General features: G+C 35.1%; 1 protein-coding gene across 1 annotated transcript; it reads right to left on the bottom strand.

Moving 5' to 3' along the window:
- Window positions 1–12,119: 12,119 nt before the first annotated feature.
- LOC107845392 (cationic amino acid transporter 9, chloroplastic) lies at window positions 12,120–35,746 on the bottom strand. Its single transcript, XM_016689687.2, is given in 9 exon segments — window positions 12,120–12,453; window positions 12,571–12,660; window positions 13,821–14,057; window positions 15,041–15,217; window positions 15,305–15,436; window positions 15,438–15,530; window positions 15,649–15,825; window positions 24,082–24,491; window positions 35,414–35,746. Coding segments are annotated over 9 exon segments (1,737 nt in total). The 5' UTR covers window positions 35,691–35,746; the 3' UTR covers window positions 12,120–12,309.
- Window positions 35,747–56,662: the final 20,916 nt, after the last annotated feature.

Raw genomic sequence — 56,662 nt, 5'->3', positions numbered from 1 at the left:
GGGGGGTCGGAACAACCCCTAATTTGGAGACAGCCCATTTAGTTTGTGTTTTGGATAAGAATTTAGTAAGTAGGTCTGCTAGCTGGTCAGCTGAGTGAACGTGTACTATGTGGAGCTATTACCATTGAACTTGGTCCCTGACAAAATGAAAATTGATGGCTATGTGCTTTATTCTACTATGGAAAACTGGATTTTGGCACAAGTAGGTGGTGTCAATGTTGTGATGGTAAATAATTGGTACATTATCAAGAGAGATACAAAACTCCTTAAGATGATTGGTCAGCTAATTTGTTTCAACAACTGCATAAACAATGGCATGATACTTGGCCTTAGTTTAACATCGGGAGACTATTCTTTGTTTCTTCGATGACCAACTGATTGGTGTTAAGCCAAGATAGATGACATAAGCAGAGGTACAATTATCTTGGTCACCATCCCAATTGGCATTTGTATAAACATTAAAAGCAATATTAGATCCATGATAAAAAAAATCCCATGATGGATAGTTGATTTGAGATGCCGAAGGAGGTGCTTCACTGCTTGCCACTGTATGTCAGATGACTGATGCATAAATTGAGAGAGTTTATTCACAATAAAGCTTATGTATGGTCTAGTAAATGCAAGATACTAGAGCTTGCCAACTGCACTTCGATATTATCTTGTGTCTGTAGGGGGAGCCATCATTCAACCGAAGTGAAGTCATAATGGATAGGGGTATAGAGACACCCTAGCAGTCTTGTATAGAGAACTCCTGCAAGACATCTGTTATGTACTTGGTATGAGAAAGAAATAATCCATCTGATTGTGAAATGACTTCAAGGCCTTTGAGTGAGAAATGGTTAAAGAGACTCTTGATGTTGTTAATAGTTTGTAAGTTATTGCTAGTAATACAATGTCATCTACCTATACAAGCAAGAAAATGGTAGTTTTATGAGAATATAAGGTGAATAAAGAGTGATCCCTTTGATGTTGTTAATAGTTTGTAAGTTATTGTCTGTAATATAATGTCATCTACCTATACAAGCAAGAAAATGATAGTTTTATGAGAATAAAAGGTGAATAAAGAGTGATCAGAATGAGTCTTGCAAAAAATAGCAGAAGTGGGAAAATTTTTGAGCATTGAATGCCTGTTTGAGGCCATTTATGGCTTTGTTTAGTCTACATACGTAGTTTGAGTGATCTGGATTCTCAAAACTTTTTAGTTGTATCATGAAGACTTTCTCTGTCAATGTACCTTATAGAAAAGCATTGTTTGTGTCTAGTTGATGAAGAGGCCACTTGATTTGTATAGCGATGGAAAGTACTATGCGAATGGTTATTGGTTTGACAATAGGACTAAAAGTAACAACATAACCTTTGGGTACAAGGTAAGCCTTACACCAATTAATCGATCAATTAGGTTTGCGCTTGATGTGGAAGATCCATTTATTCTCCATAATTTTTTCGTGATCAAATGGAGGGATAAGGTTTCATTTTTTGTTGCTCATGAGAGCGTCAAATTCACTTTGTATAGCTTGTCGCCATTGTGGGTTCTTGCGAGCTTATTTGACTGTGACTAGAGGCATTTAGGAAGTAAGGGTGGCCACTGAAGCATACTTTGGATTGGGATTAGTAATTTGATGTTGGAAGTGATGTGCTATGAATTTATAGCAGTTATGATGCTTAAAACTATGAGAATATGCATGTATGTAAGGTTATTTTGTTGGATTTGATGCATTCTAGGAGTGTTTTGCAGGAAATTAGGTTTTGGGTGATAAATTTATGAAAAAGATGAAAATTGATGTTTTTGGTTACTTATTTGACCAATCTTGGATATTCGGGACACTTTCCCACTTGGTTGTGGTCAAAGCATGTTCAAGAATTAAAGAAGAGCTGAAAAGATGACACCCGGTACTAACTAAGTCAACATGTGGATTGGAAGTAGGACCTAGGGACCACAAGTAGGCAAAGCAAGTGCTAGAGTTGAAGATCCCGAGAGTTGACAATGCTTCAGTAATTTGGCCATAACTTTTCACCCCGATATTGGATTGAGGAAAAATTGGTATCGTTCGAAAGCTAATTCAATTATATATTTGATGTGGGGACTTTGGCACCTGCTAAGTCAACTCTGCAAGTAGCACATACGGTCCACATATAGGCAAAGTAGGTGCCGGAAGACAAAATTCCGAGAGCTAGGCTAAAGAATTTGTACCTGCGGTCTGCACCTGCACCTAGTGTCAGGACCGCAGATGCTACCTACACCCTATGACATACCGCGGGTACAGAGATTAGGTAGACGCCGACAGTGATTTTCTAGAATCATTCGCAAATCGTTTCCTAGGTTTTCCATGTGTCCCAATTACACTCCTATGATATTTTTAACTCCTATTATGTATGGGTAATTAAGTTTTTCAATTTTAGTTAGGATTGAACTCTAGGGTTTTTTGTAACCTATAAATACCCCTTAGGCTTTGTTTAGTTAATTCATCAATTCACTCATTCATATATTGAGGCAACTCAGAGGGAGGTCCTTTGGGGCCAAACTCACAAATATCTTATTGTTCTTCGTTTGTTATTCAATTTAAGACTTTTGAATTTCTTCTCTTATTATTGTGAGATTAATTTTGTAATTTTGTCTGTGGATTACATGATTGATCTTATAACTATGAGCGGCTAATTCCCTTAGCTAGGGTTGTGGGAACCTTGTCAGATTAACGAAGTAGAGGAAGTGCCAAGTCAATCTAGATAAAGATTCTTGCATGTAATGGGTTTTCTTTGTTCTTATTGATTTATTGGCATCGTTGTCGGGGAATACGATCTCAAAATTCTTGATTAAAGTTGTTGGATTTATCGGATTTTATTTTCTTTTTTTTTGTTTCCTACTATTTTTTGAGATGACAGTCTGGCCTGAGAAAGTGTGGAGTGATGATGACTTCTTATTTATTGATTATTTTCCTTTTGATATGGTGCATTATTGCAGGAGTATGCAAATATAGTGTGTGAGCATAATGATATCTTATTGGAAACAGTAACACACCTTGTCCATAACAATCATAAGCTTATTCAAGAGGTTGACAGGTTTGGCTTGGATATTTGCCACCTACAAGTGGAATTGGATACAAAAGTTGTTACGTGTAATGCCCCCAACCTAGTTATGGGTGGTATGACACTGAAAGAATTTTAAAAAGCCAATTTGAGGAGTTGAAATTGAAGGAGTCTAAAATTGCTCATGCTCTTTGGATAGTGTCACGCTTAAGGAGAGTATGCTAGAGTTGTGTGGGGATGAAAATAAGACTGCAAATCATGATTTGAGGCATATTGGACCTTATTCTAAGTATTTTTTCACATTGTGTTTAGATAGTCAGATCTTGGTTGAACTATCCGAGCCTGAAAAAGAGTGCAAGAAGGAGGAAACATATATCTCTATTCTTGAATTTGCTGAGCCAGAATCAAAGAACTACTTTCCTTACTTAAGGGCCAAGAAGTACTACATGCCATATCTACTGCTTAGGTCCTTTATCTTTATACCACCACCCCATGAGCATAATAGGAAAGCAGGAAAACAATTAAGGGTGTTGTTCATAAGTTCAAAGTGGAAAGAGAAATTTGAAGGAAAACCCCTAGGCTACCTTTATGAAGTCTGAGTAATTAAGGTACCCATGGGCTTGGTGGGGAAGTTTGAGTACCCAACCAAGCCCCGTCATGCCGCGACATAAAATCAGGCACTACTTGGGAGGAAATCTAAGGTATTTTATTGTTTCTATTCATATTGCCTGATTGATGTTGTATCTCTGGACCTATAGTGCCATAGGTATGTTCCAAACTCTCTTTTTTGTAGAGGTTTGATGCATTGGGGACAATGTATTTTATGTTGGAGGTGGGGCTTCTTGTGGGTCTTGATGTCCTCTTAGGATTTTTGTTGTCGTGTTTCATTTTCTCGGAGTCTTGTTCCTAGTAGAGCCATCATGTTTAGGTGTATTGTATTTTGTTTTGTGATTTTTTGTGGTTAACTAGGAGAAAAATCAGTATCTAAGGCAGTTGATATATTTTTTGTTGATTTTTAAGATAAATGATAATACCTCTCTAATTGTCTATTTTTGAACTGTGTGATATATATATATGTGTGTGTGTGTGTGTGACTATTGTGAATGTTGTTATGGTGTTAGGATTAGGGACATAATAATCATTACTAACAATTACATTCATCGGATAGGTAGTAGTTTGTGATGTAACTTTGTGCCATGTGTGTGTGAGATACTACTTAGTTTCCTTTGTGTGTTAAATACAGAACTTGCCCGGTTAGTCTTCCTTGGGTTGTAGGATAGTTGGTTAGGAAAGGATCATAGACCCTTTTGTTATTTTAGTCCACTTTTAGCCTAAATGACCTTCCATGTGTGAAGTATATCCCTTGATCCCTATTTTGAGCTTGAATTCCTATTTTTCTTGTTACACCTTTCACCTTCCCATTTGTGTTACAATGAACCAGTTTTGGATCAGATCCTCCTTGGACATTATACACCTCAACTCAAGAAAATCGCTAAGTTGAGGGTGGTTATCATAGAGGTGCATAATTTAAAGTGGGCGTGAAGAAGGGTAAAATAAGAGAAAAAAAAAGTAAGAGTTGGATGTGGTAGAAAAAAGAAAAAGAAAAAGAAAAAAAAGGCATAAGTTGAAAAAGAAAAATTACGAAAACCACACCCATCTTGAATGTGCATAAAAGAATAAAAGAGAGAAATAAGGGTGGAATAAAAAGAAATTGGTTAATATGTAAGACCTTAAAGTAAGTATAGTGCCAAGGAGGCTTAGTCACTTTAAATATTCATATGTATCATACCATCCCCTAGCCTACATTACAAGCTGAGAAAAGTCCTACAGTGATCCTAACTTGACTGTTTGAAAGCTAAGGAAAAAAAATAAGAGCAAGCCTATGGTATTTGACATGCATTGATTGAAACTTCTTTTGTGAGTGTGGGTATCTCTTGACCGTCCCTGTATTTGATGCATTTTCAGAGTGTTTTACAAGAAATAAGGTTTTGGATGCTAAATTCGAGAAAAAGATGAAAAGTGATGTTTTTGGCTACTTATTTGACCAATCTTGGGTATTCGAGACACTGATCAGATTGGTCGTGATCAAAGCATGTTTGACAATTGAAGAAGAGCTGAGAAGATGACTTTCAGCACTTACTAAGTCAATATGTCAACCGCAAGTAGGACCTACGGACCGTAAGTAGGACCTACAGACCGCAAGTAGGCAAAGTAAGTGCCAGAGTTAAAGATCCCGAGAGTTGACAGTGCTTCAATAATTTGACAATAATATTTTACCTCGATATCAGATTGAGGGGAAATTGATATCATTTGAAAGATAATTAAATTATCTATCTGATAATGGTGACTTTGGCACCTAATAAGTCAACCTGCGGACCTCAAGTAGCACATACGGTCCGCATGTAGGCAAAGCAGGTGTCGGAAGCCAAAATATCGAGAGCTAAGCTGTAGGATTTGTACCTGCAGTCTGCACCTGTGTCCACTGTTTGGACCGTAGGTACTACCTGTGACCTATGCCATATCGTGGGTACAGAAAGTAGGTGGACATCGACAATGATTTTCCCAAATCATTTTGAAATCGTTTCTTAGGGTTTCTATGTATCCCAATTACACTCCTATGATGTTTTTAAGTCCTATTATGTATGGGTAATTAAGTTTTCCTATAGTATTTAGGATTTGAACTCTAGGGTTTCTTGTAACCTATAAATACCCTTTAAGCTTTGTTTAGTTAATTCATCAATTCACACATTCATATATTGAAGCAACTCAAGGGAAGGCCCTTTGGGGCCAAGCTCACAAACATCTTATTGTTCTTGGTTTGTTATTTAATTTAAGACTTTGGGATCTCTTCTCTTATTATTGTGAGATTGATTTTATAATTTTTTCTGTGAATTTCATGATTGACCTCATAACTATGAGCGGCTAATTCCCTTAGTTAGGGTGGTGGGAACCCTGGCAGATTAACAAAGTAGAGAAAGCTCCAAGTCATTCTAGATAAAGATTCTTGCATGTATTGGGTTTTCTTCACTCTTATTGATTTCTTAGCAGTGGAAAACGTTAAGATCCCACCTAGTTTATTGCTACTTACTCCAAAAGAGGATTAGTGACTGGGAAAAGAAGATCACAATAGTAATTTGAAGATTAACGTCAATCCATGCTACTAGATATTATCTAAGTAAGTTTATTTACCATCATCTGATAGCTAGAGACCTAAAAGGTAATAGTTAACTGGGATCCAAGATAAGGGTTAGTAAGGCGACATCCTGAGACTCAAAAGGTAAAGGGTGAAATTCATCTGCTTATCCAAAGATTGTTGATGGTACATAACTGGCATTGGAATAGTTCTATAGTACAAGATAAGTCTACTGAGTTGAGGAACACAAGCCTAGCGTTCGTCATAGGTTGTTTACAACAAAAAGCAATAAATTTTTTTCTTTTTTCTATTTTAGTAAATCCCCCCTTTTACTTTTCTATACTGCCTAGTGATTTGAATAAGTTCAAGACAAATTTTTGACCTATTCTCTGTGGAATCGATCCCAACCTAGTTGGATTACTATATTTAATAGTGACCGCTCCATCCTTTGATTGGAGGTGTATTTTTAGCATTATCAGGGAGCGGGTGACAGAGCGGCGTGATGGTGAAGGCTGGTTGATCTGAGAAAGGAGGTCAAGGTATATTGAGTGGTGCTGTTGGGAAAGGGAAATAGTAGGGGGAATTATAGATGATTCAACAATAAAGATAGAATTATTGAGAAGGAAGGAAGTTACCTGGTTTTGTCCATTAGATGAAGCTCTTATGGAGGGTGCACAATTATTGCTGGTACCGTAGAGTCATTTGTATGAAGAGCTAAGTTAGGATCGTTGATTGGAAGTGGACTTCCTAAATTAGTAGGAAAAGATATAGTATCATCTGGAGAAGATTGAGTAGAAGAAAATGGATTTGAATTTGATATGTGTTATAAATGTATTTACATTATAGTGAATGTCTATCAAGATCTATCAAGATCTACTTTGATATCTACTAGGATTTGAAACATCTGTTTTTTACTCAGATTAGGAGTAAATTTTCCCTATAAATAGGGGGTTTTGTTCATTGTATTTACAATCTGATGATCTCTCATATCTCAAGAGAAGAAATGAGAATTACTCTCTCTATTCTCTCTACTCTTCTTATTTATTCTTTCTTGTTTCATAACACGTTATCAGCACGAAACTCTATCAAACAAGGTGAGATTATAAATCTGAAGGATTTCAAGGTTAGTAATTCTTTATGTTATCTTTCTTTTGCTACTACTAATATAATTATTATTGAATTTGAGAAAAAAATAATTGGTTTGGAACCATTTATATTTTAAATTTATTCCTTGAGAACAATATTATCAAAAAGAATAATAATATGTTGGGTTCAAGTCCCATCGATTCATGCCTAAGACGCCTTTATATGGATCAAATATTGATTTTGAATCCTAATACACCATATTGATGATATTGTAATGGCTAAGGCAAAATAATGGGTGCTTGATGAAAAGTCATAAAATTTGACCCAGTGAATATGCTCCATTCCATGAAGTGAATGTGGTAGCAATATATGATAAGTCTGAAATATGATAACTTACTTTATTCTTGAGGTGTATGTAGTAGCAGTACATAATATGTCTGAAAGAAGACAAGTGATTAAATGCACAAATATACGTGTTGAGGGACAATATGATAATGATCATCAAAAGTGATGATATTTTCACATGCTTATATGATTATAAGATATGCTAGAGAAAAAAAATTCTCTACATCATATGTATGCGTCGATTTGCTATATTCCATCCTGGGGAATGAGAAACTTATTAATGCAAACGTGCACTTGATTGTGATTGTATCACAACTCACCTCCGAAAGAGGTTGAATAATTTTGACATCTACTTCTGAAATAGTAAATCTAAAATTTATTCATGTAATAGTAAATCTAAAATTTACTAAAGAAAAAGTACATGTCACGGTAAACTTGGAATTTAATAGAATAAAAGTTCATAAATTGATATGAACTATTGTGACATCTCGAATATGTGCATGTATTGAAGAACTAGAAGATTCTTCAAGAATTGTTTATGTCATTTGCTCTCATGATAAGTTGGTTGGACCAACTAATATTGGGATTGGATCCCTTCAAATCTGAAAATTATAAAAGGTGAATAAGGGCTCATTCATCTATCATGTGATATGTTAAAATGATGCATTAATAAGATGATCACATGTACATTTATCGTCGACCTACAGTTTGACATTCATAAAGTTGTTTGCTCAGTAAAATTGAGTTAAGCGTGACTTTCAGATTTTGTAATCAAGAAAATCCATCTTGATGATGATGGTTTGGCATTGAATGCCTTCGATATAGCTAAGCCATTGCTAATGAGAACAAAATTTCATGTGTTGGTTTGAAATATTATATACAAAGTACTTGTATGCATCAAACCAATAAATTATAATTAATTTTCCCTCAAAGTTGGTTCTAAGTCAGGAATCACACGTTGTCTATCTAATAGTTAATGTGTGGTATACGATTAATGAATATACCCTGATGCACAAAGATGGACTCCTCGAAGAAGATGAGGATGAATGTTAGTTTTCCTAACATAAGGGGGAGATTATAAGTAGCTATGAAATATGTTAGGAATTATCATAAGATCCTCATTCATAAGATAATTCAAGTCAAATGTCGAAGGCATCTAATAATTAAGATGCAAGTGCTCCTATTTTATGTCCTTGAAGGATAAAGTCTATGCATGCATAAAGCACGGTAGACTAATCGGTTTCAAATAAAAAAAGGAGCAAATAATCATAATAAGAAGACAATGTGCTCTTGAAGAGCCTACGACATAACACTTCATGAAACCTTATGAGAGGTTCAGGTACCTAAAAATAATAAAGTGATGAGATCTCAAAATGTTATGTCGCATTATGAATCGATACAAAATGATATATCATAAATATCTTTGACACAATATTGGTGCAATACTGTGAAAGATTATAAGGATCTGAATTCTACGTTTATTTAAGCATGCTGATGTAGAAACATTTATCAAGTGACATGAAAGAATGCATTTTAGTAAGCGTAAAACTTATTTGATTTGCAGTTTAGACACTTGAAGATGTCACTCATGAATGTTGAATATTGTCACTTAACAAAGCTTATGTGAAAACTTGTAAGGATTCAAACTGCTTGAAGTATATAAAAGTTTCTGGGAAACTTATTTATAATCCTTATATTGTATAAGATTATAGCTTGAAAATCATTGAATCTCTTGGAGAGTTTTCAAAGCAATAGATTATTTGCTAAAATTCAAAATATATCGAATTGGATTGGTTATGAAGTACCATATCTTAGTGCAATTGATGCACTCATGTACCGTGCAAATACTATGAGGCCTATAGCCTTTTCGGTTAATATGTTAACAAGGTATATTTCTACTCCTACTAGAAGGCATTGAAATGGGATAAGATATATGAGCTTATTTTATTCTAAAGATTACAGTCCCGATATTATTGATCATGCTGATGTTGGGTACTTATCTGACTCGCATAAAGCTCGGTCTCAAATAGGTTATGTGTTCATATGTAGTGGTACGGTCATATCCTGGAGATATACAAAGAGTCTATCGTAGCCACTTCATCGAATCATGCTGAGATAATAGCTATTCATAAAGCAAGCCGAGAATATGTATGGTTGAGGTCCATGATACATCTCGTTCGAGAAAAATGTAGTGTAAAATATGACAATCTACCCACAATTTTATACGGAGATAATGCATCATGCATAGTACATCTTAATGGAGGATTCATAAAAGGAGATAGAACAAAGCACACTTCATCAAAGCTTTTCGACATACATGAGCTACAAAAGAAAAGTGATATCAACGTGCAACAGATTTGTTCAAGTGAAAATGTGGTTGATTTATTCACCAAGTCTTCTCCAATTATAACTTTTAAGAAGATGGAGCACAAGATCGGGATGCAAAGGTTCAAGGATGTTCTCATTAGGGGGAGTTAATATGTGTTGTGCTCTTTTTTCCTTACGAGGTTTTGTCCCACTGGGTTTTTCTTGTAAGGTTTTTAGTGAGGTAGCCGAAATGCGTATTATTAGAGATGTGTACTTTTTTTTCCTTCACTAGATTTTTTTCCTACTAGGTTTTTTCTAGTAAGGTTTTAACGAGGCACATTATCTACCAATTAGACATTCAAGGGGGAGTGTTATAAATGTATTTACATTATAGTGAATATCTATCAAGATCTATTAAGATCTACTTTGATATCTACTAGGATTTGAAGCATTCGTCTTTTACTCAGACTAAGATTAAATTTTTCCTATAAATAGAGGGGTTTTGTTCATTGTATTTACAATCTGATGATCTCTCATATCTCAAGAGAACAAATAAGTACTCTCTCTATTCTTCTTCTTTATTCTTTCTTGTTTCATAACAATATGGAATTAAACAATAGAATATTCTAAGAGACTCCTTTATATTTAAAAAAAATATTTTTATTAGGAAAAATATCTTCAAGGAATTATACGTCTCTATAGAAATAATATTTTTGAGAATTCAGGATCAGAACATTGACGACTAAGTATTAAAGTGAGTGGAAAATTGTAAATAGACACATGGTGTGGATTTTAGTTCAAGCTTATTTTTAGTATATGATTTTAGCCAAGAATAACATAAGCAACCAAACGTAAAAGAAAATGAGAAAATATTTGGAGTGGTACCAAATAGAGCTTAATATGGAGAAATTTTATCAGGGGATGCTGGAAATCTAATTAAGTAAACAACAGATTAAAAAGCAAAGCTCCAAAATCGGGGCAGTTGTTTAAATATTTGTAGGATTCTAGCCGTTTTTATAATATGTCTATGGTGTCTTTCAGCTAGTGCTATGTAAAAATCGAATCGACTGATAAATCGAACCGATAAAAATTTATTGGGTTATCGGTTTAACAGTTTTTTATTAGTTTTATAAAAAAAATTATTGGGTAAATGGTTCGGTATCGATTTTAGCTTATTGGGTTATCGGTTAAACCGATAACCCATAAGGATATACAAAGTTATTGTTTTATCTCTATTTATGTTATATATTTAAATCTCTCTCTTTATATCTCTCTATATAGAGAGAGATATGTGTATGTATATAGATTATATGCACTACTAATTCATAATTTAGTGATTTTCGGGGCAATAAAGGCACAATATAAAGTTTGGCTATTATCGTAATAAAAAACTTAAAGCATTTATAGCTTCCAACAATTAGGATTCAATTTTTTTCCTAACTAACATTCAGTTTAAATTTGAAGATTCTTGTAAACTAAAATGCATTGCGTAGGTTTTGGCGGTAATTAAGATTTCATTTTTTTTTATGTTAGTTGTTATTATTTCTATTTTATAAGTATTTTCTTATTGGTTAAATCGAAAAACGAACCGTTAAGGACCAAAAACCGATAAACCAAAACCGATAAGAAAATATCTTATTGGTTGGTTATTGGTTTTACATATTTAAAAATCGAAAACCGATAAACCGAACCAATAACACGTAAAATCGAATCGAACCGAACCGACCAATGCACACCACTACTTTCAGCTAAGTGAATTCTTAGTGGTGTATATGGGGGAGAGGATAAATGTTGAATTCTAAATTTAGTAAAAAAATGACTTTAGTCCCTTAAATTCTCCTCCCTTAAAATTATTCGTCAAGAATTCGTCAAGAATTTAAGCTTTCTAATAGACTCAGTTCCTAATATGTCTGCCTAGACATGTTCCAGTGCAAACATCAGAGGAACTGCAAAAAGATTAGTGTTTCCAAAGTCTCCTTCTTGCCCCTTCTTTTGCTAGGGTATCTGCTACATGCTTCTGTTCTCTAAATGAATGCACCACTGCTGGATGCCCCTCTCTTCAATTAATCCAGAACTGTTTATCTAGAAATGCGATAAGATCACATTACTTCTTTTTTATCAGTAAACAATAAAGTTCCACCGAAATCCACCAGGGAAATGGTTTGTACAATTACACTCTGGTTAGTCAAACAGCATCAAGCTTCCCTACTACAGCACCAACATGTAAGATCAAGGGTAGTTCTTAATAAATGGATTACAAGATAATTTTACATATATACACACCATGGTACAATTCTTGACGAATACAATTTTGTGTGGCTTGAATGGGAAAGAATAGAAGAAGATATTGCGTCAAGATTCTTACAGTCTGTAAAATTATAATCTATGTCCATTGCAAGCCATTAGAGGCTTAATTAGTCAGCTTCTGCAGGTGCCTTTTGGTAAATGATTAATGTGTTTGAACTTACAGGATTGGCATGATATTGCCCGTATACTGCATATATTCCAACTGTAACAATGCTTAGTACAACAAATCTCACCCATGCTTCATAATGCAACTGCATGAGAAAGAAATGGAAAAATGAGTTCGGGCTCCAATCTTTTAGTTTATTATGTCCCATTATTTGCATTTGAACAATGTTAATATGTTAATAGATGAAGCTTTGTGAACAAACCTGCGCAAAAAGAAAAATATTGATGAATATGCAAACAGTAGGCAGAATGGGGACTCCTGGGCAAGAAAATCCTGGCGTATCAGTATAAACCTGTGAAGAAAAAAGGAGAACCTGAAATATAGAAAACAATGCATATATGTAGAATATTTTCTACTGAAAAAGATGGGCTAAAGTTGCAGCTTTTGCTCTTCCCAGTAATGATGTATGTATGAGGGGTGCGATGTCATTCTACTTTTGGGCCCTGAAATGGATATAACTTTTGTGACCTAAGTCCTACCTTCGCTGTTCCTTTGAAGTTTGTGATGTACGAAGCATCTAACTCTCCCATTTCTGAGAGCTTAATCATATGCGTTTCCATTTCCTTCCTATTTTGTTACAGGGAATTTCTAATGATTTGAATTTGGTGAGAGCTTGTTTAAAGTAACTTTGACACTCTGGAGGGAAAGTTATGTGCATTTTACTTAAACGAACCAAATTTTAAATACACAAGTTTAAAGAAAAAAACAAGGCAGCCTGGTGCACTGAAGCTCTCCCTATGTGCAGGTTCGGGGAAAGAACTGGACCACAAGAGTCTATTGTCCACAGCGTCACCTTACATTTCTGCAAGGGCTGTTTCCACGCAGAAACACAAGTAAGCATTAAAAGAAATAAAATGCCATACAAAGAACACGACAGCTGTGGAAAGATTGCCTACCAGCTTTTTAGCTCATTAAACATTACAAATTTAAGATCATGATGGATAAGCTTAAGTGCTCTGCCAAAACAGATTGAGAAAGAATAGGTTGGACTTACATCCTCAAAGTCATATTCCTCTCCAACCACAGCTATTATGCATATGTTTATGAAGGACCAACATGTATTTGCTGATAAGAAGTCAGCAGTTGAACATTACAGGATCCAATAGCAAAAACAAGGTTTTGCTCAGTTGCAAGTTCCGCAAAAGGGTTTTGCATGGCCATTTTTAAAACAAAAGATTGAATCCAAAATATTTATTTTATCCATTTAAAATTCATCATTGGTCCAAAAGTAGCATGCTGTAAAATTCGGACTTCTACCCAAGAATTAATCCAGAGTATGTATAACTTTCCACAAACTAGATCCTGAGATATCTGCGTCTGAGAATAATTTCATGCTTCCATAAAATGTTCACATTCAGTTTTCTTACTTCAAGGATACCTTAATTACCGGTGCAAGTAAAAGTCCAGAAAAAGGTCCTAAGATTCTCAGTGCAGAAAACTGGAACAACTTACTTGACGGAGATGAAGAGCAGCAGCTGCGAAAATTGCAATGACTACAGCAACGATCAAGAATATAAATGAAGCACCGAAACGGTAAAAGACTCCTGCAGCAAACCCGCAACAGACAACTGTAATAAGGCATATGACACCTTCTGCCCTGCTAGACATAGACTTGCCAAACACCTGATGGACAGTCTTATCGTTCCAGCGGAGAGTCACAACACATGCTGAAACAACAGAATACCCTGTCTGAAACAGACCAGCACCGGTAAGTTATACGAAATCCTATATTAGGCAGATATAGTATGTTGACATGCAAGAAACAGGTCACATTAACTATCTATTAATAGAACTACCCTTTTTCTTCTAAAATCAATTATAAACTAAATAACATCACTCATCCTAAAGTACCTACAAGGGAAAAAAGTATCACTCATTATAAATGGAACAGGGTATTCTTTTGGGTTGGCTGAGTGATAAACAGAAATGTTTTTTTCGACTTAAGTTTTCTCTCTCCTCTCTCTATGAAGAGTTTTGAAAGTGCTTGCTGCATCACTCAGAGAGACCATTTAACGTGACACAATGGTGCCTTGTTTTAACAGGAGATGAGGAAAGCGAGCGTTCCGGCACTTCCTTTTATTCTTCTTCTAACCTTTCACAAGAAAGAAAAATCATAGCCACTAAAATTTGGAAGTTGAAAGAGATCTCGTTACAAGAATTGACCCACCAACCAGGTCTTCTTCCAATCTGTCTAGGGGCTTTAATTTTTGTGACTGATTTACAGTAGTTTTGGAAAAAGTATTGTAAACCTGAGACCTGTTCTGAGTTAGCATAGTTATCAAATTTATGAGGATTTCCTATTTATTTTAGTGTGTGATGTATATTTTTTCATGATGTGTGTTTCTTGTTTCTTTCCAAAAGCCCAAGGAACCTTCTCCCCTTTTTCTGCTTTTGCTTTCTCTTTTTTAATATGCAATGATAATCTATTCATTTATCATAGCACCCACCTGAGTAAAGGATGTATGTCTTGCACATTTCCTTTTCGAAAGAACTGTGAGCAAGAGTGCCAAAACATATTTTCGGGAATGATTCTCTTGTTATGTATAAACTTAGTATTAAGTATAAGCTTAGTAATCATTAATATGATTCATTCACCTCAGAACATATAGCCATTAATATACACATGAGGAGCTACAGTACAGAACATCGCAGATAAAAGAAAAAGAACATACCAGCGTTCCTACTGAGAGAATGTGCGAGAGAATGTGCACATTGAAAAATCCTGCTAAGACACTTGCAACAATTCCAACCCAAATTTGTGAATGAACAGGAGTGTGTTGCGTTTGATGTACTTCAGCAAACAGTGATGGTAACAAACCGTCTCTTCCAAGGCCAAGATATAATCGGGACTGCTCATTATAAAAAAAATTATCTCTTATAAACCAAATTTGTAGGTTGTTTAATGTCATCAGCATCTCGACTTAAAAGCAGTATACCTGTACATAAAGCCCAACCAGGAGAGTGGTAGTAAGTCCAGCAATAGCACCAATGCTTATCAATACAGACACATATTGCAAGCCCTTTGAAGTAAAAGCTTCAGCCAAGGGAGCATCCCCCCCCAAGGGACTTGTATGGAAGCATCCCAGTGAGCACCAAGCAGACCCCAACATATAATGCAACACAAATAAGCAGGCTCCCGATTATGCCAAACGGCAAGTCTCTCTGACAACCAGGTTCATCATCAAACATATCAGTAAGTACAGAAAAGGGGGAATAATCAAAATCACTAAATACTTGCTAAAGACGGTTGTGAAATGGGCATCATATCAATCAGTATTACCTGTGGGCTCTTAGACTCTTCCGCAGAATTAGCAACTGCATCAAACCCAACATACGCAAAGAATACTACGGTTGCTCCAGTTAGTACAGATTCAAAACCATTAGGAGCAAATGGAGTCCAATTTGAAACATCAATCTCAAAAGCTCCAACAATGATGATAAAAATGACAATGACTACCTGCAGCGAAATTGTCTCTCAGTCAGAGATCAGCCATGTCATTTTATGTCAATCCTTAAGGAATGAAGCATTCAACTACTGTGCTTCACAAATTTTTCAAAACAAAGGAAAATAATATAGGACTATGGCATTTCTTATTAAGGAAGTTCACATTGCAGGCACACGTGATTGGCCTGATAAATAACAAATGAAACATCACTACTTAAAATCTATCATAAAGTTCTGGGATTTTGGTTGACCTGGTACTGATGTAACCCATAACAAATGAGAAATAATGGAGAAAATATTATTATTGAATTGTGTGTCTACATTATTACATTGAGACCCTATTATAGACACTACATTAATCCTTTTCCAACTAGGAGACTACTACACTATAATCCCATTTCAACTAGGACACTACGTTGCAATCCTTTTCCAAGCAGTACTCTATATGTTATTCTTGTTCCTACTCATACTCCAACACTCTCCCTCTACATGTCATATGTACCAAACTTCCTATTTGTACTCATATTCTAACACTCCCCCTCAAGCTGGTGCATACATGTCATATGTACCAAGCTTGTTATGGATGTGATTAATATGAGGATTAGTAAAGGACATGGTGAAGATATCTTCAACAAAATTGGTAAGGACTGCTCTGGACGTCTGGAAGATCTCAGTTAAAAATAAACAAACTAAAAAAGTGGTCGGAAAAGTTGTAAATGTCACCGAGAAGACAACTTGTCGCTGGAATATTGCCAGAAATTAGTATAAAATAACTGGATCATCTTGAAATCAAGAGATAAGTAGATCTTGAACAAGAAAGTCACTAAAAAAACTGGTTGAAACATTTTCATGTGCCGGATGATTAGATTTGACGACTGAAAAGCGGTCAAAATCTGAGAAAAATTATATGGGTAGGGTTGGAATGGTGGCACGAACCTACTGAAATTAAAAAAATTATATAGGTAGGGTTGGAATGATGACACAATCCTACGCAAATCAGATCTGAGGAATCACTGAAAAGACACACGGAACTACGCAAATCAAATCTGAGGAGTCACCGGAAAGACGCATGGTGCCATGCAACTCAGATATGAGAAAGTAGTCCCAAAAGATGCACGGTACTACGCAAATTAAATATGAGAAGTAGTCTAGAGAGATGCACGGTGCTACCAAATCAGAAATGAGAAAATAGTCACCGAAAAGATGCACGGCGCTACCGTAAATCAGATATGGGAAAGTAGTCACCAAAAAGATGCATGATACTACACAAATTAGATATGAGAAAGTAGTCGTCGAAAATACGCATAGTGTTATGCAAATTAGATAGGAGAAGCCACGGTAAAGAAGTATGGTAGCCTAACTTTTGCTAACATGATCATTGGCTAGAAGGGCAACATATATAGATTATAGCCGCCCGCCAACAGCTAAAGCTCTTTGATTCTCTACCAAGATCGTAGAGGTTCTTATACCATGTGAGAAATAATGGAGAAAATATTATTATTGAATTGTGTTCTACATTATTACATTGAGACCCTATTTATAGACACTACATTAATCCTTTTCCAACTAGGAGACTACTATACTATAATCCTTTTTCAGCTAGGATACTACATTGCATTCTTTTTCCAAGTAGGACTCTAATACAAGACAAACAAGGAAGGCACCAAATCACACTCCAAAACAGTTCACTAATCCAAGGATCCGAGGACCAAGATGGAGACCACTCTCAGATTCAACAAATATAACAAGAATACAAGATATGAAGGTGTATTTGACACCAAAACAGCCACCAACAACTAATATTATCAGCACAAAATGATGAACACAAAGAACAACAACAATGTGAGAAACAACAACTACAAACGGCTTACAATAACAAGATACAACGATTACAAGATTGCAAGAATGTAAAGGATACATAGTGAGACATACACTACTATAATAACTAAGAACCTAAGTGTGTTCTAAACACTAAGACCCTCAATGATGATAGTAGTAACACCTACACTCTTCAATGGACACAAGAGGGACCTCAATCCTTCAAGCAACCCAAAGCTCCAAGAAAGAAAACAACAAAAGTGAATCCACAATTATGTTGAACCTAGTTTCCGCCAAGCCTTTTTAGAGAGAGAGAACTTGCCTTTCTTTTTGTGTTATACAATATTTAATATCAAAAACTAAGTAAGGAAACCCTACAATGTTCCTTATAAAGTGTATTACAAGATAGAGGTTAAAATGACCAAAAGGCCCCTCAATGATGGGGCGCCCCTCTAGTGTATGTAGTGGGCTGCTTTGGTGTGTAGTTAGGTCCTCTTTGCACTTCATTTTGTACACACCAAGTCTCGGGCCCAACACACACTCTCTTAAGTCCATCTACGTGATCATGCTTGAATCATTCTCTCCATCTTGAAAGGAATTTGTCCACAAATTCATGCAATAATCACCCGCAAGCTCTCCTCTTTGCATCATCTCTTCATTGCTCCTCCCAAGGTTATAATGTTCAACCAAGGGTTCCATGAGATCATCAAGCATGCTCCTTGGACTTACATGTTCCACAACCTGCACATAAGAAGATTTGATACTAGGCAAAGTGCTAGTATCTCGGTTAGTAATCAATAAAGGGTCTTTGTGGGCAAATCCCACAACCTTGACTCTCAGCTCCTCCTCTTCTTCACCCTCCTAACTCTCGGTTTCTTCTTCTAAACCCTTACTAATCATGACTCTCCTTGCCATATACAAAGGCACTACACACTCTCCATCAATCGGCCAAACATCTTCCTCGCCTTCATCAATTTCCACCTCGGCTTCTTGCTCTCCATCTTGAGCTTTTTCATCGCCCTCATTCGATTCAAGTCCCATCTCCTCACTAAGGTAATACAATTTTCCCTCCATAAGGATTACATTCTTCCGGTTTGGGCATTCACTAGCCTTGTGCCCTCACCCTTGACATTTAAAACATTGAAATCCTTTAGGACAACAACAACAACAACAACAACAAACCCAGTGTATTCCCACTTAGTGGAGTCTGGGGGGGTAAGATGTACGCAGTCCATACCTCTACCTCTGATGAAGTAGAAAGGCTGTTTCCGAAAGACCCCCGGCTCAAGTCACGAGATATCACACAAACACATAGTACAGCACAGAAGCAGATGACATAACATAGATACGGCACCTTTAGGACGAGAAGTAGAATTCGATTTACCTTCATTTCTTGGAGGATACCTTTAGGAAGCCTTGGTTTCAGTTTGGACAACCTTGTTCTCGGCTAGGTTGGCATGGATTGAGTGCTCTTGATGTTGGTGCCAATCCGAGGAAGGTTGTTGGTGATTTTTGGGCTTGGAAGCCAAGAGCTCTCTTTCAATTTCCAAGGCCGCTTGGAAGATGCCATCGATAGTGTCAAACTTGTAGAGGGTCATCCGAGAAGCTATGTCCCTATTTAACCCGACTTTGAATCGTATAATGTCATGGCTCACTTGTTCTCCTCGATGGTCAAGCTTCAACATCAATTGTTGAAACTCGTCATAGTATGCCACGACACTTTTGTTTCCTTGCCTCAAGTTGTACAACTTGTCAAGAAGTTCATGTTTGTAGCCCTCGGGTAAGTACCTTTGACGCATAAGGTACCTCAATCTAAATAATAGAGGTGGCTGCCCAGCAATCAACACATCACCAAACCTCTTCACATACTCCCACCAAGAGTTTGTATATCTCTCAAAGTGAGCGATAGCGTAACAACTCTTCTTCTCTTCGATTAGATCATTCACTTGGAATATCTATCACAAGATGATACCCAAGCAAGATACGGCTCGGGATCACTCTCACCCTTGAAGATCGGAAGACTAACTTTGATGGAATTGAGGCCAAGCTTTCGGGTTTGGTGACCACCCCTCACTTCTCGGCCTAGATCACCTTGCCTACCCCTCTCCTCTTCTTCCCTCAAGTAAACATCACCATAAACTCCATAACCCCCATGTTGTTCCTCCCTACCATAACCCTCAACACGGTTTGGTGGATTTGGATTAAGTGGATTTGGATTTGGAGGATAGTAAGGCCTTTGGTTCAATGGAATTTGGATTGGAAAGTGAGGTCTTTGGTTAAGTGGAGGGCTCAGGTTTGGTGGCATTTGGGTTCCAAATCCGTCATGTTGGACTTGGTAAAGTGGGGGGAGGGTTGGTCTATCATACTCATGATTTTGGGGAGCATTTGGTGGTTGGCTCGGTGATTTGTTCATTTGGTGTAACATTTCGGGGGAGATGGTAGGGGAAGTTTGACGAGTAGAAGGTCGAGAACTTCTTTGGCTTTCTACCCGTTCTAATCTCACACTCATGGTTGTCATATCCCCCTTCACGGATGCCAAATCCGAGCCAAACCTTTCAAGTGTTCGGGTGATAGCCTCAAGGGAAGCTTTCATAGTCTCAAGAGTACTATTGTCCACGGTTTGAGATGTGGACCCTTCCATTGCAAAATACCTACAAAAACAGCAAACAAATTAGTTCAAAGCCTTACCACACTCACACACTTCGATTACCTTACTCGTGGCTTCACAAGTGTTGTAAGGAGTCGAGGATTGAGTGTACTCTTGTTCGGATTGGATTTCGGTTTGAAACTCAAACAAATATTGTAGGACGTGAGTCAAGAACTAATCAACGAATCAAAACGACAAAAGTACACAAATAATGCTAACACGAACAAACGGACACAAAAACTAACTTACAAGCTAGTAGGAGATTACTAGGTTGTTAATTAGTGTTTGAACCAACAAACGAAACTAAGAAACAATAAAATGAAACTAATAAATCTAAAATTTGAACTTAAAAATATTGCATGAACAGTAATTTGATGACGTGACAGTCTACTATTGGTCTCGATTTTGTCAAAATTTTACCTTCCAATTTTAAGTCTTGACCAATTTACAATTTGGACTTGGTGGATTTGGTTAATGGAGGAAAATATGGTCTTGGAGCTTTTTTTTCAAATTCAAGACAAGACTTGACCTTCTTTGTACTTTCTCCTTGAAACAAGGTCCTTAAATCAAGGAAAGTAGGTGAAAAGTGGTTGTCAAGTCTTTTGAGTGATGTGATCAAGTCTTTCACCAACAAGTACTACAACTTGGTCTTTCACCTTTTGTAGATCTAATGTTCACCTTTTGTTTTAACAAGAGATGAAAGGGGTGAAGAATAACAAGAACACAACAACAACCTTTCAAGAAAACAACAATATCGACCAACGTCCAACCAAATCCACAACAAGATCACCACACGAACAAGAACAACAACATCAACACACGGCCATTACCTTGTTCACAACAACAATCTCAACAAGTCAAGCTCAAATCTAGATCTAGACTCAAAGTGCTAGTGAAGAACAAGACTAACACTGAAAACAACAAAACAAACAAAATGAATCCTAGACCTAGACACACAACATTCGGCCAAAGAGACAACAACAAGAAGTTCAACTTCTCTCGGCCAAGAACAACTCAAGAACACTTCACTTCTTTTTTTTTTTTCAACTCTCAAGCCCAAGATTGATCTTGTTAGAACAAGATCAAAGATGGCTCTGATACCAAATGATACAAGACAAACAAGGAAGGCACGAAATCACACTCCAAAATAGTCCACTAATCCAAGGATCCGAAGACCAAGATGGAGACCACTCTTGAATTCAACAAATATAACAAGAATACAAGATATGAAGGTGTATTTGACACCAAAACAGCCACCACAAACTAATATTATCAACACAAAATGATGAACACGAAGAACAACAACAATGTGAGAAACAACTACAAACAACTTACAATAACAAGATACAACGATTACAAGATTGCAAGAATGTAAATGATAGGTAGTGAGACATACACTACTATAATAACTAAGAACCTAAGTGTGTTCTAAACACTAAGACCCTCAGTGATGATAGTAGTAACACCTACACTCTTCAATGGACACAAGAGGGACCTCAATCCTTCAAGCAACCCAAAGTTCCAAGAAAGAAAACAACAAAAGTGAATCCACACTTATATTAAACCTAGTTTCAGCCAAGCCTCTTTAGAGAGAGAGAACTTACCTTTCTTTGTGTGTTATACAATATTCAATATCAAAAACTAAGTAAAAAAATCCTACAATGTTCCTTATATAGTGTATACAAGATAGAGGTTAAAATGACCAAAAAGCCCCTCAATGATGGGGCGCCCCTCTAGTGTATGTAGTGGGTTGTTTTGGTGTGTAGTTAGGTCCTTTTTGCACTTCATTTTGTACACACCAAGTCTCGAGCCCAACACACACTCTCTTAAGTCCATCTACGTGATCATGCTCCTATTTTTACTCATATTCTAACAATAGACATTCAAAATTTTTCTGGTTCATGGTATTTTGGTGATGTCTATGATTTCGAATAGATAGTTTATAATATTATCTTGTGGTTGTCTTGTTTCATGTATTAGCTAGCAGTTTGTTATCCCATTTGGCTGTGAGCTTTTATATTTTGTGTTTGTTATACTGTTATCTACCCTGAGCCGGAGTCTATCCGAAACAGCCTCTCTACTTCATCTGAGGTAGTGGTGTGGTATGTGTACACATTACCCTCCCCAGACCGCACTATGGGAATATACTGCGTATGTTATTGTTGTTGTTGAAAAAGATGAGTTATTGCTAATTGTTTAGTTTCTCTGCATATTTTCAAATTACTTTTTGCTTTTGTGTTATTTCTTTAAGAATTTCATTTTGAACTGCTGAGGAAACTTTTTTTTAAAAGAATGCTAATGTTATCTGCTGAGAAAACTTGTAACGTTATCTTTATAATATTTTCAATTTATCTTACAAAATTTCGGATTATGCTGGCATTTTCAGATGAAAAATTATAACTTATCATTATCACTTCAATTTTGGTTTGATTTTTATTTTATTTACTATTAGAGATGATTTTAATTGTGGGAAGAGTTCTAACTTGATAAATTTATGCCATAGATATATGTACTTAAATCAGACAGGACCTGTCTTGATTTCTATCTTTTTCACTTTTTCATTTCCTGCTGTTGCCCTTAAATTTCACTCGTCCTTTTTCTCATTTCTTCCTCCAGTTCTCCATTTTCCTCATTATAACCTCTCCCTCATAACTTTCTCCCTCATCATTTTCTCATCTTATTTTAGTGTCACATCACAAAAGAAAAAGAAAACCATGAATAGATGGACAAAAGACGAGGAGGAATTACATGCATATTCTAATACTCACATTTGAAATCATTTATGGACTTCAGAGAGTATGAGAATCAAACAGTCCAATTATTTTAAACTACATACTTATCAAGCAGGATCTTTTGGAAGATCAATGTTGAGTGACCTACTACATTGTTGACTATTTTAGATTGGTTACTCTTCTTAATATCAGATTCCCCATCTCCCTCTCTCCCATTCCAAAATCATATTTTCAAGTGACCAATAAGAGTCTACTACAGTTCCAAATAGAACACGTAAATTGATTGCTACTCTACAACTCAACAAATTAGAAGTAGAGCTGAAATATCGTATATCAGTACTGATTCCATTTCCTCCTTTATGGCAGCAGATTATATGATTGTACTGCACTTCAAACTTTTCGAGATAAGGTAAATAATTTATTAGTATGAGAAAACTCATGTATACCAGCTGTTATATAAAGGTAGAGGACCTACACAAACACATGGTCCTCTAGGAATGACAACCAACCTTCTATACAAAATTAAACTTTATGGGGAAGACAAAAAGTTCCAAACACTAACCAAGTATTAAAGGCTATTTCCTTTTGATAAAGAATCATTTTATATCCCCTCAAAAGCTTTCCTATTTCTTCCTTTCCATAAGACGCATATGATGGCTAGAAGAGTAAGAACCCATGTCCTGTGTTTTCTTTTCGTTCTTTTAAAGGACCAATTATGCAACTGCAACTCATCATTCGGTAAACACACACTGAACTAGTTCAAAACAACCCAACACAGGCGTGTAGCCACTTGGCAATGTAATAAGAAGTGATCCACATCTTTTTCTAAGCATCTATGCATACAACACTAGCAAATATATGTTGTTATTCTCTTCTTCAGATTATGGACGATTTAAATCTCCTTGCCAAACATTGCTAATTTTTGACTTGCATTAGCAAGGTTTTCCCTAGAGTAAGGAGTTGTACTTCAATATAAGAAGGACCTTTTACCCTAGATATTCAATCACCAAGAAGAACAAGCTCGCCTATTATGCCAAATAACGAAGTACAAAGAGTAGATGGAAAGATTACCTTAGTCACTGTCATCACTGAATTTAATATAGAAGATTCTCCAACACCTCGACATAGAACAATTGTCAGAAGCACTAGGAGAATTGGAGCTAATAAATTAAAAGAGAATGCTCCATATATTTCTTCACTGCCATGTCCAACCCAACTTGGGATGTTGTTCTTGAGGAAGGGGATGAGCTCTAGTGCAGTAATCACATAACTTGCTAAACTGCGAGCTATGCTAGCTGCACCTATATGATAGTCAAGCATCAATTGCGAAAATACAAGGAAAGCAATAATCTCGTTGAAAGCTGTATAAGCATAAAGGTACGCTCCCCCAACAACGGCCGGAAAACGTGAAGCTAACTCAGCATAACAGAGAGCATTGAGCACACAAGATCCTCCTGCGATTATGAAGCTGACAGTGACTCCTGTACTACAAAAAATTAAACTCTCATTAATGAAAATTTAATAACACATGCCTATTATGGAAGAAAAGTAGCACACAATGGACGAAATAGATCAATACAGGCGATACCTATTAGTTAGGACAATGTTTTAGTCAGTTAGTACGTTTCCTTTAAATTTTAGTCAATTAGTATGTTTACTGTAAATCTTATGTTTCTAAGAGTCGTTTTAGCCCTATCTATGATTCTTCTGCCAATGGAAAATGTAAAAATATCTAATACTTACTATCATTATTATAGTAAGTTAGCAGCAGCAGTAGTAGTAATATATGGACTAGCAATAATAGGTCCATTGCAAAGTCACCACTCATCAAATTTTGGATCATGTGTTCAACATTATGGGAACTACCTGGATAATGCCAAAAAAACACCCTGGAGTTTTTGCAAAAGCTGGAACAGGAAAGGACACTGTAAAAAGACAACTAACTTTCGGAACTCTATTCCATCTGCCATATGGTGTACAGTATGGAAAGAAAGTAACCTCAGAATTTTTCCAAGGCAAAAGAAAATGTAATCAGCCTTACAAAATAGATGTTTCTCGTTTCTTAATTTTTGGAGTAAACAGGTCTTTTTACAATATGTTGCCGACGTTGTCAACATTAGCGCACTGCATGAAATATAAAGCCCTTTCACCAGCACAATCTTCGTGCTGCTTTGTTTCTAATAAAATTCTTAGCCTTACATATTATTATGTAACATGGGTTTAAGATGCACTTAAATGGAACGACATAGACTGAGGATTCATATACTTGACTCGGAAGAACTTGGAATTGATGCATACTTGTTGTTTTAGCAGCAGTAGTTGGGTCTAAGATGAGCTTAAATGGAACGACATAGCTTGAGAATTCATATATTCGACTAGAACTTACTTGGAATTTAGGCATAGTTGTTGTTACTGTAATAATATATGTGTATTTGAGATGGAAAAGATATAAGAGACACGATGAGCTTCTATTTCATTGAAGAAGCTTAATTTAAGATATGCTTATAGCTAGATAGATAGCAGTACCTTTTGTCCCATTTTATGTGACACGTTCTTTTTTAGCTTGTCCCAAATGAATGACAATTCTCTAAATTTAAAAATAATACTCTCTCCGTTTCAAAAAGAATGACCTACTTTCCTTTTTAGTCCGTTTCAAAATGAATGACCTCTTTCCTTTTTTGGCAATACTTTAATTTCGACACTCCACATGGCATATTTAGGACTACAAGATTAAAGGACATTTTGGTACATTTGACACAACTTTAATTTAAGGCCACAAGATTCAAAAGTTTCTTTATTTTCTTAAATTTTGTGCCAAGTCAAAGCAGGTCATTCTTTTTGAAACAGAGGAAGTACAACTTTAATCTTTTCATTTTAAATAAATGAGATGATTTATGACCATGTTAATATCTATTGACTTATTTTAAATCATAAGTTTCAAAAATCTTTCATTCTTACATACCAGATGGTGTGCTAGTCAAACATAATCACATAAAATGAGATGGGAGGAATATCAAAGTCTTTACTTGCAACTTCTATGTCATAAATGTATATCTCATTCAGATTACAGACAAGAAATAGAAAGAAAGAACAAATACACACATAAGTAAGAAATTAAATTTCCCATTCAAAATATGATTTGAAAAATTATCGCCATATACTTTATATGAAGCAACTTCTCACATACTACAAGAGCGTCTGAATTTTTCCTTAACAAAAATTGAAAAGGTCATACATCACCCTGAAACAATATTTTTTCCAAAATAACTAAGCCATTTCAACTTGTTGATCTTGTTTTGACTTGGCACGGAGTTTAAGAAAGTAAACAAGATTTTTGGATCTTGTGGTCTCAAACTAAGGATATGTCAAATGTACCAAAATGCACTTTAAATCTTGTGGTCTTAAACATGTCATATGGAAATTGGAACTGCCAAAAAAAGGACGGAGACATCCCTTTTTAAACGGAATAAAAAGGAAAGTAAGACAAACAAATTAAAATGAACAGAGTATGATCTGACAATGAAATGGCCTATATTAACTATTTGAGATACAGGTACAGGGCAAGCACGATGGCCCTTTTATTCTGGTAGTAAAATATCTGAAGAAATATCCATCATTGGTTGTCTATATTCGTTTTTGCTCAATCATCAATATACATAAATGATCTCGGTATTTGGGAAAATACTTTTGGATACTTCTGAAAGCAGATTCCTTTTTTTTTTTAGACAGGTAACAGCAACTTCTGAAAGCAGATTATGTAAGCATATTTCTCCGTAAGAAACTTTTTAGAAGCCATAAAAGACACTTGAAATAAAATTTGATCTAATAGTCTGTTGAGCCCAAAATTTATGATTCAGCAGATGGTCAGAACACAACTAAAAGAAGGTATTGACAGGAATAAAGCGCCCCTATTGAAGTCTTTTACACTGTATTTGACAGGAACAAAGCAACCCCCATGTGAAGTCACATTTAGAACTTTAGATTGCTTTTCATTTAGTAGAATCTCCCAGGGTGATTTTTATGCACAGCTGTTTTTCTGCTCCTAAAAATAGCAGATTCATGCATGAGAAACTGAATAATTACATTTGGTGAATGTTAAAGCTGATATTAATTGAAAATCAGCTATCCCCTTCCGCTATAACGTCACTTAGATCATAGACCACACTTCATAAAAGAAAGTATATAGAAACAACTAGCTTCTAAATGCAAGAAATTAAGGGATCGTTTGGTGTAAGATACTAAATCAAATAGTCCCGGTATAAAATAATAGTCCCAGGATAAAAATTTTGGTGCTACTTTTGGTTGTCAAATTCGGGACAACTTATCCCAGGATTAACAAATAGTACCGCTTGGTGGGAATATATTGGGTATGTTGTTGTTGTTGATAAGTTATCCCACCCAAGGGGTGGTATAGATAATCCCACCATAACTTACCTTGGGATAAAGTCATAAAATGACAAAATTATCCTCCAAATTCCTTAATTATCACTTTTCACATGTGTGTGTATATATATACACACACACTTTTCATAAAGTCATATATATATATATATATATATAAATCTTCTATCATGAGTCGTAGTGCTTTCTCCCATCTAACATACCCTGTTCATCTCTTTCTCTTTCTCTTCAGCTTATATATTTAGCAATTCTTTCTTTAATCACATCCTGGGACAACACCAAAGTCCTTTTTGATAATTTAATCTTGTAGGACATCTAAAATCTAAATTCCCTAACAGATTAATCCATTGTCATTGCTAAATACTGAGAAATTAACCATATACTAGGGGTAAAGAGATAAAGCAACAAACAATATTAACATTACAAACACACATATATTTACATATCAAGTAGAAAATACAAAGATTTTAGATCTTAATAACTACTTACATGACTTAAGATGAAGAGAGGTTTCCCTTTCGGGAGTTCCCCTGAAAGCTGGTAGTTACGGTAGAAAATTAGAAACTTGCACTCGTACTCACACACTTTTTTTTTTATGAACAGAAAATAAGAAGATTTTATTCTTTTAGATATCTTATATGCTCACACTCTAACTTATTTTTCGCTCTGCCTTGTTCTGTCTTATTGCTTGGGTATTTATTGAGTTTCAAATTGCTTGAAGAATCTTTTTAGCCTGTCGGGTACACTGTGGGCCCCATCGTCACATAGCCTTGTTTAAAGTTTCTTCTTTTTCTGTCATCAATTTCTTGTCATCCACCTTAGTTGCATCACTGCTGACGCTACTTTTCTTGTTTTCTTTTGTCTTTCGTCATTGCTTACGTAAAATCGTCCCAAGTGTCTAGATTGTGTAGTGCTACTGAGTCAAAGCTCATTCCTGAGTCATCATCTTCATTTGGGTCTTGGGCGAATTGATCCATTGCAGGATCATATTCTTTATTTCTGAATCTGACATCCTGGATCTTGGCTCTGGTTCGAGATTTTCTAGGATCACTTCTTTATAAGAGAGAATGTGAAATTTTGATAGTCCTCACATCAAATTTTTTTTGCAATTTTATCCCTAATTTAAATTTTAATTACTCTATAAATTTCATCCATTTTGATAAATTTGAACAATTATATGGGCTTATTAAATGCTACAAAAGTGACAAGTCATGAAAAAATGATAGTGACACCATAAAAACTATTTATACAATCAAATTCAAAATTGATCCAAGGATTTATTGTCTTTCTATTTTGTAGTTATTAATCTTACTTCAAATTTTCATTTTTTCTAACAAATTTATCATGGACAAGTAATTAAAGTATCTTGACATTCCCTTTCTAACTTAGTACATGTTTAATTATTAAATAAAATATTATTTTTTATATATAGTTAAACATGTTTGAAAATTTACTTTTAAAAAAAATACAATTCAACTTTTCAAATATTAATGACACTAAATAATATAAAATGAGAGTAATTCTTTTTCACATTTTTTGATGATGAATTTTCTTTAAAAAAAATGAGATTATCCACATTTTATAGAATTTAGGACAAAATAAGTAACTAACATCAAATATTAAGCTAAATAGGGTGAAGGGTATTTTTGTAAACAAACTATCTATTCTTAGAAAGAATGCAATGCATATCATTTTTAGTACCACAAACCAAACACTTACTAAAAAATAATTTCAGGATAACTAAGCACAGGACAACTAATTCCAGTATAACTAATCTCAGCATAACTAATCCAGCATAACTTGTTTTCTAACCAAACGACCCCTAAGAACTATATTCATCCAAGGATGTAGTCTAGTGAATAATGAAATGGGTTAAAAACCTTAGAAGTAACAGGTCTAAATCCTAGCTGACCCAAAAACACTAGATGATTTCTTCTCATTTGTCCTAGCCTAGGTGATTCATAAGATATACTATCAATATTTGAGTGATTATTAACTCAGCATAGTCCTATTAAATTTGCTTGTTGTGTATTATTTAAATTTTATTGTTGCTATTACTCTTCTTACAAAGAAAACTTGTTTAATCCAGAGAAATATTTCACATGAAATAGTTTCTTAAGACTGTCCAGCACAACTCAAACATTTTTTTTGGGTAAGTAAATATTTTATTTACCAAGTAATCACTTCAAAAGTGATAAGCCAGCAACCACGAACAAACAGCCCCGTGGTTTACTGAGTAAATATATTGCTAGTCTCCATCTAACTACTTATAGCTATGGGAGTACATTTAGTTCAAGTAGTTTCCTAGCTAATTTGGCTTGGTGAGTTCCTCTTCCATGCACATCTTGTATAGCCTGTTTAACCAAGACATAAGTTGGTCGTTGTTTGCTCTGAAACACCCTTGCATTGCGTTCCAACCATATTGCAGATATAGCACAGGCCAGGTCATTTTATACACTTGCGCAGTACTGTTGTTGCCCTTCATGCGTTGTATTGCCCATGGAATCGCAGTCCGCCACTGTAAACTCGACCTACTAATCCCTTACCACTTCAGTAACTGATTCCAAACACTTGCAGCATATGTACATTCAGAGAATAAGTTCTCGACATCCTCATCCTTGTCTTGACATAATGGATATATCACATTGTCCACCAGATTCTATTTTGCCAGTCTAGTTTTGGTGGCAAGTCGTTTGTTGCTTCCCAGACAGTATGAACAGCCATTTTGGTGCACCATAATTGGACCAAACCAATTTTCTCCATTCCACTTATCTATTTCACCCCTCATTTGTAGATAAACCTTCTTCATAGAGTATTTGTCCAGTATTGCATCCTCATCATATCCAGCCTCCTGTAGATACTTGTGTGCTTTAAGAATCCTTTGCACTATCTATGAAGCTTACTTGGCCTGTATACCCCACACTCCTTCATTCCCATAATATATATGAATTCATTCCACCCAAAGCTTATCCATCTTTTGACATAAGTTCCACAAACACTTGCCAATAGCTACTTTATTCTAGGTATGCACATCTAAAAAATTTAATCCCCCACTAGACTTGGGACAACACAATTTTTCCCAAGCAATCAATGATTTTTTTGGAGGCTTCAACAGTCCATGTCCACATGAATCTCCTTCATACTAAGTTACTCGAACTCTTCACTTTCAGTGCCGCACCTATGTCGACACAACATGATAATGGGTGTGGGATCCGTACCTGTTCTAGTCAACCAATTTTGGGTACTTTGACCAAAATCGACTGGAAAAGTCCGGATAGATTTAAGAAATTTTGTAATCAAAACAAAAGCTAAGGGGACATTGAAGAAAATGGAATAGCTTGTATATAGAAATTTGTATGTTATTGTTTTTCTTTTTATGTCCTTCCAAGATTTTCTTCTTGAACAATATTTTCTCCTCAATTTTTTCATGTAATATCTCATAATTTATGTTTTATAACTCTATTTTTAGATATTTAAATTATTATTTACCGAATCCCTGCACCCATATCCATCCCCAGAATCATATCCCCAAATCTTGAAATTGAGAACGTGAAGGATCCGACCTCTAGATCCGTACCCGTATCGGACACCCGCACCCGAGTCCGAGCAACTTAGCCTGCATATGCCCTCTATAACCTGTATAAGTTTCTTAGGTAGACAAAAAATTTGTGACCAAAAGATTTGAATAACAAATAATACACTTTTGATCAGTTGGGCCCTCCCAGCATAAGATAAGAACCTAGTTGTCCAATTTGTTATTCTGCCCAGCATCTTGTCAACAAGAGGTTTGCATTGGACCACAGACAAGTCAACAAGAGGTTTGCATTGGACCACAGACAATCTCTTAGTGCTCAGTGGTACCCCAAGGTATCTAAATGGTAGTTCAACTTTTGTAAAGTGAAGTTCCTACAAGACTTGATCCTGAAGAGCTTGTTTTACTCCCCCAAAATACAGATTACTCTTCCCAGCATTTGCTACCAAGCCTGTAAGAACATTTCAAAGCATGAGTGCAAACAGACTTCAAATCTCTCTCCTCTGCAAAACAATAGTAAATCATCAGCAAAGCTAAGTTGCACAATTCTTTGTGGTTTGCATCTCGGATGATATTGGAAATCTGTATTGTTGTGCAGTGTCTTGATTATCCTTGTGAGATAGTCCATAGTTAAGACAAAGAGGTAAGGAGACAGAGGATCTCCTTGCCTAATTCCCCTCTTAGCATGGAATGGTCTAGTGGCCTTGCCATTAACCATCACTGAATAATTCACAGTTGTAACACATTGCACAATCCATTTGATAACAAGCTCCGGGAACTTCAGTTCTTCTAGAACTTGCTCTTAAAAAGACCACTCCAAGGAGTCATATGCTTTCTTCATATCAATCTTAATCATACATCTCTTAGAAATACCCTTTCTTCCATACCCTTTCACTAATTCATGGGTAAGTATGATCTTATCATTCAATGACCAGGTCCAAAAGTTGCCTGATTAGTATCCACCAAATGGCTCATGACCTGCTGTAATCTGGATGTGATCACCTTGGAAATGATCTTATATATAGTAGAGCAACAGGAGATTGGTCTATACTCACCAATTGTTGTTGGATTATCCACCTTAGGTATTAGAGTGACTGAGGTACAATTGATAGGCCTATACATTTTACCAGTTCTAAAGAATAGCAGGATTGCATTAGTGACATCTGTACCAACCACTGACCAAGCTTTTTAAAAAAAAATCTGCATTATACCCATAATGTCCTGGAGCTTTTAAGTCATTTATAGCCTGTAGTGCTGCCTTCACCTCCATTTCAGTGACTGGTTGTGCAAGGAGAAGTTGCTGCTCCCTATTCAAAACATTACCAAGCTTCATGATGTTCACATTAACACTAGGTAGGCAAGAAGCTGACTTGCCCAGTAGTTCTTTGTAGAATCCCGTAACCTCTTTTTCAATATCCTCTTATGTGTGCACTCTAACTCCCTCAGCAGTCAGTAGACTAGTAATAGAATTCTGATATGAGCAAAAAAATAAGAGGTATTTGCATCCCCCGGCTTTAACTATTGGACCCTAGATTTTTGTTGCACTGCACTTTCTTCAATCAAACTCTATTTTTCCAGTTGCTGACTCAGATCTTGTTCCTGTTGTCTATGCAATTCAACTGTTATGTGATCATGCATTTCCTCTTGTATCTTATTAAGTTGGTTTCTCAAGTCCCCACCTTTGCCCTTACATTTTTGAACACTGGAATTGCTTAGCAGTTGGCAGGGAATTGGTAACAGAGAAAGGAAGGAGATCTGGTGGAAGACTATTCCAGCATGTATATGGTGGGCTCTGTGGAAAGAAAGAAATGCTAGGTACTTTGAAGGGAAAAAAACTAGCTTACAGATGATTAGAGCGAATTGTAGAAGTCTCTTGTTTTTTTGGTGCAGACAGATTTTGGTAGGGGATGTGGTAGATTTAGTTGATTTTGTAGGAAACTTGTAGAAAATACCCTTTTGGGGTGTGCCCATCACCCTGTGGGATGTAAGTTTCCAATTCATCATTTGTTGGATGATGAATCTTTTGGTGTGAATACAATGTTACCTTTATCTCAAAAAAATATTTTTGAACTCACAGTTATTGAGCTGCTTGAGTTTAGATTTTACTCTATTCAAGTTCTGCCATACCTGCTTCAAGCCACTTCTGTGATCAACTTTCCATGCCTCATTGACTCTGGGTATGAACTCAGGATGCACCGCAAGACAATTAAAAAATCTAAAAGTGTTAGGAGATCTTCTGATCTCACCACCCAGCTCCAAGCTTAAGGGAGAATGATCTGATATCTCTGAAGGTAGTATAATAACCTCTAACATTGACATTTGTACCATTTACTCAGCATTGACTAGTGCTCGATCAATTCTACTGCATGTTTGACCATTTGTCCAAGTGTATTCTCTACCAACTGTCTTCATTTCAGTCATATGGGTATCTGCCAAGAAATCTATAAGGTCTTTAATTTCCCCCTCTTGCACTGGACTTCCATTTAATCTGTCATTTTCATTTAGCATGGCATTAAAGTCTCCCATACACAGCATAGGCATCTGTACATTTGCTACCATCAGCCTCAAATCTGCCCACAATTGTACTCTATCTTGTATAGTGTGCAGCTCATAGATAGCCACAAAGCAGAACATAATATCACTTCCTTTCACCTGCAATCTACTTTGAATAACCTAGTCAGTTTTATGAATTATATGACAATCTAAATCTTGAGGATTCCATAACAGCCAAACTTCTCCCTCTATTTGAGTGCTCATAGTTAGCTACATAAGCCCATATAGGAGCAATTTTTTTGGACTATCCTACTAGTTATATTCTCCTCTACTTTATGTTCTATGATAGCAATAATGCTAACTTTATTTACCTTCATAAAAACTTTCAACTCCTTTTGCTTGTGAAGCTTATTTAAACCCCTAGTGTTCCAGGTTATCAACTTCATTGAACAATCTTTAAACTTGTGTCACCCCCTCCCTTCCACTGTATTCCATGGCTTATGTCCTTATCCAGACATTCTTCCAATGAAGCAAGTGATTCAAAGCCATTATTCATCTTCATAACTTGGGATGTACTTGGCACTACCACACCTTTAGCTGCTGATTTGGCTGCCACTTGCTTCCATGAGTCCTTAGCCTACTCACCTTGTGCCTGCTTATTCATTTGGTCATTGTTGCTGTCAGATGTTCCTGCTTCCACAACTTTTTTCCCCTGCCATTTTTGAACCATTCGGGGTCCTCCTTTGTCTTTAATTTCATCCCTAATATAACATTTATTCCTAACTTGCATACATTTCATGCAATACTCATGCACCCGTTCATATTTGACCACCTGGTCAGAAGTTCTGCCATTAGGGTCTGCCACTTTAATCTTCTAGGGCAATTCCCTTGCTACATCCATTTCCACAAGCACCCAAGCATAAGATATGTGTTCCACCTTTTGTAGTGCACTCATCTGCATAGAGTGGAACCCCTAGGGCGCCCTACTGATTCTACTCAACGAATCCATACCCCAGCAATTTAGGGTTAGATTCGGGTATTTTACCCAAATCGGAATGGTCTGCAATACCTCTTTGTTGAGATCAAAGTCAGCACTCCACACTTTGATTATGATTGGTCAATTGTTTAGCATATGGGGTCCAGAGTAGAGCAGCTCATTTCGATCATCCATACTCACAAACTTCACTAAGAAATAGTCATCGCTGTGATAGTAAACTTTAGGTTTGCTAACGGTATTCATTTGAAGAGCAATGTATCTCTCTATTGCCGCCATAGTAGGCGACTCCCCTACAACATATAGAATAAGAGCCTGTTTCCATTCCTCTGTAGCCCGATTAACCTCTTCTTTACTTAGTTCAATAACCTTCTCCCCATTCTTCACAATTGGAGCCACATAGTTTATATTCATACCTTGCCACCATGCGATATGAAGCAAACAAATTTGACCATTTTGGAGCTGGATAAGTGGGCAAATCAAGTTTCCGTTGAGCATCCACTCGTTTGGGAATTGGGGGGTCCCTCTTGACTACCCGTCACTTGGCTTTGTATGTCCATTGTTTCATTCTTCTGAGTTCCAGTAGCAGCAGCCACAGTTACTGTTCACTGGATTTGGGGGTAACTTTCATAACCAGGGGTGGCCATTGCTCCATAGGTTTCTTCCCCATATGTTTGCTCTGTTCTCCAATTTCACCATCCTTCCCCACTGCGGAGGTCTCCGACGTGTTCACCTTCCTTTTCTGTCTTCCACGCGCCATCTCCACCTCAGTGGCGCACGTTAGCTAGTCTCGTTAACGTGCACCGAGAGAGAATACCAACAACTCAAAAATTACTTGTACTTGATTATCGAGTATATTCATTGTTCTAATTTCCCTTGTTTCTCCAACATTCAATATTAATTTTTAATTTAAAAATAAATTAAGCTAGTCCATTTTAGCTGCCGCAGTTAATTCAAATTAACTTTCAATATTGCAAGCTGACCTGGACCAGCATCGTGGGCGACGGTGCCTGTAACGACAAAGATTCCGGCGCCAATAGAAGCTCCAATACCGAGAAGAAGAAGATCAAAGAGACCGAGACGGCGGACAAGACCTTCGCCGGAGGCATCACGGATTGTGGCCTCTGACGGCGTAGATAGTGGTTTGGAACGGAGCGCAGATGACCACAAATGAGAAAACCATGATGGTGAGGAAGCTGATTCAGAGCGTTCCCAAGTATTCATATTTGAATTTCCAATTTCTCTCCTCATCATCGTCATTCGTCCGCAAACACGGCCTAATCTCAAGCTAAAGATTAAAAATAGTACTCAAGCCACGTGATTCATTGTAGTGACAATGTACGGATAAAACTGGGTGAAAAAAATTAAAATAGCTTTTATTAATTAATTAATTTTTTTTTTAATAAAAATAAATATGTTCATATTGAATAATAACTTTATATTTATATTTTTCAACTTTTATTTTTTTCTCTTTTTATTTTACTTTAATTTTTAATTTTTTTTTCTTTTTATTTTTAATTTTCTCAATCCTTACTTTTTCCTTTTTTTTCCTCTCAACTTCTTGTTTTTTTCTTTTTTCTTTTATATTATTTTTATTTTTTATTTCATCTTTTTTTTTATTTTTTTTAGTTTTTCTCAATCCTTACTTTTTTTCCTTTACACCTTTCAGCGTCTACTTTTATAAGAAGAAAAACCTATATTATTTTTCTTTATTTTTTTTCTTTTTAAATTCTTCTCGACCTTTATTTTTATTTAATCTTTCTTTTTTTAATCAATCTGTATTTTTTTCCTATTCTCTCTCAACTTCTACATTTTCTTTGATTTTTATTTTTTAATATTTTTCTTCTTTTTCCGCAATTTTTATTGTTTTTATTTTTTTCTTCATTTCTCCCATTTAAACTACATCTCATGAGCAAGAGTTGACACTATCACATTATAAAGGCAAGACTTACGACTTTCGAACAATAAGCAGTGTTTCATGGACAAGAGTTGACACTACTACATTGTAGAGGCAAGACTTATGACTTTCAAACAATAAGTTATGTTTCATTGGCAAGAGTCAACACTACCACATTGTATTTTGATTTATGAGATGTTTTATAACTCTTACCTTAAAGGAAAGACTTAGCTCAGGGACTTTCAAACAACAAATTATATCTCACGGGCAAGAGTTAATTCTACCACGTTATGTTTTTCATTTATGAGATGTTCTACAACTATAGCCTTAGAGGCAAGACTTAACTCAAGGACTTTCAAACAACAAGTTATGTTTTATTGGCAAAATTCGATACTACCACATTGTATTCTAATTTATGGGATATTTTATAATTATTGTCTTAGAGGCAAGACTTAGCTCAGGGACTTTCAAACAACAAATTATGCCCCACGGGCAAGAGTTGACTCTACCACATTATGTTTTCATTTATGAAATGTTCTACAACTCTTGCCTTAGAGACAAGACTTGACTCAAGGACTGTCAAACAACCAATTATGCCCCACGGTCAAGAGTTAACTCTATCACGTTATATTTTCATTTATGAGATATTCTACAACTATTGTCTTAAAGGCAAGACTTGACTCAAGGACTTTTAAACTACAAATTATGCCTCAAGAGCAAGAGTTGATTCTGCCACGTTATATTTTCATTTATGAGATGTTTTACAACTATTGTCTTAGAGGCAAGACTTAGCTCAAGGACTTTCAGACTACAAATTATGCCCCACAAACAAAAATTGACGCTACCACGTTATGTCTTCATTTATGAGATGTTCTACAACTCCTGCCTTAGAGGCAAGACTTAGCTTAAGAATTTTCAAAGAACTTCGTAACAACAATTCATGCCCTTAAATTTGCTTTGATGTCAAAAAAAGAAGATACCTTTGCGGATTATCTAATTTTTTATTTATTAGCAAAATATAATAGAAGTTGAAAAAAAAGAAAAAAAATGATCAAACAAAATAGAGAAATAAAAAAAGATTAAGAAAAAAAGAAAGATAAAAATAAAGATCAAGAAAAAAGTGAAGAATTAAAAAAATTGAGAAAAATAAAAATGAGAGAAAAAATAAAAATAAAGTTTGAGAAAAATGAGGAAAAAATCAAACAAAATAGAGAAATAAAAAAAGAGTGGAAAAAAAAGGCAAGAAAAAAATAAAGATTAAGAAAAAAGCGAAGAATTTGAAAAATTGAGAAAATAAAAAATGAGAGGAAAAAATAAAAATAAAGTTTGAAAAAAATGAGGGAAAAAAAAAAAGAGAACTGATAAAAACCAAAAATACAAGAAAAACAAAGGTTAAAGCCAAATGAATTTAGAAAAAAAAAAGAAATAGATAATGCTTGAGAAAAAAAAAGAAAAAAAATAAAGGTTGAGACAAATGAATTAAAAATGAAAATAAAATTAAAGAAAAAAATAAAAAGTGAAAATAATAAAAAATAGAATAATAAAATTAAAGAAAAATAAAAAAATGAAAATAATAAAATTAAAGGAAAAATAAAAAGTGGAAATAATAAAAACTAAAATTTGAGAGACAAATAAATATGGAAAGTTTAAAAAATATATTTGAGGTGTAGAGAGACAAAATAATAATTGTATTATACTTAAAAAGTAAGGAAGATTATTCTTCAAAGACATTTCTTATTGGAGTCAAATTAAAGCCACCTATATTTGGATCTATGACATGCAATTTCCGGGCTAAAATAGGCTAGTCATGTTCCACATGTTTTATTTATGTATTAAAAAATTAATAGTATTTAATAAATAAAGTTTTACATTTATGACATAACTGTTTCAATTATTTCAACAATGATATTTTACTATATCACCCATAATTAATTATTATAAGTTATTTAAGTATTAAAAAATTAATAATATTTAATAAAAAATAAAATAGATATAAAATAATAAAAAAATATTAATATTTTAAATTAACTTGACGTATTATATGAGACCACTTAAAAAAATTACAAGTATCTGTCAGAATAATTTTACTGTATCACTTCTAGATAGTAAAATAGAAGAAAAATATCATAAATTACAATAATTAAAAATTTAAACTATTTAAAAAATATAATTGACTATCAATGCTATAAAAATTTGAACAATTTAAAATATTATTATACAAATTTTATCAACTTAAATATAATAATATATGACTAATTTAAAACTTATCAACTAAACAAATAAAGATTTTAATTAAATGATAGAATTATATATAATGTAGAACTTTCAAGAATCACATTAGACCGTGTGTAACACGGCGTAGACGACTAGTACGAAAGAAGGTAAATGAGAAAATGAATAATCTATTACAATTCACAAATCGGGTTGTCATAACTATAATTAGCCCCGTTTGCCACCAGAGCTGAAATAATGATTTAAAATAAGTGAAGCGCTACGTGTACATGTAGTTTAAACATTTTATGTTGTTTATTTTTTTTAAGCATAAAATTTTTCTACCTTATAAAAACTATTAAAATTATCTTAATTTTTATACAATCTTACTAAATAAATAAAAATTTATGAAAAAATATAATACACTGTTATAAAATTATTTTTAATAAATACAAAATTTATTGATCAAACTTTCGTTTGATAAAAAAAGGTACTATTGAACATAAGTTGTAGTTTACTACTTTTTAATATTATCCTCCCATATAATATGAGGAATATCCTCATGTTGAGGTTGCGTTTCTCGATCAAATGACCGAGAAGACAAACCAACATTGTCATTGACACGACCCAAATCAGGACCTTGTCGTAATGGGCATCCTAAGTCCAACCAGGACTGGAGACCACCCCCATTACCCAATCCAACTGACCTACGCATATCCTGAGTCGGATGAATTCCGAACATATAACAAGATAGTGTTATTGCATAATGTAAGACTCTGGAATAGGTCTATATCCGTAACCACCCAAACGAGTCCAACCGTCTAATACCCAACCGGTAAATAATACCAACCAAACCATAATCCAAATTAACAATATGAGTTCCACAATAATTATATATAATCCCAAAATAAAAGAGGATGAAACAGTTATAAATTTAGTCCTATGGTATCAGCCCCGATACCAATGTCAATACCAAGACTGACACAAATACTGATCCTGCCCATACCAATCCATAGGAGTTCTACAAAAGCCTCTAACCGAAATAATACCAAAATCTTGTTGGGACATACCCCCAACCATAGCCAAAACCAATATCCATAAATAAATCAAAGTATGAAATAACATCCATGAAATGGAGCCTTCCGAAAAGATAGAAGCTCACCACTTTAATCCAATAGCCGATCCCGAAGTTCGATCGCTAAGTAGGAGGAGTAGAATGGTTGGTTCCTGCATCGCGTGGGGATACAGTCGTCCGAAGATGGGTTAACGGGTGAACGCTAGCATGAACTCAGGATAAGGATAAAATAATGACATCCAGTAAAACCAAGTAAACCATCCCTATACATACAACCATATATTTCTATATATATAGCCATGTTGGGAAAGAAAATCGGGTTTAGCATGCATTTGAAACCATTAACCTGAGTATGTGTAGCTTAACCGTCCTTAACCACTCACGAGCTATATGGATCCAGTGTAACTCCCTGAACAGGCTCTGATACGTGTAGCTGTGTGAATCGGAGATACCATAAGAGTAAGGGATTTCCAAGTACCCTTCACCCTCCATGATACATATATACGGCGTACTTAGAGGATTCCCGTGTACCTCGTGGTATCATATAAGGTCACCATGACCTACCCTTCATGTTGGCAAACATGAGTTTCCAATGTTCATCCATTGGACTCTTACCTTCACGGTTAGCTATCACACCCCATCTTTGTTGCCCAATTAAAACTATTTCCAACCAACCAAACCATTATTATTAGGAAAAACTACCCGGATTAGCCACTATTGGGCTTTTATTACCACTTAAAGCTGAAGTTTGCCATAATTACATTATGTAGCCGGATATGTGAATAAGTTTTAACTTAATTACACTTTCTGACACACGTTTCACTTTTTTAACCAATACAGCAACGACACTCTTTTTCACTTTACTCAATTCACTAACTCTCTTTTTTTATCCCCAAACCACTCTATCTCTCTCTTTACCCCTAAATTCTATAATTTTAAATATTGGTTTTTTCTTCAATCCACATCTCTCTCATGATAACAATCTATAAATCCTCATAATCAATCAACTGACATTCATATTTTAGGTTAGTTTTAATCTACTTGTATGTGTATTTCATTAATTTATAATTTAAATATCAACATTATTAGTTTTTTTGTAGATCATTTATTTTTATTTATCAATGGTGGATAATACTCCTATGAAGATGGTTACTAGAAGTATATCACGTACTGACCCTGATGTACATACGGTTCCAATGTTTGACTTAGGAATTTTTCAAACGAAAGAAGAAGATGCATTACCTTCAGAAGAAGTTAGAGGTATTGAGCATAAAAGAAAAATTACAAATGATGCTCCAGGTTCGGACAATGATGATGATGAGTTGGTGAAAGAGGTATTTTGTTTTTCAAATTTTTATGTTTGTTAAGGTTTGTGAAAATTTTGATATATGTAAACAGTCTATTTGATCTAATTTATTCTCTAACTAATGCATGTGTTTAGATAAATATTTTACATACTGTATGTGTATCAATTTTGTGGTGCATCTTATGCATATGTGTCAATTTTATACTATATCCAATTTTACTTGCATTGTGTATTTGATATATTTTTTGTATGATTTACTTGGTATTGTATGTGTATATATGTATTTATCATTTACTTTGTACTGAATGATTGTTATTTGTATTGTATGTATTTTTTTGATATTGTATGCATGTATGTATGTATGTATATGTATTTATCTATTAATGTGTACTGAATAATTGTTATCAGTACAGTATATATATTTGATACTGTATGCATGTATTTATCCCATTAATGTGTACTGAATGATGGTTATCAGTACTATATGCATATTTGGTACTGTATGCATGTATTTATGCATATTTATTTGTCCCATTAATATGTACTGAATGATAGCTATCTGTACTGTATGCATATTTGGTACTATATGCATGTATTTATCTATATGTATTTGTCCCATTAATGTGTATTGAATGATGGTTATCTGTACTGTATGCATATTTGGTACTATATGCGTGTATTTATATATATGTATTTGTCCCATTAATGTATACTAAATGATGGTTATCTGTACTGTATGCATATTTCTTGTATTCATATGCTACTGTATTTGTATTTATGTTCATTGTATATTATTCATATGCTGCTGTATTTGTATTTATATTCATTGTATGATATTCATATGCTACTGTGTATTTATATATGTAGAATATCTGATATTAAGTTAAGGAACTTCCATCAGAATTACCTCACATGTGTTGTCATTCCAACAATAACATAATAGCAGATTTGAAGAAAAAACTTTATGTTAAGCAATTTTAGATGTTTAGCAAGACTTGTTTTAAGGTGTATATATGTATGTATGATTGTTCTGTTCAAGCACAACTAGTTAGGTGCTTTATGTCTCTGGAGTTGGAAGATAGTTTGAAAGATGCTCTGGTGATATATGTAAATGGATCGACACTTTGATTTACGCTTAGGAAATTTACAATCATAACAAGATTAAATTGTGTTGGTAGTGAAAATGATTTTGTTATTGAAAATAAAGAGCCTAACCGAATTATTTCTCGGTATTTTGGAGGTAAAAAAATCATAAAAAATCAGTTTTGATAAAATATTTTGACAACCGAGAATGGGGTGAGGGTAATAATGATGATGTTGTCAAGATTGCTATATCGTATTTCATTAATACCTTTATTTTTTCTGGCGAGAAGCATTATGTATCTGTCCCTAAGATTCACTTTTATTTGGTTGAGAATGATAAATACAAGGATTACCCATGGGGTAAAAAATCTTTTAAGGACTTAGTGAAGTCTATTTCTAAAAAGATGGATGCACAGAAATAGTACTATAGAATTCATGGTATTTCATGGTATGCCACTTGCTATGCAAGTTTGGCTTTATGAGTGTTGCTCTGCTGTTGATCCAAAAATTATTGTCAAACATGCTAGTAGAATTTCCAGATTACTCAATTGGCAGACCACAGATAGACGTCCTCATTTTGAGGCTTTCATTGAAGTTATGTTAGCTGATATTGACAATTCGATAATTATGACTGTATTCTTACATTATTACAATTAGAATTGAGTTATTTACATGTATTCAAAATAAACTAATGTATCTATTATTTTTAGGTTGTATACAAAAATATAACACCTATTTCTAGAGAAATGGCAATTTTACAATTGCCTTCTGTAGATGCAGTATAAGATACAACCTTAGATGATGTTTCTTTAGATGATGATTTTCAAGATGCTCCACCAGCTACTGGAAAAAATAAAGCAAAGGAAAAAGTTTATATTGGCTCTTCTCTACCACATAAGAAACAAAAACAATTGAAGTCAGTACCTTCATCTTCAAATATTTCTAGCAGAACATCTCTGAGAAATACAACCCCTCCCATTTTTGTTTTAAAAGCATCGAAGAGATCATTGTCTCCTATTGCAAAACACCAGACAAAGAAAGTTGTGACTCAAAAGTGTAATACCCTGAAAAATCCAAACCAATATTAGCACCACGTTTCAAGCTCATGTATAGTACATAATGGTTCTTTTATAGTTTTATGAGCATGTTACATATATATTAAGTCTTCAAATAACTCCCAGCTATCAGACGAATCAAAACATTCCTTACTTATTGAATTTTAGGGAAAAATATTGCTATAGTCAACTTCGAATGAGCATATCTCTCATTATACTACAAACTTTTGAGCTTATGACCTACCAAAAGATATATAATTGAATTAGCTTTCCAACGATACCAATTTCGCCTAAATCTGATATCGGAGCAAAAAGTTATGCCCATTTTACTCTGGCATGTCAGGCTGGGAAACTAAGCGACGACATTCATAATAAGTTGTCACGCCCGTGATGGCCTATCACCAATGTCGTCAGCCCTGGGCAGATTTTCACCCCCAGTGACGATATTTTGTGACAATTCATCACGCCCATGATGGCCTATCACCAATATCGTCAACCTTAACCAGAAAACCAAGATTTCACCTTTTTCTGACAACAATTCATGACGACCTATTACCAGTATAACGGGTTGTCACAAATGTCGTCAGCTATTTTTTTTCCAGCAATTAAGGGGCATTTTTGCAAGAGTATTTTGGTCTTTTCCTTCACTTCCCACGACTTATAACCCTCGAGGAGCGTATTATCTTTCATTCTCTTCAGTTAAACATCTAAAAAAGCTCTCTTATACACTCTCAACGACAAGATTAGGGTTTTCTTTCAAGATCATCTCCTCAAGAACAAGAACATTCTCTCCTAAAGGGGTTAAACCCTGGTCAAGAAAAATCAAGAACAAGTCTAAGAATTTCTTCAAGAACCTTCAAGAAACATTAGATCTCTTTCAAGATCAAGCTTTAAGGTATGCGTACTGTTCATCCATGGATCCCTTTCATCCATGGAGCTCAAGAATCATGTTTTAAATTATAAATTATGATTTCTTTGTCGTGTTATGACTATATTCATGTTGATGATTGTTGTTTGGATTCAAGGTTGTATCTTGATGTTTTTTTCATGAAGCATGTGAGTAGGTTAGTTAAAACCCATGAATTTTGGATGGATTAAGATTGTTAAATTGATAAGTACACCTATGCCCAAAGTTGTGCATGTAAAGTGTTTGATAAAATGCCAAGAATGATAGAATCCATATTTTTATGACTTAATAGTGCTTAAATGACAAGCCCATGTTTTATTCTTTATGATTCCACATGAAATCCACATTATTGTTGTGTGTTATTGTTGTGATATGGAATGAGCATGATATTGAAGCAACACGAGTATAAACATATTGTGTGCATCCCCTTCCATGTATAAGATGTTGTGAACCAAGTGTAGTATGAAATCCCCTACTTATTATATTGTGAATTGTGGACTCTATTCTTATGATCAAGTCAATCATGTGTGTCAGTTTCCTTTCATCGAGTCTTGGGGGTACTTGTATTCGAAATAATATAGTTGTGTGCCTAGCGCCATGTCATGTTATCATGATACTCTCATTTAAGCTATGGTCTATAGAATTTAGTTAGTCATGTGACTCAGGAAAACTCAGAAATCTCAGCAGTCTCAGTAGTTCAGTCACCTCAGTACTCAGTAATCTTAGTGATCTCAGTAACAACAGTATTCCTAGTGATATCAATAATTTCAGTACTCTCAGTCAGTCCTCAGAACTCAGTACGTTCCTTCAGTTAAGGGAACTCAGTAAACTTAGTTTAGCTCCGCTAAACAATAACACTAGTATCAGTTTAGTTAATCAGTATCAGTTCAACTAATCAGTTCAGTTTAGTTATTCAGTTTAGCTCAGCTATCCAGTTCAGTGTCTTTCAGATGGGAGTAGGATTCAGCACCGAGTGAGCCTAGGGATGGGGACTCAACTGCTAGAAAGGACGGAGATCCTTAGAAGTAATCCCTAAGTTCCAGAACTACGTAACCAACATAGGTACAAGATGTCACCCATTAGATAGGATTGGCATACTCAGGGGTCACCCGTTAGCACATTTATATGTATAGGACTGATCCCAGGAGTCACCCACTATATTAGGACTGACTCCACAACAGTTGTCTTTTCTGGTGGCACGGTACTAACACCCTTCCAGTCAAGGCAGAGATTGGACCCCAGCCAGCTTAGCATGGGGTACGTCAGTTAGATGAATACATCCCATAATTTCAGTTACAGATTTAGGATAGTCAGATACAGTCAACTCAGTTCAGTAGTACAGATTCAGTACTGTTAGACACAATCAATCCTTATCATTATAAATAGACTTCAAGATCACCCATTAGACAGGACTGATCTCAGGTATAGTTAAATAATATCAGAATTGTCAGATTTAAAGATCACCCACTAGATAAGACTGATCTCAAATTTAGTTACTCCCTATAGGACATAACTCAGACTGTTAAAAATAGTTACTCAGTATTAGTTACATCGTCCTTGTTGATCAACACAGTTATATCAGTTATGTTAGTTTTCATAGCTTATGTTATCAGTATTCAGTTTCAGGACTGTTAGACATAGTTAATCAGACCAGTTCTTCATAATTTGAACTGTCAGAAATAGTCATTCATCTATTCAGTATCTCAGTATCAGTAAAGTCATGTCGTCAGTATTCAGACTTAGTAGTCATTATCACCATAAATTCAGTTATAGTTGCTTATACATGTATGTATTCTCACGTTCATATTAGTCAGCATTGTTCATGCATATAACCCTTTGTATTTAGCCTACCTCACTCATTACTTAGTATATTCAGACGTACTGACGTATGTGCGCTATGGTACTTTCTCTTATGTTACACCATATGTTCAGAGACACGTGTTCTAAATCTGCAGTAGCATTCCAATCGCAGAGTTGTAGTGGGTCCTCATCCATTTAAGGATGATATTATTTTATTTCATTTATTATTTCAGGTCAGTTTTGCTAGACGGAGTTAGTTGGAGACATGTTCCTTCAACTCCTTACTTAGACAGTGTTTAGAGGCTTTCAGATTTAGTTCAGATTTAATTCAGACTTCAGTTGTTTTTGGGTATTTTCCACCTATATAGATATTACGTTTGTCAGATATTTTATTCAGTTGAACCTTATGGCCTATTGTTCATATTTTTTTTTGCATTATTACATCATATATTGTAGTGTACAGGTACAGATATCAGTTATGAGTTAGCTTGTGGTCCTTCAGGTTCTTAAGCACCGTGTAGCATTTCGGTTTAGAAAATTAGGGTGTTACAAACTTGGTATCAGAGCCAAGTTCATTAGAGTCCTAGAAGTCTGAAAGTTGCATCTAGTAGAGTCTTGTACATGCATGTGTTGTGCACCACACTTATGTGCAGGAGGCTAAGAGATGTTTTCGGAATAGGTTCCCTTCTTTTAGTATTCATGTTGTGCAAGTGAGCATAATCTCAAGTCACTCCCAGTCTAATCTATTTCCCCTTTTCTTCTACAAAACATGCCTCCTAAAAGAAGAAACGAGAATTAGTCAGCCCCTCATCCTGAAGACCCTTTGGGCGATCATATTTCTCATGCAGAGTTTAGGACCGCATTCACCACTCTTGCTTAGTCATTTACTTCCCAGAATGAATGACCATCTGTCGTTCCAGCCAATCTAGTGGCCAATTTAGCTGCAGCTAGAATTCGAGACTTTACCCAAATGAATCTTCCTTCTTTCACGGGGTCTAAGTCAAATGAGGACCCGCAGGAATTCTTAGATCAGATTCAGAAAGTGATAGATATTATGGGGGTGACTACTATGGAAAGTCCTGAGTTAGCTGCATATTAGTTGCAGGATGTGGCTCATACTTGGTACAAACAGTGAAAGTCGGAAAGGTTAGATGATGCAGGTTCTATAGAGTGGGAGGAGTTTGCCTCTGCTTTCCTTGATAGATTTTTCCCGCTTGAGCTTAGAGAAGCTAAGGTGCTAGAGTTCATCAACCTTAGGCAGGTCAGTATGATAATGAAAGAGTATTCTCTTAGGTTTACCAATTAGCCAGATATGCCTCTCATATGGTTGTAGATAGAAAATCCAAGATGAGTAAGTTCATGTCAGGGGTGAACGATAGCGTGGTAAATGACTGTAGATCTGCCATGTTGTATAGTGATATGACTTTAGCCAGACTTATGACTCATGCTCAACAGATAGAGGATCAGAAGATTAGAATGATGGAGAGGTAGAGTAAGAGAGCAAGGATAGGTAGTTTCAGCTTGCTTAGCCTAAGTCACAGGGTGGTAACCGTTCTCAGCATAGTTAGAAGTTTTCAGCCCCAATTCCATCCTCAGCTAGTGCACCAGCACCTAAGTCTAGAAATGACTATCATGATAGAGCGCCAGGCTCCGAGGCCCAGGTTAGTGAGAATAGAAGTCTTACTTATCCGCTTTATGAAGAGTATGGTAAGAATCACCTAGGTGCATGTAAGGCAGGAAGTGATGTATGCTTTGGGTGTGGCAAGCCAGGCCACAGCATGCGAGAGTGTAGAGTTCTAGCACTGAGGGGTAAAGAGTTGCATCAGCAAGGCACCAAGAGTGGTCAACATCAGAATAGAGTTTATGCACTCCAGACCCGTCATGATCCGAAAAGTTTCCCTGACCTAGATTCGGGTACATTACCAGTCTTTCATGTTCATGGTATGCATTGTTAGATCTCTTTCTCTGATTTGGACATATGTTTCAACATGAGTTAGTTAGTAAAGCCAACAAGTCAGTTTAGCAATCGAGCAGTCAGATTTGTATAGTTTGTTTCCTCATCCTTGCATCTATTCATGCTATCCAAGATCTCAAGGAATGTAACTATTCCAAGTAGAACCTCCTAGTAGTTGCAAGTTTAGTTCAGTTCATACATTATGCATTAGTCCCAGACTCCTGAGGTTCAGTTATATTCTAGTTCGTAGATGCCTTGTGCATTGCCTCAACTTTCTTAATATCTCAGCAACATCAGTCCAACATTCTTTAAGGGACATAGTGTCCCAAGAGGGGAGATACACTATAGCCCCTAAACTTCCATGATTTAAACATGTCATTTGCTTTGATGAATCTATCTTGGAGGAAGTGTTACTTATGAGCCGACCCTCTAGCTCCAAAACTCAGCAGTAATCCATGTACTCAATTGCTCAGCTTAGTCCACGATATGATACTCTATCCATGTCATTCATTGAAGACTCAGTTCAGTTCATGTATCACGTTCCAAACTCAGTTATGTTCATATGTTTCTGCTCATGCATATTGAGTGATTAATCTCAAACTCATTAATATTTTCAGTTCAAGGTGACAGTCTTCTTTATGCATGTTCAGTATGATGTGTTCAGCTTATCAGTCATGTCAGTCCCGAAATCATGTTTCAGTAGTGTATGTATTGTACGTACTTCAGTTGATTTTTTCTTCCATCTCAGTTATTCTCTTTCGAGGACGAATGTTCCTAAGGGGGAGATATTGTAATACCCCAAAAAATACAAACCAATATTAGCGCCACATTTCAAGATCATGCATAGTACATCATGGTTATTTTATAGTTTTATGAGCAATTTACATATATATTAAGTCTTCAAATAACTCCCAGCTATCAGGCGAATCAAAATATTCCTTACCGATTGAATTCTTGGGAAGGATATTGCTATAGTTAACTTTGAATGAGAATATCTCTCTTTATACTAAAAATTTTTGAGATCATGACCTACCAAAATATATATAATTGAATTATCTTTCCAACGATATGAATTTTGCCTAAATTCGATATCAGAGCAAGGAGTTATGCCCATTTTACTCCGGCATGTCAGGTTGGGAAACTGAGTGACGACATTCATGATAAGCTGTCACGCCCGTGATGGCCTATCACCAATGTCGGTATTCCTGGGCAGATTTTCACCCCCAGTGATGACATTTTGTGACAAGCCATCACGCCCGTAATGTCCTATCACTAATGTTATCAACCTTAACCAAAAAGCCAAGATTTTACCTTTTTATGACGACAATTCGTGACGACCTATCACCAGTATGACGGCTTGTCACTAATGTCGTCAGCTAATTTTTTTCCAACAATTGAGGGACATTTTTGCAAGGGTATTTTGATCTTTTCCTTCACTTTCCATGACATAACCCTCAAGGAGCATATTATCTTTCATTCTCTTTAGTTAAACATCTCAAAAAGCTCTCTCATACACTCTCAACCACAAGATTAGGATTTTCTCTCAAGATCATCTCCTCAATAACAAGAACATTCTCTCCCAAAGAGGTTAAACCCTAGTCAAGAAAAATCAAGAACAAGCCTAAGGATTTCTTCAAGAACCTTCAAGAAACATTAGATTTCTTTCAAAATCAAGCTTTAAGGTATGCGTAGTGTTCATCCATGGATCCTTTTCATCCATAGAGCTCAGCTCAAGAATTGTGTTTTAAATTATAAATTGTGATTTCTTCGTCGTGTTATGACCATATTCATGTTGATGATTGTTGTTTGGATTCAAGGTTGTATCTTGATGTGTTTTTTATGAAGCATGTGAGTAGGTTAGTTGAAACCCATGAATTTTGGATGGATTAAGATTGTCAAATTGATAATGCCAAGAATGATAGAATCCAAGTTTTTATGACTTAATAGTGCTTAAATGACAAGCCCATGTTCAGTTGGAGACATGTTTCTTCAACTCCTTACTCAAATAGTATTTAGAGGCTTTCAGATTTAGCTTAGATTTAATTTAGACCAGTTGTTTTTGGGTATTTCCACCCATATGGATATTACGTTTGTCAGATATTTTATTCAGTTGAACCTTATGGCCTATTGTTCATGTTTTTTCTGCATTATTACGTCATATATTGTAGTGTACAGGTATAAATATCAGTCATAGGTTAGCTTGTGGTCCTTCAGGGTCATAACCAGCATGTAGCATTCTGATTCAGAAAATCAGGGTGTTACAAAAAGACTGTTCCTTGAAGGACTCTTCCTAAGCAGCCGCCTATCCTACAGAAAAGGAAATCTGTTCTCAAGCCTACATTTAAACCCAAACCATCCAATGTCCCTATTGATTTACCTTCCAGCTTATAGGATCCACCCTCCCAACAAAAAAAAGAATTCCTTGCTGTGGAAAAGCTGTTCAAGTTGAAAAGCATAAAGGTTGAAGGAAATGCAATAATTTGCCATTTTTCAGGAATTGGTACATACAATTTTAATTTTCTTGAAATCATTTGTATCTTTCTTTCATAAGTTTCTTCTTAATTTTTTTGTAAAAAGGTGAAGGATGAGATTGGTGATCTACAGAAGTTGATAACTGACAACTTAAATAGTGTTATGGAAGCTATCAAAGCAATCAACATAACTGAAAAATAGTTATAATAAATTTACTTTCATTATTCTATATATGTAGATATAGTGTATACACTATAGTATAACAAATTTCATTTACAAGGTCCTAATGTTGAAGCTGCGACTTATATACCTACTATTCCTTAATCGTCACCCCAAGATATTAACACTGCTCATTTCAGTGTTCCAAATTAGTTTGATATATCTACGGTTGAGCTACAATAGGTATCAAATTAATGAATTTAATAATTGTATATATATGCAATGTATTAATTTTTTTCAAGTACGTTTTCATTTATGTTTTCTTACAATATAGAAATATATAAAGAATATATTAGTCCATTATATTCATCCATCTTTTATAGGGTCACAATGTTGAAGCTTTGGAAGATATACCTGTTGTTTCTCAACCGTCATCTCAACATTTTGGCGCTGACCGTTCTAGTATTCCAAAGCAGGGTGATACTTGTAGTGTTGAGCTACAACAGGTAGCAATGTATAACTGTATACGTATTATATGTATTAATATTTATGTATTTATGTATTTAAGGAAATGCGTGACACATATATTAGTCCATCATATTTTGTTATTGAGCCGGATGATGATATACAATTTAAAAAGGTGCCAAAGAAAAAAGAGGTACATTCACATTTATGCATAACTTTTATAGACAGACTGTGTTTGTATTTTTATTTGACATGGTGTATTCTGTATTTTTAGATACTTGAATAAAATCCATATCAAATACATACAAGTGATGAATAAGTGATTGAGATAATGGTGTTGCTACATTGGGGCTGGAGACTGAATCACAATATAAGATCCCTGATGAGCTTCTTCCGAGCTTAAACTTGGTAAAAAGTATCATCATGCATCCAACTAGATGTATAAATGATATAACAGTTGTACCAATGCAAAGGAACAAAAAACCTAGTCGCTGGAACTTTTCTCCCTTTACAACAAGGTTTGGATCATCATCCGGTACTCTATTATATTTGTCTGATTGTATTTGTATTCATTATTTATCACACTATAAATACATCTTATATTTATGCATACAACTTTCAGGTACTTCTGCAAGTGCATCATGTGATTTACCTATATTGAACAAAAAACATCCGTTTACACCTTTTATCGGCTGTCCATATGATGTGTCTATTGAGAACAAGTATTTGAAATGGATTAAGGAAGGCCTCATTACTACACATGAGCGGAAGTACGTTACTTTTACTATGTTTTAATTTATTAGCTTTTTATCATATTGAATATGAATTCACAATACTTATGGTAGGAAGGACAATGAAGATCGTTTCAGGAAGCATAAATCATGCATGACAGTACTGTTGTAGTTTGGTGTAGAACTTGTCAGTGATAAGAATTGGTTCTATAAACTATCTATTCCAAGCCAATTATTGAATGATACGGTACATAGTACATTGGCTTTATTTTATTATGTATTCCATTTATGTAATGATACACAATTTAATATTTGCAGCACATTAATGTCATATTTTATTACTTGCACAAGAAAGGCAAGTACAATCCTCCAAGTAACTTTACTTACACAACTGTTGATTGTATATTCAAGATTAAAGTAGCAGGATAATGGGAGAAGTATATGGACCCATAAAGTTGTACATCTTCTGTGCATAAATAATTTATTGTATATGAATACATGAATAGATATAGGTTAATGGTTGGTGTCCCATGGCATACAGTGGATCATGTTCTAATTCATTTACATGTGAAAGAACGAATCCACTAGGTACTTGTTATAGTGTTATTCTTAGATCAATGTTTATATATTTACGACTCGTACAACTCTGCAATCCCTGATGTGTATGTCAAATAGAAGTGTAAAAGTTTACAAAGGTTATACCTTCTTCTCTTTTGAACATCGACTTTTATAAGAAGAAAGTAGACATTGATTGATAGTGTTACCCCTAGTACAGAAATTGAGATGAATCTGATTTATTTGAGGTAATTTTTGTCAATGACATACCTCAACAAAGATCTGGCAGTATGTACGTATATATAATGTATCAATATTTTACTTGTAGTGCTTATGTTGGTGAATATAGTAACATACTTTTGTATTTATGTTTTTAAGGATTGTGGTATTTATGTTGCTACTTATGCGGAGTTTCTCACTAGTGGTCAAGGTGTGCTAAATCAGGAATTTGATATTGCGCTACTCTGCACTCGATATGCTATTTTGCTTTGGGATTATGGTCAAAAAATAAAAAAGTGGCGCTACGAGTAACGATGAGGCACCTCCAAAGATGCATAGACCCATCACTGATTGGGACAGTAGCAAGGACTTACTATATTGTAATGCTAGTTTATGTTCTAGAAAGTTTCTAGGATCATGTAGTTTTGGATGAACACAACAGTAGTTTATGTGTTTTATGTGATACTGGTTTTCTTTTATTTGAACCGTACTCTATGTTTATGTTTTGAATACACTTTATCTTTTGTGGTTTTGGATGAACAAATAGTGTATGTGGTCTATGTGATGACAATTTTATTGTGTTTGAACCGTTGTGTATGGGGTTGTGTTTCGATATAATACATTTTATTCATATTTGCTTTTTTCTCAATCTTTTATGTGTATTAAATGGTCTCAATGTAAAGGTATTGATATGTGTTTCGTACATGATTTACAATCTCAATTGACATGTATTCTATCTCAACCTAATAGGATTACAGTTTTATGCATAAATATTTAACAAATAAAAAATCATATGTATTTGATAGTGTCATCCCAGTGCAAATACATTTGCCAATACATTTATGTGTATTGATGATTACCTAATATATGAAAAAACATAGAATATTAAATACAAAGATCAGCAACTATCACTATATTCATGAATGCAATAGCTGTATTCAGTAAATTCATTATGATCATTAAATTTGTTTAAATAAGATATAGTAACAATTAAAGAAGATTTAGATTGCAGTAACAACTAAAGAATGTTTTTAATGTAGCAACAACTAAAGCAATTTTTAAACTGTGTTCCAAATTGATTATATGAAAGAAATTTAACTGGCTATTTATTAAAGCAACCTTTAGCTAATCCCAACTTCAATCTATCTTCTCATGTGGTGCATTACCACATGAACGCCTGCTATTACCACAGAATCCACATGTGCTGCTTTTTTTCTTTTTGTACAGAATGGCGAATGACTTTTCCCGCTTCTTCTTTGGCCTTCCAGGAGGTCTTTTAAACTTTAGTAATAGTACCACTTCTTTTACAACTTCTTAAGGTATCTGCCAGTCAGTCATATCCAGAAAAGGATACACAGAAATCTCATATGTTTTCAACACAGTTTCTAGCTTGTAACAATTTGAGCAATATGGACCTGATTTGAATTTCTTCTTGTCTAAAATAGTTAAAGCATGCGGGCATGGTATTTCATCATGTTAAAACTATCCAAAACTGTATTTTTTATTTTAAAGGCAGATAATAAAGGTTTTTCCTTTGTGATTTACTGCATATAAGTAGTATGTTGACGGTGTTACCTACAATGAATAAATAAATACAGCTCAAATCTAAATCTGGAATACTATAGCTTAAATACGTATGTATCCTAACATACCGTCATACGTGCTGATAGGGTATCATTTATTATAAGAATCTCCTAAAACTTCATGCCAAGTATTGTGGCTGTGAATGAAGCATTTTGTTTATAAGTGCAATTCCATCACCCAAACATCTTTCTCACTTCTTCAAGGAAATTATAAATTGGCTTCTCTTTTGTTATTACCAATGCTGAATTAATAGACTCTGCAATATTTGATGTCATTATCGATCCTCTGTGAACAGGTGCATACATCCTTGCCCACTTGTCATATCCTGCCAATTCTAAATATTTCTTAACTTTGACATCTATATTTTGAACTATTTCCATCAAACTATTAAAATCAACCGGTCTGTATGTTTTAGCCATAGTATAATATACCTCACTTAACTGGTCATGTAGCTTCATGTATCTTTTGAGTACATTTTTTCATAAGTGCCATATGGATGCTTAATGTGTTACATCAGGGTACACTCTGGAAACAACGTTTATGATACTCTTATTTCTATAAAAAACAATGCACATCTCTGGCCTCTGACCATAAGCTTTCTTGAATTGGTCAAAAAACCAAGTCCATGAAGTATCATTTTCTATATCAACCACTCCTTATACTAATGGTAATATGTTACCTGTGCAAAAATATAAATACAAATACATGATAGATTTCAAAATAATCTCTAAGCTTCTATTTAAATAATGTAGTATACTTACCTTCATCATCTAAAGTACTAGCACAGATGATGTGTGAGCAGATGCTAACACATTTGAGGCTTTTAACTAAGAATAATTGTAAAGTCTTAAGCAACTTTTGTCGTTTTTGATTGTTTTCTATTTGATATTGCAGTAAAATGTCAAGATGAAAGAAAACCAACAACAACTGAGATAAAAAAAGTTGAATTTTGAGCAAAATAAGAAGAAAAGTATAGTTGACGACTTGTCTGATAAGTCGTCAACTCCTGATAAGTTATCAGACTCATCGTTAGCCTTAGATAGAGAATGAGATTTAGCTGAAAGAAGTGACGACAACCTGTGATAGGCCGTCAGAGTTGTGATAAGCCGTCAAGCTTATCATTAGGCTTGGGTAGTGCTTGAGAAATTGAAGTAAAGATGTGAAGACATCCGTGATAAGTCATCAAAGGTATAATAAGCCATCATGCCTTATCGTCAACCTAAGGCAGAGATTATCAAAAGTGAAGAGGAGCTGACGACATTCCTGATAAGTCGTCAGACTCCTGATAAGCCATCACACACGTCATTGCTAGTCCAAGAAAATACTGTTGTAACGACCCGATTTGCTGAACCAGAATGCCACACGGTGCCCATGATCCTGAAGGACCACAAGGTAACTCATGACTGATATCTGTACCTAAACACTACATAATATTCTGTATAAATATGAAAACATGTACTGAAAGGCCATAAGGTTCAACCTGGATAAACATCTGATAAAAATAATGTCTGAAAGTGGTATAGCAATACCAAAACAAATTTGAAATAACTGTCTGACATGCTATAGTCTGAAAGCCTCTAAACAGTCTGAATAAAGAGTTGATGGGACATGTCCCCAACTAACTTCAACTACTGAAATAAACTAAAAACTGAAATAGTCATGTGATCATCATGTCCTTGAAGGATGAGGACTCACTGCTAACTCTGATCGCTGAATTGAGATGCTACTAGTTCTTTGGAGCTCATGCTTCTAAACCTATGGTATAAAACACCATAGAGTAAATGCGTCAGTACTTTGAATATACTGGTAGAAAGTGAGGTAGGCTAAATGCAAATGATTCATATGCATGAACAATACTAACTGGCTGACTAACATGAACGTAGGAATACATACATGACTACGTAACTATAACTAAGATCGTGATAGGACTGAATACTGAGTTTTGACTATTGGATTTACTGATATAGACATTTGAGTCACTGATGAGTAAGAAAGACTGATACTGTATTACTGAATATTGAGGTACTGATACTATGTTACGAATACATGAATAACTGTGTCTGACAGTTCTGATTATGAAGAACTGGTCCGGTTGACTGTATCTAACAGTCCTGAAGTTGAATACTGATAACATAAGTTCTGATAACTTATATGGCTGATAATATGAGTTCTGAGAACTAATTACATGAGTGACTATATTTGACAGTCTTGAATCTGATAAAACTAGCTGAGTTCCATACTGTATCAGAATTAACTGTGTCTGACAGTCCTAAAATTTAAAGAACTATCTGAGTTCTTTTGCTGAGACTGAGACTATAACTGAGTCTGTGGAAAGTAGTCATCTAACCGATATGCCCTAAATATGCTATAATAGTTGAGCTGGGGTCCAATCTATGCCCTTATTGGAAGGGTGTCAATACCACACCACTGGTAAGGACAACATATGAGTAACCCTTATATAACAGGTAACTCTAATGAGAACAGTGGGAAATCTCATATACTAGCTTAAGCCACCTCATATACCCTCATATAGCAGGCTATGATATCTCAACCAATGCTGGCTATATAGTTCTGGAACGCAAGGATTGCTTCTAAGAATCGCACCCATATAACAGGTGAGTTCCCATCCTTAGGTTCACTCGGTGCTAATTCCTACTCCCATCTGAATAGACACTAAACTGATTAATTGTGCTGAACTAATTAACTGAACTGATACTAATGGTATAGTTTAGCAGAGCTAAACTGTATTTACTGAGTTC

This window comes from Capsicum annuum, chromosome 10, assembly GCF_002878395.1.
Source record: "Capsicum annuum cultivar UCD-10X-F1 chromosome 10, UCD10Xv1.1, whole genome shotgun sequence".
In the NCBI taxonomy this organism is placed as follows: Eukaryota; Viridiplantae; Streptophyta; class Magnoliopsida; order Solanales; family Solanaceae; genus Capsicum; species Capsicum annuum.
Note: the sequence above shows the minus strand (reverse complement) of the source record. Positions and strands in the feature narration are given on the sequence as shown.